Genomic DNA, 72,089 nt, shown 5'->3' on the forward strand with positions numbered 1-72,089 from the left:
ATAATTTTTTTAATTTTTGCTAATTTGGTAGACCAAAATTGGCATCTCATTATTATTCAAACTTACATCACATGTGGTGAAACATTGAGCAATACATTTTGTGTAATAATGGGTATTTGTGTTTTGAACTAGTCATATTTTGAGGTCGATTCAATTCTGTTATTTTATTATTAAGCACTCCACCCACCCCAACCTCTTACCCCATTCTGTTTAGCACTTCTGGGGATTATAGTACTTATTTTGCAAAACATCGCACTATGGTGATCTGATTAAGTTACTTCATGGGAAAGTACTAAGGCCATAACATTTTCCTGGAAAACAGCAGGGCTGACTTAATTCTTTGTGGTTATCTCTGCCCAGTCACACTACTTCTGAATTACACATCACTACCAGTAAGTCCAATAAAAATTTATTCCAAATGAAGTATCACTAATAAATCTGGAAAGAATTTGAAAAGTCCCTGGAATCAGTGGAAATATTTTTTTATGCTAATAAAATTTTATAATATATTTTATGTATTTGTGTTGAAGAACATTATCAGGGAAAGAGGAAGTAGATTTAGAAAATGGTTAGAAAGTTTGTCAGTATTTGATTTCACGTGAATTTTAATAGTTAATGACAATAATGATAGTGAACTAACAATAACAACAACAACAATAATAACTAAGATATATTGAGTGTTTAAAAGATGATGGGCATTGGGAATTCCCAGGCAGTCCAGTGGTTAGGACCCTACACTTTCACTGCCAAGGGTGCAGGTTCCATCCCTGGTTGGGGAACTAAGATTCCAAGCCTAGCAGTGCAGGCAAAAAAAAAAAAAAAAAAAAGATGATGGGCATTATTCTAAAGGCGTTACACTTTTTAGCAGATTTAGTCTTTATAACTTACTCTACCCATCTCCACCCTACTCAGTTTCATGAGAGCTGAGGTTTACAAACAACATTGTTGGAGTCACTTGCCATCTGGCCTTTAGGGTGTCTGGCCAGTGGGAAACAGGTAGGAGATTGGAGGGAGGCAAGAGGAGGGAGGTTGGGGCCTATATTTCCTGGCCTCCTTCCCATCAGCTTGAGGCAATTATCGGCATCCTCTGCTAAAGGATGCAGCTCTTGTCTTGCAACCATTTGCGAGAATCTACCCTCTGCATGCTAGGAATTCATTCTTCCCTTTGTGCCCTGGTGGTAATAGGCTCTGCTCAAACCTTCACAGCCAGTTCCTTTGTTAAAGCTTCTCCATTATCCTCCTGGAGTGCACCCTCTCTTTTCTGGCCAGGATCCTGGCTGATAGGCTTGCCTGATAATTTATAGAATTCTCGGTTAGAAATTATCCTCCTCAGAATTTTAATGACATCAAAGCTTCATTGCATCAGCTGGGAAATCCCAGGGAAGTCCCTGAGATACACTTTTTAAAAACCCAGGAAGATTTGAATGCAGCAGTAACAGCTGGCAGTAACTGTTATTAACTAAAAGAAAAGAGAGCAGTAGACGTCTGCCTGCATTCTGAGTCTCCCTGCTTCCTTTTCCCTGGTTTAGAGTAACCTTCTCTGTCCTCCCTTAAAAATTTCTTCTTCCATCTCCTCATCTCTTCTTAATTGGGAAATCCCAGGCAGAGGAGGGGATGGTGCTGTGAAATTTCATGAAGTTGTATGTTCTGCGAGAGACTTGCCCCACCATTGTTTTGGATGGTGGGCTCCTAGGATCTGGAATACTCAAATATTGGGAATTTTTCTTTTCTCTCTTTTATTTGGCCATGCTGTGCGGCTTGCGGGATCTTAGTTCCCCAACCAGGCAGGGATCAAACCATGTCCCCTGCAGTGGAAACGTGGAATCCTAACCACTGGACCCGTCAGGGAAGTCCCTTGGGAATTTTTCTTGATTATTTTGCTGCTTTCTCCTCTCTGTTTCTCAAGTTCTCTCTTTCTAGTATTCATATTACTGTATATTAGATGTTGGAACTTATGTCTTATCCTCTAGTTTTCCTGATCTCTTCTGTCTTTCACACTTGTCTATTTTGTTTACTTTTTGAGAGATTTACCTAACTTTATCTTCCAACACTTCTATTCAGTTTTTCATTTCTGCCATCATTCCTCTCCCTGCTCCACCCTCCAACCCCCCGAGATTGCTCTTCTTCTCCTGGAATGAACCCTTTTAAAAGTAGATACTTAGGGCTTCCCTGGTGGCGCAGTGGTTGGGAGTCCGCCTGCCGATGCAGGAGACGCGGGTTCGTGCCCCGGTCTGAGAGGATTCCGCATGCCGCGGAGCAGCTGGGCCCGTGAGCCATGGCCGCTGAGCCTGCGTGTCCGGAGCCTGTGCTCCGCAACGGGAGAGGCTACGGCAAGTGAGAGGCCCGCGTACCGCAAAAAAAAAAAAAAAAAGTAGATATTTATATTTCATGGATGTACAGTCTTTTTGACTGTATAAGGATATTGGTTTGTTGGATTTTGAAATTTTCTTCTCTCTACTTAGTCTCTGTTGCCTCCAAGTTCCTTTTGTTCATTTGTTTTCATCACTGTTTTTTGTATTAGATGCTTTCTCAATCTCTGGTGACCCCTGAGTGTTTGCTCATACTTAAGAATTGGAAGTAAAAAAACGAAGACCCAGAGTACACAGGTGAGTCTTGTTGGCCGGGATCTTCATTTTAGGGTGATTTGGCCGGGCTGTGTTGTTGTGAAAGGTAGCTTAGGTCTGAGCTCTTAGACTGGTCCTATTCCCCAGATAAGAATCTTCCAATGACTTGCTTGGAAGAGATAGTCTGGCTGCCATTACCTGGAAGCTGAGTGGGGAAAGAAACCAGGGCCTCGTCATTCATTATGAAAATATCCACTTAATACCTCTGTTTTGAGTACATTACTTCTACTCTTTATTGTAACTGATTTTGTCCTGTCCAGAGATCCTCTATTTTGCCATCTTCAAAGGGGGAAAACAACCCTTGAGTCTTATAGGAGGAGAAGAGCAGTGATTAAGCTGATCAGAGTTGGGGCATGGATCTGGGAGTTACGATGATTACTCAACACACTTTCAACCAATTCTCACATTTTTACCACTTATGCAAGTATATGACACTATCAATTTTTGAGCATTTTTCTTTGTCTCTACAGTGTAATGGTTACTTCTCAGATTCCCTCACTACTAAGACAGGATCTAGCTTCCTTGTTCTAAGGTAGTTGCCACTCACATCTGTTTTCTAGCATCCAAAGTCTTCATATTAGATAAAGATCTTTTAAAATATATCCATTTAGTGTCATTTTAATGGGATTTCAGGAAGGAGAGAATAGTAATGCATTTGTTAAATCCACCATGTTTACCTATTTGAACCTAATTATAACTTTCTATGGCTGAAAAAAAAGAGATCCATAATAGCCTGTTGTTTGCCTTCTATATACTTTAAAACGCTTCCTTCCCCAATATGTGGCTGTTTATTGATTGCTAATGAAACAAGACCACTTTACAATTGTTGATACTGGTAAGATATATTTTTCTTATATGAAAATGAGTGATCTTGTGAAAAAGCAAGGTAACTCAAGAACTGTGCTCTGATGTCACTGTGAGAATATCATATTAACAAGTTAATAATAGTCCACAATTTTGCCCTTAGCCACGGCCACCATGCAAACTGTGGCATTTTGTTCTAGCACTCTCATCTACCTTTTGAGAAATCTCCCAATATATGTATTTTTCAGTGGGAGATAGTAGCCAACTTGGCCTTGACAGATTCAGGGGACATATGGCTTTGGATCTTCCTATTGGACACTGTCCTGCACTTTGTCATGCAAGGTTGTGAGGTCAGATCTATCACAGAGGCAGAGGCCTTGTTGTCCTCTTAGGTGACCACTGCCATGGTTTCTGTTGCTCAGCCTGGTCATACTGTCTGCCCTGAGATTATTCCCATTTCTCAAGTGGGGCCATTTGGCCTCTCATCAATTCGGTCAGCCCTGATGACCTTCTAATAAATTTCCTTTTTGCTTAAGATAGCTAGCCATGATTCAGTCACTTGCAGACAAAACCCTTGACTGATAAACATGGCAACAAAAGGAAGGCTATTTGCAAGTGCCACCAGAGGCTGGATGCTGAGATGGATAGACATAAGTTCAACAAGTCTTCGGAAAATAAATTGAAAATTCTTGCCCCATTAGGAATGGATGGCCAGTATCCCCTGCCTATGAAAATGATGGTCGACGTTTTACAATCTCTGCTGCTTACAGTCTAAGAGTAGATCAATGCTCACTTCTGTGCCTCTAAAACCCCATGTTTGTTTTATCAGTGCCAAAGAAAATGACTCACTAATGAGCACCAGATTTGCCTTTGTCTGAAACACCAAGAGAGTTGTTTAGTGATATGTGGGAATACTCCCTGAAAAACAGCATAAATCTAAAAGAGTCCATAATAAATTAGGTGGGAAACAAAAGTCATTTTTGGTCGGCCAATATTATAGTACTCCTATACATTCAGTTAAATACGTTCAATTTGACTTATAAGAGTTACTTGAGGTTGGCAGCAATCTAAAACGCACACACAACATCTTAAAATATTACAAGTACTAAAGAAATGCATGAAACGAGCTTAATGTAAAAATAATTTGAACAATACAGAAATATATAAAGTGAAACCAGAAAGGCCTCTTCCCTAATCCTCATTCTCCCCAATCTACCTCCAATCCCATTCCCTCGCCATACTTAATGTATATGTTATTCCTACATATTTCTACACACCTTTGTAGATCTACATTTTTACATGTTTGAAACCTTATTATACGTGTTACTCTGTGACATGTTTTCATTTATCCAATACATCTTAGTGATCTTTTCATGTAAATACATATAGATCTCCTCCATTCTTTTTAATGATTACAGAGTATGAATAATACGGCTAGGGCTTCCCTGGTGACGCAGTGGTTGAGAGTCCGCCTGCCGATTCAGGGAACATGGGTTCGTGCCTCGGTCCGGGAAGATCGCACATGCCGCGGAGCAGCTGGGCCCGTGAGCCATGGCCGCTGAGCCTGCGTGTCCGGAGCCTATGCTCCGCAACAGGAGAGGTCACGACAGTGAGAGGCCCGCGTACCGCAAAAAATAATAATAATATGGCTAAACACAATTAACTTGGTGAGTCCCACGTTTATGAACTTTGGTTGTTTTGATTTTTCTCTATACAAACAACGCTAACATGCATATCCTGTGTTTTATATTTCTATATGCATTTAAGTTTTTTGTATGATAAACTATTCCCAGCGGTAGAATTGTTGGTTAAAGGCTGTGCATGTTTAACACTTTGAAAGATCCTGCCCCCCCCAAAGATCTCCTATGACTTTAATTTGCATTTCTATGTTTACTGGTGGGTTTGAGCATCTTCATTCATGTCTTGTTTGTGAAATTGCCTGTTTATACTATTTGTGCACTTTCCTGTTGGGTTGGTTATCTCTTTCTTGTTGATTTGATTGAAAAACATATTTATAATGAACCATGTTCATTCTGTGCAGTAGAAGTCTATAAACAAATGGCAGTTTTACCTCCTTACCACCATTTGCCTTAATTGAAGCAATATAAAAGCCTAATGGCTTACTCAACTTTTTAAACTGCAATGTCAAGGAGTCAATCAGCGCCAGCCATAGGCATTAATCCAACTTGTACTATATGTCACAAAGTAATTTAAAAAGACAAAAATATGACTGAAATAGTATTCTCTAGATAGCTCTTTTAAATTATATACATTTAATTTAAAAATTAGGGTATTTGGAGACCTAGATAAATTTATTCTAAAATTTATATGGAAAGGCACAGTCCTAAAATAACTAAAAGCATCTTGAGGAAGATGAATAAAGTGGGAGGAATCACTCTATCTGATATTATGGCCTACCAAGTAGCTATAGTGATCAAGGCAATGTGGTACTAGCCGAGGGGTAGACACATAGATAAATAGAAGCCAGAAATAGACTCACAGAAATATGTCCAACTAATTTTTTTAAATAAATTTATTTATTTTATTTTTGGCTGCGTTGGGCCTTCGTTGCTGTGCGCAGGCTTTCTCTAGTTGCGGTGCGTGGGCTTCTCATTGCGGTAGATTCTCTTGTTGCGGAGCACGGGCTCTAGGTGCACAGGCTTCAGTAGTTGTGGCTCATGGGCTTAGTTGCTCTTCAGCATGTGGGATCTTCCCGGACGAGGGCTCAAACCCGCGTCCCCTGCATTGGCAGGCGGATTCTTAACCACTGTGCCACCAGGAAAGCCCTGTCCAACTAATTTTTGACAAACATGAAACAGTAATTCAATTGAGGAAAAATAGGAATAGACTTTTGTTACTGAACCAGGCTTGTTTTGCCTGATGCACAACAAGGTTTGTAGCAAAGAGAGGGTTTATTCCCAAGGCAGACTGAGGGAGGAGAGACAGGAGAAAAATCTCAAATCCGCCTGCCCGAAGGCGGGGGGCTTGGAGCATTTATAGGGTAAAGAATAAAGAAACAGGGTAGTCTGAGGTATAGGGAGCGTGGGGAGTGTGAGGAAAGGTGACTGGGAAAAGGTGTAATAATCGTGTTTCTGTACAAGCATGACTAAGCTATAGGCCTCTGCACATCCCAGAGGTCACCGAGTGGACACTATTGTGGGCCCAGTTGAAGGGTTGGTGGTCCCATCCAGTCTTAACCAGCTCAGCTGGAACTAGACACAGCTGACTCTTGGCTTAAATCGAACTACCTGCAGCTGACTCCAAGTTTGTGGAATGATTACTCAGGCAAACCTCTTTCTGTTCAGGCTATGTGCAGCTTGGAGGACATGCAAGTCTTTTGTAGCAACAATTAAAATCCCTTGATTAGTGAAGGCATGTTATAGGGGAAATGGATTTAACTAATGACTACCCCCAAAATGGTGCTAGAGCAACTGGATATCCATAGGTCAAAAAAGGAACCGAGACTTAAACCTCACATCTTATTAAAAATTAACTCAAATGGATTATGTACTCAAAGGCAAAATGTAAAACCAAACTTTTAGGGAAAACATAAAACAAAAACATGAGAAAACCTTCAGAATCTAAGACTAGGCAGACACTTCAGGATCAAAGGACTAGGTCTTAGATTGGACCCTAAAACACTATCTGTAAAAAGGAAAAACTAGTAAATTGGCCCTCATCAAAATGAAAAAAATTTTTCCTTTGCTCTAGGAAAAATGCTGTTAATGGGATGAAAAGACAAGCTACTAACTGGGAGAAAACTTTGGAATTCATATATCTGACAAAGGACTAGTATCTAGAATAGATAAAAAACTCTCAAAACTCAATAGTAAAAAACCAAATACTCCAATTAGAAAAATAGGCAAACATATGAATAGAATGTATAACTCACTGAAGGAAGTAGATAGTTGGCAAATAAGCACATTTAGATGTTCAACATCATTAGCCATTAGAAAATACAAATTTATGGGCTTCCCTGGTGGCACAGTGGTTAAGAATCTGCCTGCCAAAGCAAGGGACACAGGTTCGAGCCCTGGCTGGGGAAGATCTCACATGCCGCGGAGCAACTAAACCCATGTGTCACAACTACTGAGCCTGAGCTCTAGAGCCTGCGAGCCACAACTACTGAGCCCACGTGCCACAACTACTGAAGCCCTGTGCCTGGAGCCCATCCTCCGCAACAAGAGAAGCCACGACAATGAGAAGCCCGGGCACTGCAACAAAGAGTTGCCCCCGCTCACCGCAACTAGAGAAAGCCTGCACACAGAAACAAAGACCCAACACAGCCAAAAATAAATAAATAAATTTCTAAAAAAAAAAAAGAAAATACAAATTTAAAACTGCAATGAAATATCACTATACATCTATCAGAATGACTATAATTAAAAGTAATGACAACACCAAATGCTGATGAGAATGCATATAAACTGGAACGCTCATATGTTGCTGGTAGGAATATAAAATGGTAAGCCCATTCTAAAAACAGATTGGTGGTATCTTATAAAATTAAACATGCAAAGACAACCCTCAGAATGGGAGAAAGTATTTGCAAAGTCTGATAAGGATCTAGTATCCAAAATATATAAAGAACTCTTACAACTCATCAATAAAAAGGCAACCCAATTTAAAATATGAGAAAAGTATCTGAACAGACATTTCTCCAAAGAAGATATACAAATGGCCAATAAGCACATGAAAAGATGCTCAATATCACTAGTGATCAGAGAAATGCAAATCAAAACCACGATGAGATACCACTTCATACCTACTAGGATGGCTAGAATTAAAAAGTCAGATAATAACAAGTGTTGATGAAGATGTGGAGAAATCAGAACCTTTATAACACTGCTGGTGAGAATGTCAAATGGTGCAGCCACCTTGGAAAACAAGGTGGCTGCACCATTTGAAGTTCCTCAAAAATTTAAACATGGAGTTACCATATGACCCAGCAATTCCACTCCCAGGTATATGCCCAAGAGAAACACATATATATGCTCATGCAAAAACTTGTACATGGATGTTCATAGCAGCATTATCCATATAGCAAAAGATAGGAACAAGCCAAGTGTCCATCAGCTGATGAGTGGATCAACAAAATGTGCTGTATCTATATAATGGAATATTATTCAGCCATAAGAGGAACAAAGTACTGATACTTGTTAAAACATGAATGAACCTTGAAAACATGCTCAGTGAAAGAATCCAGTCACAAAACCCCCACATAATTACATATATATGAAATGTCCAGAAGGGGCAAATATAGAGATAGAAATTAGATTAGTGGTTGTTTAGGATTGGAGGGTTGGGGAGACTGGGGAGTGATAGCCTAGGGATGTGGGGTATCTTTTTGAGGTGATGAAAATGTCTTAAAATTAATTGTACTGATGGTTGCACAACTCTGTGAATACACTAAAAATCATTGAGTTGTACACTTTAAATGGGTGAATTATATTTCAGTAAAACTGTCACAAAAAATACCTAAACATTCAACCACTATATCACCCCAAAATTGTACTCTTGGGCACTTATCTTAGAGAAATGGGAAGTGTATGTCACTTAAAAATCTGTACCAAAATGTTCACAGCAGCTGTACTTGTAAGAGCCAAACCCAGAAAGAACACTGATGTCCTTCAAACAAACTGTGACACATCTATTCCTTGGAGTACTACTCAGGAATAAAAAATAATGAATTATTGTGAATCACAGCAACTCGGACGAATCTCCGGGGAATTATGCTGAATGAATAAATCGAATCCCCAAAGTTCACATACTGTATGATTTCATTTATAAAAAAATTCTATAATGACAAAATTATAGAAATGGAGAACTAATTAGCCATTGCCAGGGGTCAGGGGGTGGGGTCGGGGGAGGCAGAGGGAGGTGGGTATGGCTATAAAAGGACGATGTGAGGAATCTTGGTGGTGAGGGGCCTGTCCGTTTCTTGACTGTATCAGTGTCAGTATCCTGGTTGCGATGTTGTACCATAGTTTTGCAAGATGTTCCCATTGAGGGAAACTGGGTAAAGGGAATATGGGATCCTTCTGTATTATTTCCTACAACTGGATGTGAACCTATAATTTTCTCAAAATTAAAAGTTTAATTAAAGGAAAAAAGACTAGGCACAATGAGGGCAGGAGTTTTGTACAATATTTAACAGAAAAATCGATTAGTAAAAAAATTATGGTAGATATCTTCAAGTCAACTATATATTCAGAAAAGTTCCTTCTTGGAAAGGAAGCTTTCATTTCAACAACTTTAATTTCTTTTAATTAAATTAATTTTTTTTTTTTTTTGGCTGTGCCATGTGGCTTACGGGATCTTAGGTCCCCGACCAGGGATTGAACTCGGGCCCTCAGCAGGACCACCTAACCACTGGATCACCACGGAATTCCCTAAATTTAATTTTAAATTTTTATCAGAGTTTTAAAAGTCAGACAGTTCTAGGGGCTTCCCTGGTAGTGCAGTGGTTAAGAATCCGCCTGCCAATGCAGGGGACATGGGTTCGAGCCCTGGTCCTAGAAGATCTCATGTTCTGCGGAGCAACTAAGCCCGTGCAGCACACCTACTGAGCCTGAGCTCTAGAGCCCGTGAGCCACAACTACTGAGACTGCATGCCACAACTACTGAAGCCCGCACGCCTAGAGCCCATGCCTCACAACAAGGGAAGCCACCACAATGAGAAGCCCACGCGCCTCAACGAAGAGTAGCCCCTGCTCACTGCAACTAGAGAAAGCCTGTGCGCAGCAACAAAGACCCAGTGCAGCCAAAAATAAATTAAATAAATTTTTTTTAAAAGTTAAAAAAAAAAGTCAGACAGTTCTGTAAGACAAAATATAGCGATCTTTTGCCTGACCTCTCTTTAATCTAATCTGCCCCACCCCTTCAATTCCTACTTTGAGTCAATCATTTTAGATACTTTCAGTAGTTTCTTTAGGTATTTACCTCTGCCTTTCTATTATAAAATGCTTATACTACTATTGCTTAAGCTTTTACTTTTAGTTATTATCCATTGATTTTCTACCATAAAAAGTAAGGATTTAGGGGCTTCCCTGGTGGCGCAGTGGTTGAGAGTCCGCCTGCCGATGGTGCCCCGGTCCGGAAGGATCCCACGTGCCGCGGAGCAGCTGGGCCCGTGAGCCATGGCCGCTGAGCCTGCGCGTCCGGAGCCTGTGCTCCGCGACGGGAGAGGCCACAGCAGTGAGAGGCCCGCGTACCGCAAAAAATAAATAAATAAATAAATAAATAAGGATTTAGCTCTCGTATCTCCTTCCTATCATCTCCACACTTCCCCACCCGCATCCTCCCAATATAATTATACCAGAAATATAAACAAATATTTAAGTGCTTACACTATTGTGACTATGTAAATACTCTCCTTAGCTGAGCCAGGTAGTATACTGTGGTTAAATATCCATTCTTGTACATGGTGAATATTTTCTCTGAAGATAACATCAATACTTGCCTTTTTTCCTGTTTCTTTAGTTTTCTCTGTATATATTGTTATTTCAGCTCTAAACTTCCCACAGAATAATAAAGCTGCTTTCAATATAGGCAAACATATTAACTAAACTATCTGTTCAAGTTTGCTTGGAGACATCTCTCCTAAAGCCCTCTGGAGAGGAGGGAAGGTCTGTTACCTGGCTGTGCAGGGGTGGTGAGGAGATCTAGTGGTCGAACTGCTTTTATGCAAGCCACTGGCCTCTTGTTTTCAGACTCGTCTGTTTCCCACATTCAGAGACAACTTGTGGCTCTAATTTCTGGGCTTTGAAGGATTTGGCAGCCTAATCAGCATGCTTCTTGGCATCCTCTATCCTCCCTCTTACTGCACATTTCATTTCTTCTTCCTCTAAGTCAGTTATCCTAAGTCTGTTTTGTTAATGTCTCTTAGCTATTATCTCCTCTCCCATCCTCACTATGCTTGTAAATTTTTGAGGTTTTCTTTAAAAAATTTTTTTACCATGATTTCAGTGAGATTTTTGGGTAAGGGCAATGAGGGTCAATAGGTGTTTTGCTTTGCCATATTTGAATGGCAGTCCAAACTTCTTGCATTCGAATATGAATATAAATGGTGATTGCTTCCCAATGGTCAAGCTTATGGAATGCCTACATTCTCAGGGCATCAGAAGACAGCCGTGGCTCTGCCTGCTAATTGTTCTCCACAGATTTCTGGCCAATGGAAAATAAAGAATTGATGAATACTAATTCTGCTACCTGGCACATAGACATGGACAATGTGGATGAAGGAAGCACCCTAGAGATGGCAGAGCAACAAAGTAAAAAATTTGGATCCTTGACACTATGATGCTCTCACATACTTGTGCTTGGAAAATTATGTGGGAGAGAAGTTTACTTTAACTTCTGTTTTATACAAACTTCTCTTATTGGTTTTTATTTAGTTATTTGGCTGGTTTACTGCCACCAAACCAGTATCTTACATAATTAACACAATATTTTTTGCTAAGAAAGTCAAGGATATGAGAACAATCATGAATAGGAAGGCAGAAAAAGAGAAGGAGAAAGAAAAAAGAAATATTAAGAATAAGTTTTTCCCCCCCAAAAAGAGGATAAGCATATGGGAGGTGGGGCAGTGTGGTAGAAATGAGTCAAGTGGAGAGTGGGAAGCCCTTGGGGTCATAGAGACCTAAGTGAACCCCATCTCTGTCATTCATGGGCTCTGTGGGGCACAGTAGCTTACCCATCACAGCAGCACAGTACCATTCTTGGGCAATTCACTCAGCTAGAGGGTAGCTGGAAAGGTGTTTTTAGAGAAAACTGGTGGGGGAGAGGCTTTCAACTACTCTTACTTGTATTGTGGGCTTCCTCCACTATTGCTACCATTCCTACTTGTTCCTAGGAAAATAAATCGTGAAATGAAAAAATCTAAATAAAAGAAGTAAAATTTAAAATAATTAATATTACAGAAATAAAATATCTGAAGGATAACTTTAATCAGATTTTAAACTCTGGAATAAAAAGATTAAATTCAGGGCTTCCCTGGTGGCGCAGTGGTTGAGAGTCCGCCTGCCGATGCAGGGGACATGGGTTCGTGCCCCGGTCTGGGAAGATCCCACATGCCGCGGAGCGGCTGGGCCCGTGAGCCATGGCCGCTGAGCCTGCGCGTCCGGAGGCTGTGCTCCGCAACGGGAGAGGCCATAACAGGGAGAGGCCGTAACAATGAGAGGCCCGCGTACCGCAAAAAAAAAAAAAAGATTAAAATCAGTTAAACATAAAAGAAAATATGTCATGACAGAAAAATAAAAATTAGGGGGCTTCCCTGGTGGCGCAGTGGTTGGGAATCTGCCTGCTAATGCAGGGGACACGGGTTCGAGCCCTGGTCTGGGAAGATCCCACATGCCACGGAGCAACTAGGCCCGTGAGCCACAACTACTGAGCCTGCGCGTCTGGAGCCTGTGCTCCACAACAAGAGAGGCCGCGATAGTGAGAGGCCAGCGCACTGCGATGAAGAGTGGCCCCCGCTTGCCACAACTAGAGAAAGCCCTCACACAGAAACAAAGACCCAACACAGCCAAAAATAAAAATAAATAAATTAAAAGAAGGCTCAACATTTTAAAAATAAAATAAAATAAATAAAAATTAGATAAATTGAAAGATAGAAACTACAAAGATAATTAAATCAGAATAAATTATAAATACAATTTTTAAAACAATGTAAATGTGCCATGGTATATCCTCAGTAATAAAGAGTAAAATCATAGTTGGAAAAAAATGTTTTTCCTATGAGTGATTTTATACTTCATTAAAATAAAACATCACTCCTTTAAAATTTAGAGTATGAAAATTCTCATTCTGCTTTTGGAAATCTTTCTAAAAAGATGTCTGTGCACCATGTAACTTTGATTTTTTTCTTTAATATAAAAATATTGGCGAAAAAATAGCATTATGTTCTACTTGGTCGTTGACTAATCTTAGGTTTATTTTTATTATTAGTGAAAAACGGAACTCTCTCTTCCATTCTTATATCTTAGTCAGACATGATATCATGCAAGCTGATTACATTAAAATAGTTTTTCTCTGGTGATTCATCATCTTTCTCATTTCTTGCACCACCATGTCTAAGTTCTTGGGTTGGAAGAAGATGCCGTTAGACTGATATGTTTTATTTAACATTGATTAAAAGAGTTCAGATTATTGACATTACAACTTTTGTTTTTAAGAACTAAGCCTAGATTACTTTTATTTTTATTTATTTACTTTATTTATTTTTGGCTGCGTTTGGTCTTCGTCGCTGCGAGCAGGCTTTGTCTAGTTGTGGCAAGCGGGGGCTACTCTTCATTGTGGTGCATGGGCTTCTCATTGTGGTGGCTTCTCTTGTTGCAGAGCATGGGCTCTAGGTGTGTGGGCTTCAATAGTTGAGGCATGCGGCCTCAGTAGTTGTGGCTCTTGGGCTCTAGAGCACAGACTCAGTAGTTATGGCGCACGGGCTTAGTTGCTCCACGGCATGTGGGATCTTCCCAGACCAAGGCTCGAACCTGCGTCCCTTGCATTGGCAGGCAGATTCTTAACCACTGCACCACCAAGGAAGTCCTAGATTACTTTTTAAAGACGCATGTTTATTTTTGCTCTATTATTCTTTTAATGGAAGTATAATTTACATAAAATGCTCAGACCTTAGATGTCTTCTTCAATGAGTCTTGACAAAACAAGACACAGAACATTTTCAGCTCCGCAGAATTCTTCCTGATGCTCATTTCCAGGCAATACCCTTCAAACATCCTGCGTTAAACATTGTTCTAATTTCTGTCATCACAGATGAGTTTTACCTGTTTTAGGATGTCATATAAATGGAATCCTATAGTGTATATTCTTTTGCAGCTATTTTCTTTTCCTCAACATAACTGAGTAAAATTTTTGAGATTCATCTATGTTTCTGTGTATATCAGTAGTTTGTTCTTTTTTTATTACTGAGTAGTATTCCATTGTATGAAAATAATACAATTTAAAAATCTATTTTCAATCAGTATTGTGAAAATGACTATACTACCCAAGGCAATCTACAGTTTCAATGCAATCCCTAACAAATTACCAATGACATATTTCACAGAATTAGAAAAACAAATTTTACAGGTTGTATAGAAACACAGAAGACCCTGAACAGCCAAAGCAATCTTGAGAAAGGAAAGCAGAGCTGGAGGAATCAGGCTCTCCAACTTCAGACTATACTACAAAGCTACAGTAATCAAGACAATATGGTACTGGGACTTCCCTGGCAGTCCAGTGGTTATGACTTTGCACTACCAATGCAAGGGCCCAGATTTGATCCCTGGTCAGGGAACTAGATCCCACATGCACACACAACTAAGAGTCCACATGCCACAACTAAAAGATCCAATGTGCTGCAACTAAGACCTGGCACAGCCAAAAAAAAAAAAAAAAAAAAAGACAATATGGTACTGGCACAGAAACAGAAATATAGATCAATGGTACAGGATAGAAAGCCCAGAGATAAACCCACACACCTATGGTCACCTAATCTGTGACAAAGGAGGCAAGAATATTCAGTGGAGAAAAGGCAGCCTCTTCAATAAATGGTGCTGGGAAAACTGGACAACTACATGTGAAAGAATGAAATTAGAACACTACCTAACACAAAAATAAACTCAAAATGAATTAAAGACCTAAATGTAAGACTAAACACTATAAAACTCTTAGAGGAAAACACTCTTTGACATAAATCACAGCAAGATTTTTTATGACCCACCTTCTAGAGTAATGAAAATAAAAACAAAAATAAGCAAATGGGACCTAATTAAACTTAAAATCTTTTGCACAGCAAAGGAAACCATAAACAAGATGAAAAGACAACCCTCAGAATGGGAGAAAATATTTGCAAATGAAGCAATGGACAAAGAATTAATCTCCAAAATATACAAACAGCTCATGCAGCTCAATATCAAGAAAACAATCAAAAAATGGGTGGAAGACCTAAATAGACATTTCACCAAAGAAGACATACAGATGGCCAACAAACACATGAAAAGATGCTCAATATCACTAATCATTAGAGAAATGCAAATCAAAACTACAGTAAGGTATCACCTCACACTGGTCAGAATGGCCATCATCAAAAAATCTACAAACAATAAATGCTGGAGAGGGTGTGGAGAAAAGGGAACCCTCCTGTAATGTTGGTGGGAATGTAAATTGATACAGCCACTGTGGAGAACAGTATGGAGGTTCTTTAAAAGCTAAAAATAGAACTACCACATGACCCAGCAATCCCACTACTAGGCATATACTCTGAGAAAACCGTAATTCAAAAAGACACATGTACCCCAATGTTCACTGCAACACTATTTACAATAGCCAGGACATGGAAGCAAGCTAAGTGTCCATCAACAGATGAATGGATAAAGAAGACATGGTACATATATATATAATGGAATATTACTCAGCCATAAAAAGAAATGAAATTGGGTCATTTGTAGAGGTGTGGATGGACCTAGAGCCTGTCATACGGAGTGAAGTAAGTCAGAAAGAGAAAAACAAATACTGTGTATTAATGCATATATGTGGAATCTAGAAAAATGGTACAGATGAACCTATTTGCAGGGCAAGAATAGAAATGCAGATGAAGAGAATGGACATGTGGACACAGGGGAAAGGGGAGGGTGGGATGAATTGGGAAAATAGTTTTGACATAAATACACTACCATGTGTAAAGTAGATAGCTAGTGGGAACCTGCTGTATAGCACAGGGAGCTCAGCTTGGTGCTCTGTGATGACCTAGATGGGTGGGGTGGGGAGAGGAGGTCCAAGAGGGAGGGGCTATATGTGTATATACAGCTGATTCACTTCATTATACAGTAGAAACTAACACAGCATTGTAAAGCAATTATACTCCAATAAAAAATTTTTTTACTCTATTTTCCATGGATAGATGTGGTAAGCAGCTTCTGGCATGGTTCCCAGTGATCCTCACATCTTGATATTCATAGTCTTGTGGAATCCCCTCCCTTCAAGTGTGGGTTGGACCTCGTGATTTTCTTCTAATGAAAAGAATATAGCAAATGTGATGGAATGTTGCTTCTAAGAGTTGGGTATAAAGGACTTGACTTCCATGTCTCTCTCTAGTTTTTCTTTCTTGCTTGCTTTAAAGAAGCAAGCTGCCATGTTGTAAGCTACCCTATGGAGAAGTCTACATGGCAAGGAACTGAGGGAGACCTCCCACCAGCAGCCAGTGAGGAACTCTGGCTGTCATTCCAACAGCCTGTGAGGAACTGAATCTTGCCAACAACCATGAGAATAAGCTTGGACATGGATCCTTCCCCAGGTCAAGCCTTGAGATGATGGCAGCCCAAATCAACACCTTCATTGAAGCCTTGTAAGAGAAAAGACAACTTCTTTTTGGTGAGATTCTTTATCCACAGAAACTGTGAGATAATAAATGTTGTTTTAATCCACTAAATTTCCAGGTAACTTGTTATGCGGCAGTGGGTAACTGTTTCAATAGGCATTTAGGTTGTTTCCAATTTGGAGACTATTATGAATAAGACTGCTATGATTATTCTTGTAGACTTTTTGTGAATATGTTTTATTTAAAATGTGTTTCTTGTAAATAGCATAGAGTTGGGTTTCCTTCCACCTCCTCTGCTCCCCGCCACCCTCGTCTGACAATCTCTAGCTTTTAATTGGCATGTTTAGTCCGTTTGAACTTAATGTAATTATTGATATGGTTGGGTTTAAGTCTACCATTTCATCATTTAGTTTCTATTTGTTTTAGTTATTTTATGTTTCTCTGTTTCTCTTTTTTTGCCTTCTTTTGGGTGATATCAATTAGTATTTAATATTTCATTCTTTCTAATCTATTAACATTTTTAGCTATACCTCTTTAGTGTTATTTTTTAGTGGTTGCTCTAGAGATTAAAATATTCATTTTTAATTTACCTCTAACTTCAAATAATATTTTACTGTTTAACCAACAATGGGGGAATTTTACAACTGTGTAATTCTATTTACTATCCCTGTCTTTTGTGCTTTTATTGTTATATGTGTTACTTCTACAATATATTGCTCTACTTTTTGCTTTAAATATATGTAAAGTATATTTAAAGCAAAAAGAATAACAATGATATATGGCTTTACATATATTTAAAGCAAAAAGTATAGCAATATATCATGGGATATAGATATAATTTATAGCAAGTATAATAGCAATATATTTAATTTAAAATGGCATTTTATATTTGCCTAGATATTTATTGTTTCTGGTGCTCTAAATTCTATCTTGGAGATCCAGGATTCCATCTGATAACATTTTCCTCAGCTTTTAGACTGAGTAATTTCTCTTAGCATTTCTTATAGTGCAAACCTATTGGACACAAATCCTATCAGCCTTTGTCTGCTTTATTTTGACTTCATTTTTATATATTTTGAATTCTGGATTGAAAGTTTCCCTTCCCTCTCCATTTTAAAGATGCTATTCCATTGTCTTCTGGCCCTTATTGTTTTTGATAAGAAATCAGTCATAATTCATATTTTGTTCCCCTGTAAATGATGTCTTTGTTTCTACTTTGTTTTTAAGATCTTGTTTTTTTCTTTTCTTTTGTTTTGGTTTTTTGTTTTATTTTGTTTCCAGCAATTGGACAATAATGTTCTTAGGTGTGTTTTCTTTGTATTTATCATGTTAAGTTTTACTGAGTTTCTTGGATCTGTGGGGTCTTTTTAAAAATTAATTTTAGAAAAAATATTTTTTAAGGATTTTAAATAAATTTGAACTTTATTTATGACAACAGTATCTCCATTCCCCTGAGAGCAAGTAGTCTAGATATGTGTTAGATGTATTGTCATTTCTATATGTAGACAGGACTTGGTGCCTGAATGGATGCAAGAAACCCATGATAACTTCTGCATTCACAGGTTGGAAAACTTGGTTCTGTATAAGGTTGGCAGCTAAGTTCCTTCTTTTCTCAAAGTGTTTTTGGTCATGCTATTCTTGTACTTTAGTGCAAAACCTGAGCCAAGACTGCTGGCAGGAAGTGCAAAGAAAGAAATACCAAGGAGTGCAATGCCTCTGGAAAGCAATCTTCCCAGCCAAGTTAGGGGAGTTTTGTCTCCATAGCCACGTAATAAGATTACCAGTTAATTTTAAAAGGATATAACTCAGGAATAGCCAGATGATAGAGATGCATAGGACAAAGTATGTGGGAAGGTGCAAGAAACTTCCAGGCTCTAGCCAGGGGTCCACTCTCCCTGAATCTCCACGTGTTCACCAACCCAGACTCTCCTTAGAAAATTCTTGACCACTATCTCCTCATATACTTCTTTTCCCCCATTCTTTCTCCCTTTCTTATGGGGATACAATACATATATGTTAGACCATCTGTTGCTGCCCAAAGACTCTTGGATTCACTGTTCCATCTTGTTTGCTCTTTTTTCTTTTTGTGTTTTCACCTGTATTTGAGTTGATCCTTTCCTCTGCTATGTGCAGACTTCTGTTGAGCCCATCAAATTGATATTTCATATTTTTTATTTCAGGTGTTTACAATAAGTTCTTTATTTAGCTGGCTGCATCGGGTCTTAGTTGCAGCATGCAGGATCTTTCACTGCGGTGTACGGGCTTCTCTGGTTGTGGCACGCAGGCTCTATAGCGCAATGGCTCAGTAGTTGCAGTGTGCAGACTCTCTAGTTGTGGCGCGTGGGCTCCAGAGTACACGGGCTCAGTAGTTGCAGCACACGAGGCTCTCTAGTTGTGGTGCATGGGCTCTAAAGCGTGTGGGCTTTTTTGCCCCGCGGCATGTGGGATCTTAGTTCCCCAGCCAGGGATTGAACCCGCGTCCCTTGCATTGGAAAGTGGATTCTTAATCACTGGACCACCAGGGAAGTCCTGTACAATAAGTTCTTTTTTATAGGTTCCATCTCTGAAGAAATTATCCATTATTCATGCATATTATCTAATCTGTCCACCAAATCACTGAACATGTTTAACACAGTTACCTTAAAGTTCCTGTCTCTGGTCTATAGTTTCAACTTTGAGTTTGCTCTGTTGACTACATTCTCTCTTGACCTTGGGTCACATCTTGCTTCTTTATGTGTCTTGTAATTTTTTTATTGTATGCCAAATATTTTGTGTAGAGTTTGAAGTAAATTGTATTGTATCCTCTGTCAGGCTACTAGTCTGGTTGACTGAATCAATCTGATCTGTGGATTTCTCCTTCTCCCTCTGGTCTGCTAGTAATTAAAACAGCTATGGGTCTCATCTTTTCTAGAATGGGCTTATCACTTTCTACAATTTAGTTAACTTAAGGGGTTTTTTTTTTGAGGGGAGGGTGTTCTTAGTTCTCTGATAAATATGTATTTTAATTGAGGTGTAATTGACATACAACATCATATTAATTTCAGGTGTTCTGATACGTTTCTTTAAAACTATGATTTTCTGGCTAATATCTTGTTCTTACCAGTAGAGTAGAAGCAATGTCTCTCAAGACTTTGTAAATTAATTTGAAATGGAATTCCCTGTTTTTTTCTTAATATGTTTAATTGTGCAAATGACAGGCAAACGTGGATCAATGTAGCTCAAGAATCAATTTTCCTCTCCCTTTAAAAGGTCAGAAAAAACAGTGAAAAACTTTAAAGTGGGCAAAAGTTTACTGGTGGCATTTTCAATGGAAAATTAGGCATTGTATATTATACCCTCTGAGTTAACAGACTTTATAGATATTTTTGCCTTTCATTATCTTTGAGCTATTTCACAACTTTGTAAATTAAATAAAACTGACAGTACTGCAAACTATTCTTGTCCATACAGATGTAAATAAAATTGTCCAGTGGAGATACAATTAGTTACTGCCCTGTGGATATTGGTCAGTTTTGTGTCTATTAGTTAACTAATTTCAGCATTCCTGATTGCCTATATCTGTGTCTGCTCTTTGGATTAGCCTTTGAACTGTTTTTAGTTAGGTTGTCTTTCTTTTTTTTTTTTTTTGGCTGTGTCACGCAGCTTTCAGGATCTTAGCATCCGACCAGGGATTGAACCCGGGCCCACGGCAGGGAAAACACGGAGTCCTAACCACTGGACCACCAGAAAAAATCGCTAGTATTTTTGTTTGTTAACATTTTACTGTATTCCTGATTGATGAGTTAAATGAAGTATGTGTTCATTTTATATTTTATTGAGAGTTATGACTATATCCTTTATAAAAATTATTTTTTAACATGGGTCACCTTTCTCTAGTATGTTGTTAGTCTGGAATCCTGTACTCTCTCTGCTGCTCCAAGTTGCACGTGGACCACTTTGCTGCCATTTTCTGGGCTTCTTGGGCACAGACTTTCAACAGCATGTTGTTCCCTCTGGTTGAGCATCAGGTAAATGTGTGATAAGCCTCAATTCCACTTACAGCTCTTTTCCTTTATTTTCCACAACACCGCCACTTAAGATCATAAAAGGTTTTTACACTTTACTGAAGGATTTGGTAGGTAGCAGACATCTGTCATTTGTGACTAATTGGAATCTTTTGAATACCTTCTTCATATTTTGATAGTTACCTACTGTAGAAATCTTTCCATCCTAATGAAGAATCCAAAAACATCATTTCCAGCTTCCTTGCTGCTGGGTACGGATGTTGATTATGCCAATCAGATATATCACATGACACTGGCACAGAAATGAGTTACTTGGTAAAAGAGGCAGGACATAGATCGTCCATTTTACTGGCATAAAACTAAGCAGGAGCAGTGTTGTTTTGGGGCTGGCTGCTGTGACCAACTTCTCAATCATGACAGATGCAGCAATTGCCTATTTTACATAGGGCTGAATGAATGTAATAGAGTATTATAATAATGACCTTCAATGAATCATGCCCCTCTGTGTCTGTGTCCCTGTGTAATGTGACCTTGCAATCACTACATCAGGAAATGAGCCTATTTCTCCACTGTCTGGGACCTGGGTTGACCTTGATCATCATGCTGTGAAGACGCCCAGTTTAGCTTACTAGAGAATGTGGGACCTCATACAGGAAAAACGAAGTTCCTCAGCTGACAGACAGCATGACATTCTCAGAAATGTCGTAAGGTCATCTTGGACTTTCCAGGCCAGCCTGGCTTCCACTTGGAAGGAGTCATATGACCAGCAGCCCAGAGCCTAGGTGAGACCGGCAAAACCATCCAGAATGCCAAACTGCAGAATGATAAGAAATAATAAATGATTATTGTTTTAAAGTCCCTAAACAATAATAAGATGGTTTAGGGTATTTTGCTATGCAGCAAAATAACTAATGATAAGAAATAATAAATTATTATTGTTTTAAAGTCCCTAAACAATAATAAGGTGGTTTAGGGTATTTTGCTATGCAGCAAAATAACTAATAAGATAACTGAAACAGGAATCTGGTTGCTGCTGCAACAAAAACCTAAAATAGTGGTTTGGGGATCAGGCAGTAGGCAGAGGCTAAAAAGGTGGCAAGGAGACTGTTAGTAGAGGCTAGAAGACCAGTGAGGGTAATTGTTATTAAGCCTTCAAAAAGGGCAACTGGTATAACGTAGTAGTGGAAAAATTAGTGGCACTGTCACCTTCTTTAACTCGTAAATTAGAAAATGAACCTAGTAAATTGGAGCTTGCTGATGAGAACCTGGAAGGTGCAAATGGCTTCTTTTAGCTTTGGATAAAAAGATGTTGTAAAATAGAAAGGAACTAAAAAAGGAACTGTTTTATTTGCAAGCACAATGCAGAAATGTGGACAGCCACAACTTGCTAGCAGATGCCACACATCCACTATTTCCTGAATGAGTTTATCTTCCTCTTTCTAAGCCTGCCCATATATTGGTAATGGTATCAGTAATACCAGATGTCCACACTGGAAACTGGGACTGACTTTAGACTTTTCCTTTTTTATTCATTCATCCATTCATTTATTATGAACTCAGATACTTTGTGCCAGGGGATATAACTGTGTCTCTCAATCCTGTATCCTCACAGACCTCATAGCCTGAAAAGCTCTAATTGATCACCAAGTCCTCCTACTTCTGCTCCCTAAATATCCCTGGAATCTACCCTTTCCTCTCCATTCTCTCAGTTCCTACTTTAGTCCAGTTGTCATCATCTGACTATTCTGTATTCTGCCATATTTCCCCCTTTCATTCGTTTGTCACTCTGCTGTAAGAATGGTCATTTTACATGCAAGCCAGAGAGTGTCCTCCCTTTCTTAAAATCCTCCAGAATAAAGCTTAAACTCCATAGTTTGATGGTAGCCTATATTTTCCACCCTGCCTGAAGGTGTCATCTTCTTTCTCAACTCTCTGTGTCTTTTGCCTCTTCTCTCCAAAACACATTTGGTGAATTCATTCTTCAAGGTGACAGGTGAAACCTCATTTTCCCTGTGTAGCCATCCCCAACCGTTCTATGCACATTTTTAATATAACACGTAGGATAGCATATTACAAATCTTTTCTTGGCTATACTCTCCACTCTTGAGTAGAGGAAATCTAAGTACAGGAGGGTAAGAATTTAGTTATATTTGTCTTTGTTTTCTGAAATAGTACCTGGTATATAATTAATTCAATAAATGGTTTTGAATAAGTGAATGAGTGAATGAGCCTGTGTAATGGATATAAGATTAAGCTCACCAATTCTGGAGTGACAGTCACCTTCTCTCACACATGTAGCAAATTTATTCAACACTTATTCGTTTCATGTCACTTTGTCCCAGACATCAATCCCAACATAGTAATGAATGAGACATAAAAAGTCACTGCTTTTGTGGAACTTACATTCTAGTGACTGTGACAGATTAATAAAGCAATAAATAAACGAGAACATCATCAGATAATGATAAGTGCTTTGCAGAGACACAGCAAGATGATATGATAGAGAAAGACTGAGGAGCTTCTAGAAAAGAAGGTCCTCAGGAGGAGTGAAATTAAAGCTTAGATTTGAATGATGTGAAGGAGCCAGCCATGCAAAAATAAGTGGCCAAGTGTGCCAGATAGATTGAAAGGCTGGAGAAAAAACTCTGGGGCAAGAATGAGCTTGGCCTGTTCTCCAGGAACAGAAAGGAGACCAAGGTGATGGAGCTTAATGAGAGGGGAAAAGCAGGTAATGGCCAGTACTATGTGGTTATGGAAGCCACTTCAAGAGTGTGGAATTTAGTCTATGTGCAGTAGGAAGCTACTGGTAGGAGATGCCATGATTTAATCTATGTTTTAAAAATATCCCTTTGGAGTCTCTTTAGAGAAGAACTCGTGGTGGGTTAAGAGGGAAAACAGGAAGTCATGTAAGGAGGCCACTGCAGATGTCCAGGGAGAGAGATGGGATGGTGGCACAGGCAGTGGTGGTAGCCATAAAGAAGGGGAAGAAGTGTGCTGATTTGGGAATATTGTGGTTTGGAGGTTTGCTCTTGAATTTGATGAGCAGAATGAGAGGATAAGAGCTTTCAAGCATAATGTGATGAATCCAAGTCCTTTATTCACTTTTGTTACCAGTTCTTTCTTGTATTCATCATGAGAGAAAAGCGTGTAGAAGGAGACTCAAAGATCTTGATTATGGCTATTGAACAGAATGTAAAGGTGGAAAAGAGTGTGTCCTTGGATGGAGGATGTCCATGGAAATACTGAGTCTTTCCTTGAGGAAGGGAGTGCCCTGGCTACCAATATTTAGTAAGTCTGGGACACCAAAACAGATCGGCAGGAGGTACATGGGATCTACCCATGCCAGCAATATCAGAAGTTAAAGATTCCAACACAAAAAGAGCTCCTAGGCTTTTCCTTTAGGGGCATCAGTGACTGTGAGGCGTGGAGAGACAGTGGGACTTGGGTAGCCAAAGTATTTTTGAAAATACCTTCTAAGAAAAACATCAGGTTGCCTACTGGAGCACTTTTCTAGCCAAATAGGAAAAGTGTGAGTGCCTTGAGGGCAAGGATCGTGTCTTAGTCATCTCTGAATTCCTACTCAAGGCTTAGCACCATGCTTGACATACAACAAACCCTAAAGTTCAACATGTATTGAATAAAGGAGCGGGGTGGAGACTCAAGCAAAGAGAAAAACGACAATTGTCTCAGATGATACCTCAGCATTTTGTGCTCTGTTATCTTCAATATCAAATTTATGTATTGTGGTTTAGTTTTGATCCTGTTAATACTAATCTCTCTGTCCTTGGAAACAGGAGGCCATCACCAATTCCTTCACTCCATTTGTTTTGATTAGACCAAATTCTCCCAGGTACATTTCAAAATTAATTCATGGTTTTTGTTCTGTTTTGTATCATTAGATAACTAATCACCACTTCAATTCTGTTCATTTGTGAGAATAAACATACTTTATAGATACTTCCCTCGTTTATTGAAGAAAAAATACACCTTAATTGAATAAAAATTAGAAGATACAAATAAAGGTAGAAAATAAAGAGCACCCATGACTACTTGCATAGAAACTTTATATATTTCTGTAGGGAATTTTTTTCTATGTATACACACACATATTTGGGAGGGGACAAAAGTGGCATCACATTAGACTTAATGTTTTGTAATTTGCATTTTAATATTGTTTTAAGATAAAATTAATAAGTGAGAAAAACCTGACTTTTAGTTTAGAGTGTGCTTATTTCTTCTTTTCCCTCTTTTTCCTGGAAGTAGTGTTTTTTTTGTAAAATTATTCTATGAGCCCAACTGAGAAAAATGAGTGAAAGGTCAAGTAAGTAAGATGCCGGCCCTACTGAAGGAACAGTTGTATAGAGAGGAGTCAAGCATCTGGCTGACAGTTGGACCGCATGACCTCTGAATTCTCCAACTCTGAGATTCTGTGAATGAAGACAGGAGACAGGAATTTCTAAGCCTAACCAGACTGCAATGGCTGATGTAAGCTAGTGTAAGGGAGTTCTGGGAATTAGATTGGAAAGTCATATTTCAACCTGGTTGCATTTATATCTTGGATCCAAAGCTGGGTACGCAGTCTATGTGTGTGGGAACTTGTGGTTGCATTTATATCTTGGATCCAAAGCTGGGTACGCAGTCTATGTGTGTGGAAACTTGAATTTGCAGGAAAGAAGATTGCTGAGGTCAGGAGTCATTTTCTTCCTCATCTTCCTCCTTCCTCTTCTCTCTTTTCCTCCTCCTCTTTTATTTACTTTTCCACGGAATGAACAACATCCTGAGCCTTCTCTTTCTTGAATTCCCATATGAAATAACTTGAGCTCACTTCCCAATAAGGGGGAGTTTGATGCTAGATACACAAATCAGTCTTCTTTTTTCCCATGCATCTGAAAACAGTAAAACAGTGATTGATCTTACATCATTTTACAATGTTATACAAAAACTCACATGCAAATAGGACTACAGTTTTTATTTTTAATTGTGGTAAAATACATATAAGTAGAATTTACCATTAACCATTTTAAACATACATTTCAGTGGCATCAAGTACATTCACATTGCTGTGCAACCATCACCACCATCCATCTCTAGGACTCTTTCATCATCCCAAACTGAAATTCTGTACCCATCAAACCTTAACTCTCCATTTCTCCCATCCCCCAGTCCCTGGCAACCATGATTCTACTTTCTGTCTCTACGAATTTGAGTACTCTCGGTACCTCATGTAAGTGGAATCATACAATATTTGTCCATTTTTGCCTGGCTTATTTCACCTCGCATAATGTCCTCAAGGTTCATCCATGTTGTAGCTTATGTCAGAATTTACTTCCTTTTTAAAATTAAATAACATTCCATTGTCTGTATATACTGCATTTCGTTTATCCATTCATCTTACTAAACATTTTCTAATGATAAACCTGTAACCCACAGTCAAGGCCTTCTGCTTTTTGGGCCTGGAAAAAGTTACTACTGTTTCACTTGAAAGTTTCCTAACATTTCCAGATTTTGACAGCCTAGAATTCTTTGAGTTGTTTTTTTTTTTTTCCTCTCAGACATAGCTGGTGTTCGCTCAGGGAGCAGGGCATCTTAGGGCCAGGGCTGTGGAGTAAATAGGTAAAGAGTGAGGTCAAGGCCATAAGTTGGTTCATATTACCTTATTCAACAAGTATTCACAGGTCACTTCTGTGTACAAGGCATCACCGTAATCACCCTTCCCGCAATGGCCAGATGTCCGTTTGGTGGAGAGAGTGGACAAAAGTGCTAAAACGGTAGGCCTAATACTACTTCGACTCTGTGCCCAATAACCAAGACAGATGGTTGGAGAGAAGTTGTGTGTCTCACTCACACACAGGGATTGCCATAAATCAAGAAACAGCAGAAGACAGTCAAGTAACTCTTTGCTCCCCCCACCATCCCACCCTCCTCACCCCAACTCCTTGCTTCCTGTAACTTGGATTGGAGAGCCTGTTGTAAATTAGATGCACAAAAGCAGGGAAATTGCTTCTCCTGACGCTCTTTTCCTGCACCACCCGAGCACCCCTGAATCTTACGTTATCATCACAGTATTTTCGGTGAGGATACACCCACCTGTGGTGCAGGGCACTGCAGAATGCTGTAGAGAGAATTCATCTTTTCTTTTCAGACACCTCAATATCTCATCACAGTTGTCAAAGCAGATGAAAACTAGGGCTGCTGCTGAGTCACAGCCTCTTCTATCGCACATCCTCTCTTCTACGTGTGTCCAGAGAATTGATGTAATTTCTCCAAACAGTTCTTGGAAAATATCTACTGTTTTTTGTGCCTCTCAGTAATATTACTTTGGTCTATGGCCAGAAAAGCATAGGTTGACTCTACTTTTTTTTAATTTATTTTTTATCGAAGTATGGTTGATTTACAGTGTGTGTTAATTTCTGCTGTACAGCAAAGTGATTCAGTTATACATATATAAACTTTTTTAATATATTCTTTTCCATTATGGTTTATCACAGGATATTAAATATAGTTCCCTGTACTATACAGGAGGACCTTGTTGTTATCCATTCCATATATAATAGTTTGCATCTGCTGACCCCAAACTCCCACTCCATCCCTTCCCCACTGGGTCCCCTTGGCAACCACAAGTCTGTTCTCTATGTCTGTGAGTCTGTTTCTGTTTTGTAGATAAGTTCATTTGTGTTATATTTTAGAGTCCACATATAAGTGATATCATATGGTATTTGTCTTCCTCTTTCTGACTTATTTCACTTAGTATGATCATCTCTAGTTCCATCCAAGTTGCTGCAAATGGTATTATTTCGTTCTTTTTTATGGCCAAGTAGTATCCCATTGTATATATGTACCACATCTTCTTTATCCATTCATCTCTTGATGGACATCTTTTTGTGTGTGTGAATTAAAACATTTTTTTAACTTATTTTTTGCGTTGGTCCCAATATTTATTTTTTTCTAATTAATTTTTTTTGTTGGAGTATAGTTGATTTATAATGTGTTAGTTTCTGCTGTACAGCAAAGTGAGTCAGTTATACATACACATACATCCACTCTTTTTTTAGATTCCTTTCCCATATAGCTCATTACAGAGTATTATATATATATATTTTTTTTCTTTTAATTTTATTTATCTATTTATTTTTGGCTGCCTTTGGTCTTTGTTGCTGCATATGGGCTTTCTCTAGTTGTGGCGAGCCGGGGCTACTCTTCATTGTGGTGCACGGGCTTCTCACTGCGGTGGCTTCTCTTGTTGCGGAGCATGGGCTCTAGGCGTGCGGGCTTCAGTAGTTGTGGTGCACGGGCTTAGTTGCTCCACGGCATGTGGGATCTTCCCTGATCAGGGCTCAAACCCGTGTCCCCTGCATTGGCAGGCAGATTCTTAACCACTGCACCACCAGGGATGTCCCATTACAGAGTATTGAATAGAGTTCCCTGTGCTATTCAGTATATTCTTATTAGTTATCTATTCTATATATAGTAGAGTGTATGTGTCAATTCCGGTCTCCCAATTTATCCCTCCCAGTTGGCTCTAATTTTAATTAGCATTTATTGACCTATTCTTCCATATTATTGGCTTTTGAGGTTCTCTTCACAATCCATGTCTAATGTCTTTGTAGTAGTAGTGAGCTCCAAGAAGAAGTTTCTGACATAGGAACCAACCCAAAGATTAATAGTATATAAAAGATTTTCTACTTTTTCCCAAGAAATGAAGCAAATCAGTATGAAATATGAGACAGTGTAATTTTTCTAGACTCTCATTTCTCTACCATAGCAGGCAGCTTCCCTTGTAAATAAGTGCTCTTCTTTCTTCCAGAAAGAAATTTATTACAGGAGGCTAGTTAACTGCCTTGGGGAGTTGATGGAAGTCCCATCTCTTTGAGTCATGGTGCGTACCTCGGTGGGAGTGAATTCCACACAGAGTTTTAGTGACGATGATCTCACTATTTTATGCCTCATGTCTGCACTTTAGTTTATGTGCCAAGATTGCTTTCCCTGATGAACAAAGTTCTGTCTAAGGCAAAGTGATCTTGCCTCTTCACTTGTCCCTTTCCCCCTTAGTTAGCCACACTTTGGCATGTGGTACCTGTTAATGAATTCAACCAAAGATGGTCCCACTCCAGATTGTTACTGGCATTTGCCATCTGACATCTACGAGTATAACTGATAATGAGTGCACTTTAGCTGAAACCTTAGTCAGCAGTACCGTATTCCTGGGGGAGACTAGACCACTACGGCAAGCCTGTGGGTCCTGCTGCTCTTCTGCCTTCCAGGTAGAGGCAAGGGGATAGCACTGAGACACCATGATCCAAGAGGTGAACTAGGATGAGATCTTCTAAATAGCCCTCTCACTGGAATACCAAGGTAACACCCAAGTTAAGTCTCTTAACTTAGTACCCAAATTAGGGGCTTCCCTGGCGGCGCAGTGGTTGAGAGTCCACCTGCCGATGCAGAGGACACGGGTTCATGCCCCAGTCCGGGAAGATCCCACATGCCGCGGAGCGGCTGGGCCCGTGAGCCATGGCCACTGAGCCTGCGCGTCTGGAGCCTGTGCTCCACAACGGGAGAGGCCACAACAGTGAGAGGCCCGCGTACCGCAAAAAAAAAAAAAAAAAAAGTTTGGATCCCTCACGAAGCCCTACTGTACTCAAGTTTACCAGGAGATCTGGGTAGGAATGGCGTTGATGGGCTTCATCGTTTATAAAATCAAGAGTGCTGATAAAAGAAGTAAAGTTTTGAAAACTTCAAGTCCTGGGCCTGCTCACAGCCATCATTAACCAGCTTTACTTAGAGTGCACATCAGGTGAAACACAGTGTGGCTGTGAATTTAAGCAAGCTCTGTTATATGGAAACATAGGACGTCACTGTACACCTGTATAAGGGCCATTTCCTTCATGGAATGAATAAATGTACTTAGAAGATGCAAAAACAAAGCAAAACAAAACCCAGTTGATTCTTTAGGTTGATGTTCTGGTTCTATAACATTCCTTTTAAACCAGGGTCCTTAACCTAGATTCCATGGACTCCCAGGAATCTATGAATGGCTTTAGGGGATATGTAAGACACCTGAAATTGTATGCACCATTTCGTGTTGCTATGGATATTTCTGAGAAGAGAGTCTCTAGCTCTTATCAGAGTCTCAAAGATGTCTGTAACTCCCTCACTCTCTAAGTGAGGTCATTTGAAATGACCACATTATATGGTGTATCGGTTCTCAGTTACTCATTCAATCGATTTTCATTAATAAATATAGGATAAGTAATTGCCCAAGAAAGGCACTATATTTGACATTTAGGGAGAGATAAAGATATAGTACAACTCTTGTTTTGGAAAAGATTACCATCTTTTGGGGATGGATTGCACAATAGTCCCCCAAAAGACAATTAACAATGCAAGGTTATGAATGTACCTAATAAGTGGTATGGGCAAAACATGCTAAAATAATTTAGAGAGGGAGGGATCACTACTCCTGGGGTTGTTGGACAGGAGCTGAACTTGAGCCTGGAGATGTAGCAGCAAAGCCTGACACTGGTGTTCAGCCACTGTACCCTGGGTGTTCATATCAGATATTAAATAATGAAATATTTCTGTGCCAGTTGGTTGCAGTCTTCCCCCAAGCCCACCCCAGTGCCTCTACTGCCCTGGCCGTATCTCCCCCAGGAATTCCCAGCACTCCCCCCACCGCCACCTTCTAGGATCCAGTAACTGTAGGATTAATGCCTAGCCCAGAAAGATCTTCTAGGACACCACTCCATCCTTCTGGCTAGAACTCTTCTGATGGTTCAGTGTCCATACTGATCAGTTATTGATATCTTGAATATCATCACTGCCTTTAAGGTATGATATGTGTTTGTTAGGAGTTCATGTGTACAATCGTATGACTGAAATAATAGAAAGGAGAAGGAAAACATCTCAGGAAAGGGAAATGGTAAAAGAAAGAAGACCAGTTGGTTGATAAGGCTATTCTGGATTTAGATGATAGCCGACTAATTTGGTTGGATACAGAGAAGAGAATAGTGAACGATAAAGTCAAAAAGACAAGCTGTAGCCAGCTTGTTGTGGAAACAGTTTGGGATTGGGAGCATGGGAGGGAGGGTAGGTACTGCACTCTGGAGTTTGGGCTGTATATGTTAGATGTCACCTGTAAATGCTTAAGGTGTGGAATGACACGATGACAGCAGAACTTTTAGAAGAATAATATGGCAGGGGTGTGTAGGATGAAAGGACAAAAGGAATCATTAGCAAGGTAAATTCTAGATGTAAGTTAGCCATCATGAAAATTTTCCTGTGAAAATTAGACAATCAACTATGATTTTTTTTTTTTTTTTTTTTGTGGTACGCGGGCCTCTCACTGTTGTGGCCTCTCCCGCTGCGGAGCACAGGCTCCGGACTCGCAGGCTCAGCGGCCATGGCTCACAGGCCCAGCTGCTCTGTGGCCTGTGGAATCTTCCCGGACCGGGGCACGAACCCACGTCCCCTGCATCGGCAGGCGGACTCTCAACCACTGCGCCACCAGGGAAGCCCTCAACTATGAATTTTAATGTGAGAGGGTGTGGAGGAAAAGACACACTGGCTGTGGCACAGAATGAAACTGGATAGAGTATTTGAAAGGGAGCCTTAAGAAACCTGGGCCATCTGGTTACAGTGTCCCTAGGAGAGGGCAGATCAGGTTAGTGACTACAGAAAGGAGCCAGTGAAGAGCAGGGAAAATCGCATTGCTGTTTGGGATACGTTCAGGGTAGTAGGATAGAGACTAGACCACAAAAAAAGCCACTCAACAATTACCTGTCTGTCTTATGTAAAGTTCATAAAATAACATGACAAAATAGTTGGGGGAGAGAGAAAGAGAGAATATGATTGAATCTTGGACTTGTTTGACTGACTTGTTCTTACTTGTTCTATCTAATTTTAGAGCAGCAATCAAGCAAGTCTTGGAAGCCCAGAATCCCTCCGTAGCATGCATTGCACATTTTCAGGGAACACCAGGAATTTCCAGGGAACACACTGCATGTGAATGTGTAGTGTGACCAGTGTGACCCTGTAGTAAGGGTCAGAACAGAGACTCAGCCCAGTTCTCCTGGTGATTTTAAGGTGGTGCAATTTCCATGACAAGCCAGCTACAGCTGCTGTTCATCCACCTGAGAAAGCTTTGCTTTGAGTATTGGCACCAAAATTAGAGTTCTTTTTCTTCAAATGGTTGAAAAACAGCTGAGGTCAACCTCCCAAAAGGCAATGGTGTTTCTATTCCAATGCATAAAGTCACCAAGCAATAAGATCTGAGGGACACTTCTTTGTTTTATTTTTATTGGGGATGAAGACTGTTCGTCTTTTTAATTTTTCTGGAGGAGTTTAAGCATTTAGAGGGATGAATTACCTCTGGTTTTATGTGTCCAACATCATCAAACTGCCCCATGAAGATATTTTGTTGTTAAAATGAGCCCTGTGTGTGAAGTCATTCTATCTTGTTACACCGGACACCAGGGCAAACTATTTAGAATAAATTGAAATGAATAACTAATGAAAGAGAAAAGAATATTCCTTTCAGTGTTCCTGGATATACTAGTCTTGTTCTTTTTTTCTGGCTTCTCCTTACTTCTTTCCACTTTTGCATCATTTTGACCCATTCACCCTCATGGCTTATTCCTTCCTTTCCATTTCAGAGTAGCTGTAATGACAGCCTAGCTGCAGACAAGGAGGCTTTGTCCTCTGAAGGAGATGGCATGAAAGACAGGAAGGAACTGCTGTTGTCCTGTCTACCATGGATGTCAAGAAATGCCTTTCCTTCTACTCATGAACCTAGGCCACCAGGCTGGCAAACAGGAAGAGGCCCTGTGCTCCCTGGCTGAACCACACAGTACACAGTACCCTGACTCTGGAGTGAACATTTCTGCTCCCTCTTTGTTCTTTAGGGAACTGGTTAGTCTACAGCCTTTCTATTCAAAGTATAGTCCAAGACCTAGTGCCATCACGCCATCAGCATCACCAAGCAACATTCAAAATGAAGAACTTCCACCTCAAACCTATGGAACCAGGATCTGCTTTTTTTTTTTTTTTTTTTTTGGCCGTGCCACATGGCTTGTAGGATTTCAGCTCCCCAACCAGGGATTGAACCCGGGCCCCAGCAGTGAAAGCTCTGAGTCCTAACCACTGGACCACCAGGGAATTCCCAGGATCTACATGTTAACAAGATCCCCAGCTGATTCGGATGGGCATTAAAGTTTGACAAGCACTGGTCTATAGGACGTCCTCTTACCCACAGACACATTTTCCCTTTCTGGTGAGTTTGGGACACGATTCAACAGAAATCATACACTATACTGAGATATATCTTAGTAGAAATTATGCCCCTACATATATCTAGGTACACTAAGAACAAATTGAAAACAAATTTAACTTAAAAAGTTGAGTTTTTTGCCTGATATGTTTGTGTTTTTTTTGTTTTTTTTTTTTGCGGTACGTGGGCCTCTCACTGCTGTGGCCTCTCCCGTCGCTCCAGATGCGCAGGCCCAGCAGCCATGGCTCACGGGCCCAGCCACTCCGCGGCATGTGGGATCTTCCCGGACCGGGGCACGAACCCATGTCCCCTAGCATTGGCAGGCGGACTCTCAACCACTGCGCCACCAGGGAAGTCCAAGCAAAGTAACTTTTTTTAGTTGTTTTCACTATGTTTGTGCATATTCTCTTAACTGCTGAGCTCCCTGGGGAGCTACATTGATTTACTTGGATGCTTTGCCCGATTCTTTCTCATTTGGGATTTTTGGTGAGAACATAATCAGAATTTAATATTTTGATTTTTCCAACATTCCAAAGCTATGTTCTTTTTAAGCATTCTGAGAATCTCAAGTTTCTTTAAGCTTTTCCTCCCCTGTGATTTTAAGTTCAAGCCAAACAATTGGATTTATCCTACTATCACTTCACCCTGAGAGAATTCTGTCAGAAGCAGTATTCATTTTTTTTTAAAACTTTTTATTTTATATTGGAGTATAGCCAATTCAGAAGCAATATTCAGGGGCTTCCCTGGTGGTGCAGTGGTTAAGAATCCACCTGCCAATGCAGAGGACATGGGTTTGAGCCCTGGTCCCGGAAGATCCTACATGCCATGGAGCAACTAAGCCCGTGCGCCACAACTACTGAGCCTGCGCTCTAAAGCCCGTGCGCCACAACTACTGAAGCCCGCATGCCTAGAGGCCGTGCTCTGCAACAAGAGAAGCCACGGCAACAAGAAGCCTGCGCACAGCAACAAAGAGTAGCCCCCACTCGTCGCAACTAGAGAAAGCCCGTGCACAGCAACAAAGACCCAACAGAGCCAAAAATAAATAAAATAAATTAATTTTTTAAAAAAAGCAGTATTCAGTTTGCAAGCAAAGCAGGAAAACATCAGCCGTATCCTCAGATTCTCTTAAAATAATTTCCATAATATAATATTGAGGTTTACTGCTTGATATGTTAAGGATATCAAGGATCAATTTTTATTTTTGAACCTCTGTTTCACGAGCAAAACACTTACTTGTTCTTTCCGGCATTGTCCAAGGACAGTAGCTTTATTCTCTAAATACTTTAACAAAACAGAATTTTCTGACTGATCAAGTATGTTTATATGATAAATCAGTGGCCCAGGCATGATTCTAGAAGGTAATGTCCTCTATTCTTTAATTTTATTATTATTTTACTTGGATTAACTTCTATTATAAACTTCTATTTATAAATATTTGATCTAGCTCACAATATTTTGTTCACTTAGACAAACTTATTCATACACTAACATGAAAACCTATACAAAGGAGTTATAACATTGAGCCTAGAGTATTTGACTCCTACTCTTGTATCTAACTACTAGTTAGAAATAGGTATAATATTTATATTGCTAGTACTAAGTATAGTCATTTTACTAATAACTGCAGGTGACACAAAAGAAATAAAAAATGGTCTTTGTCTTAAGTGTACTTTATCAGGTAGGAAGACAAAGCAGAAGCAATGTGCAAGAATAAAATGGAAAAAAAATTCTCACCCAGGTATAAGATGGTAACAGCTACCTGGGCCACCAGTGTCTAGCTACTTGAATACTTATCCTGGCTAAGGCACTGTGCTTAGACCTTGACATGTAGCAGTATCTCATTCACAACAGCTCCATTCTACAGAGGAGAAAAATGAGGCTGGGAAACTTCAGTAACTTGAAATTGGTATTCAAACCAACATCTCATATCAAAACCATGCTCTTAACTATATAGTACTGCCTGCCTGATAGAGAGTAAGGGATAGAATATTTATTTTCCTTTGCTTTTAAAAAAGCCCGTTGTCTACTATTTCATTTATTTTTTTACAGCTTTGTTGAGATACAGTTGACAAATAACATTGTGTGAGTTTAAGGTGAACAAGGCATACAACATATTGATTTGATACACTTATACATTGTCAGATGATTACCACAGCTAAATACCTCCATCATGTCACGTAATTATCATTTCTTCTTTGTGGTGAGAGTATTTAAGATCTACTCTCTTGGCAACAGTCCTTTACTCCTGATATGTCAATTGCAAACCTCTTGAAAATGAGAATGATGTTACCTAATTCCTTTGTGTCACAATGCTGGGCACAGTATAAATGTTGCAACTTCCCCAAGGATGAACTGCAAACAGGATTACCAAAATCTTGGCAACTAGCAGCATAAACTTGGTGTGCTAGACCTTTTCTAAAAGAAAGAGCATAATATAATAGATATCAGGTGGTTTTCTCATGATTTGCATATCCACTAAACTCATGATGCCTCTCTGGGATTTTTCATCTGACCTTTGGTCTCAGTTCACTTCCTCTACCTTTAAGAGTCAACTCAATCTTCACCTCTTCTGTGGAGAAAACATTCCCTGACTTCCTGAGGTAGAGGGGGGCTGTTTTCTCCTTGGTGTTCTACTACTAGTATCACACTTCATAGCACACATGGTACAGTATGTAGCGCTGGTGTGTGTGGGGATGGTGCATTTATAGGGAAGCCTGAGAGGAGCCCATTGCCATCTGGTGGGGAGATAAATTTCTAACACAACATACATCTCATATCATGGCAGTGTAGATTTACATGACATGTTCAAGGCATCTCATGTGCGGTATAATATTTATTGAGTGTGTGATAGATAGATAGATAGATAGATAGATAGATAGAAAGAAAGAAAAAGTTTTCCTTGACCCTCTTAGGGTTCCTGGCTGGGTCTGAAAATGAAACTGACAAAGACAGATGAAGAGGAGAAAAGCCTACAAATTTATTTAACATAAGTTTTACATGACACAGAAGTCTTCATAAGGAAATGAAGACGCACGGAAACAGTTAGAACTGAGTATTATTTATTTATTTATTTATTTATTTTTGCCGTACGCGGGCCTCTCACTGTCGTGGCCTCTCCCGTTGCGGAGCACAGGCTCCGGACGCGCAGGCTCAGCGGCCACGGCTCACGGGCCCAGCCGCTCCGCGGCACGTGGGATCTTCCTGGACCGGGGCACGAGCCCGTGTCTCCTGCGTCGGCAGGCGGACTCTCAACCACTGCGCCACTAGGGAAGCCCTAGAACTGAGTATTTTTATGCTAGGTTTGATGAAGAGAGGATAGTCATGGAAGAATATGATAGGTCAGAGAGTATGAGGTAATTGAAGTAAACTGGAGAAAACTTAGCAAAGCTGGTTTGTTAAGGATTCTTCTCTGGGTCCATTTGTCTTTGGAGATAAGAATGCTCCTTTCCCACAGGTGTAGGGTGAGCACTTCTCACAGGAGGCTTTTTGAACTATTTCAGAGAAGGATGGTAGTGGGGAGGAAGGTCAGAGTGACCGTCTTGCTTCCACTGTTTTCTCAAACTCTCCACTTAAAATAGTCAATATGCCAAGGTGCCATATTTTGAGGAAGCAAGTCCTCAATCATTAAAATCATTAGTAAAGCATTACTCAAATTGCCCCACTAGAAACTTTTCAAGATTTTAATAGCTGCTCCTTGAAAATAAAGGCTTTAGTGGTCAAATGAATTTGATAAATTCAAGATTAAATAAAGTTAAACTTTTAAATGTATGCTATAATTTTTCCCTGCAATACTTCTCAAAACTCAACATGCGGATGTGCATTGTGAATCTCCCAAGTGTGAATCCAGTATGCGGCATTTCCTAATCATACTTGCCCATAGAATTCCCTCATTTTTCATGCCCTGTAGAACATAGTGTGGAGACTGACTTCATGGTTGAGAGTAGAGAAAGATATCAATGTCATAACAGATTAATTGCTTGGTTTTGGGTCAGCACTTTAAGCCATAGTTTCCTGATCTGCAAAATGGGGATAATACCTATATCTCATATTGTTGTTGGCAAAACATAAAAGGTTTATAAAATGTCTAGGAGTTCTCAGTAGATCATCGCAATTACGATTGTTAACAATAATATATCTGGGAGCTGGGACTTCCCTGGAGGCGCAGTGGTTAAGAATCCGCCTGCCAATGCAGCAGACACGGGTTCGAGCCCTGGTCCGGGAAGATTCCACATGCTGCAGAGCAACTAAGCCCATGCACCACAACTACTGAGCCTGCACTCTAGAGCTCACGAGCCACAACTATTGAGCCCATACGCCGCAACTACTGAAGCCCGCACACCTAGAGCCTATGCTCAGCAACAAGAGAACCCACCGCAATGAGAAGCCCGCGCACCACAATGAAGAGTAGCCCCCGCTCACCACAACTAGAGAAAGCCTGCGCAGCAACAAAGACCCAATGCAGCCAAAAATAAATAAAATTTAAAAATATATATATACATATCTGGGAGCTGCCTATTCATCTTCGGAACCCCTGCGCTTTGCAGAGTACTGGACCTGAAGTTCACTTGAGTTCAGACTGTTACACATGGCTCAGCTTCAGCATGTGGGCGGCCCAAAGGCTTCCCTACTAACTGTATCCTTTGTCCTTTAACAGGATTGGAGTCAATCTTAGATGAGTCCTGTTCTGGTCATGGTCCTGTTGCTTAGTATCTTCTTATAAAAAACAAAAATAAGATAAAAGAAGAAATGAGGTTTGAACTAAGTAACCTCTAGAGTTCATGTTCTCTAAATCTCTAAGGGATGGAAGTTTCCTGGTGGTCCAGTGGTTAGGACTCAGCGCTTTCACTCCCATGGGCCAGGGTTCAATCCCTGCTCAGGGAACTAAGATCCCTCAAGCCTTGCAGTGCAGCCAAAAATAAAATAAAAGGGGCTTCCCTGGTGGCGCAGTGGTTAAGAATCTGCCTGCCAGTGCAGGGGACACGGGTTCGAGCCCTAGTCTGGGAAGATCCCACATGCTGTGGAGCAACTAAGCCCGGGTGCCACAGCTACTGAAGCCCACGCACCTAGAGCCCTTGCTCTGCAACAAGAGAAGCCACCACAATGAGAAGCACGTGCACTGCAACGAAGAGTAGCCCCTGCTTGCTTGCAACTAGAGGAAGCCCTCATGCAGCAACGAAGACCCAACGCAGCCAAAAATAGATTAAATAAATTTAAATAAATAAAATAAAAAACAAAAATTAAAAAAACAAATTTTTAACCCAGTGCAGCCAAAAATAGATAAATTAGATAAATAAATAAATAAATTTAAATAAATAAATAAAATAAAAAACAAAATTTAAAAAATACAAATTTTTAACCTAATGCAGCCAAAAATAAATAAATTAAATAAATAAATAAATAAATACATTTAAATAAAATAAAAAACAAAATTTTAAGGGAGACCAAAAGTAATTCTCAGGCTGCCACAGTTAGAGTTTTTGTACTATTTTGACTGGGCTGATGAGTACAAGTGTCTATGCACCACTTTATTTTCTTCACTTAGAAAGGCCACTTTAAACTGATTGCCATCAATATTCTTTTTTTTTTACATAGAAAAGGTGAATATTTAATACACCTGTAAATGTTTATTTCCTTTTCCCTTTGCAGAGCAAACCAATTTTTAATTCAGGAGTGGCATGCAATCAAAACCTATTGATATTTACATCATTTGGAAATATCTCAATGTAATAATTTATTTGAAAATGCATATAATATTCTTGATATAAAGGAATTTGACTTTGGTTAATATTTCACTTTATCAGATTATATATCAGTTATATATGAATACACAGCACTGTAAACTAGAATTTATGCCTGGAGGTCATTTTGATACATCTCCTCCCTGACCTCTATTTACCAGCCAGTGCAGCTGTGGGGTGGTTCTCTGTGTAGGATTCAGAAACAATGCAATTTTTGAAGTCAACCAGATGTTTTCCATTTCAAAGGAAAAGATCACACTTAGTGAAGTATTTATTTATAAGCTTCACAACAAAACAAAATGATTATAAGAAAACTTTCAAGGGACACAGGTCGTAGAAACCAACTGAACACCACAGCTTTCCCAACTTCCTGGGAAGTTGCAAAAGAAATACCTGTACACAAAAGTTGACCTTGTGCTGGCTGCAAAGATTTGTAGATTAAGGTTATAATGATCAATAAATTACAACGAGAGTTACCATTACAATCTGATGAGAGACTCCCACTTTGACTTTATTTGGTTTCTATCCACTTTTTCCAAAAACACGTCCTGTAATATACATACAAAGGAGTAGTTTTTAAAGCATGTCCTAAAATGATGTCTATGGAAACTTAAGGAATACTTTGGGAATAAATTCCCTCAAAACAAAAACAAAACCAATACGTTTTAAAAATCGAAAGTGAAAATAGGTGTAACTTGTTAGTGACTAATCATTGGAGACACCAGGTTTGGTATTCAAGCAGTGACTAGATTTAAAGAAAATCATCATTTGAGTAGTTTTCTTCTCCTTTTATTCTTTCTTTCTTTTTTTAAAGGAACGAAACTGTTGATCTGGGGGACACCCACTTGAAAAAGGCTCAAAGCTCTTCTGGACAAGGCAGCGCCAGCCGGGCCCGGAGGTTCAGCGCCTCCCGCGGACGCTCCACCTGCGCGCCGCCAGCGAGGTTTCCGGGAACCGGGGCGCGGCGCTCGGCGGGCCGAGGCGGGTGAGTGGGTGCCCCGTTCCCCTCCTGCCATCCCCGCTTCTAGTGGTCCAGGGCTGGAGAGGCAGTGGATGGCGACGAGGCAGGTTCCGCGGGACTCGGGACCTCCTGCGGGGAGACGCCCGGCGGAGAGCCGGGGGCGGACGGGGGCCGGGCGCGGAGCCCCAGCGCTGCGCCCCTGCGCTGCCCGCTGCCGGGGTCGCGGGGACCACACAGCCACCGAGGGGACGCGCCTGCCCCCGGCCCACGGGGCCTTCTCTGTGCCGTCCCGGCCTCTGACCCCGTCTCCTTTGCTTTGCTTCATTTCGGAAATTGAAACTTAAAATGGTTTGTGTTTCCCCACTGTTCTTGTAGTGTCTCTGGAGACAGCTGTTAGGAAAACAGATTCCTTCAGGACATTTACTCTGTTGGCAGGAGGAGCAGGTTTTGGCAGCCGTACCTCACTTTTCAGAATATGCAGGGGTTTTCTTGAAAGAGACGTCCAAAAGAGAATGCGATGTTTCCCTATCTATACAACATGCAGAAGTTTAAAAAACAAAAACAAAACAAAACAAAAACAACTTTGTGCATCACCACCTCCTTTTTTCCTTCCTTCTCATTTCCTTTCTTTTTGCCGCCAGGCATGCATATGGGAAGATTTGCTTCTATCAGGCGGGGTGGGGGTGGGGGTGGGGGTGGGGTGGAGGGGGCATCACGGTGATGTGAGTATATTAAGGGAAATAGGTGGTGAATTGGTATAGGTGATTTGTGCTGGTTTTTTCATTCGCTGCCATAACAAATCACCACAGACTTAATGGCTTAAAATCCACAAGTTTATTATCTTAAAATTCTGCTGGTTAGAAGTTCAACTGGGCGTCACTGGGCTAAAATCAAGGCATCTTCAGGGCTGCCTTCTTTCCCCGAGGCTAATGCGGTGAACCTGTTTTCTCGTCTTTTCCAGCTTCTGTAGACTGCTCACCTTCTTTGGCTCAGTGGTGCCCTTTCTCTATCCTCAAAGCCAGCAATGTTGCATTTCTCTGACTAGTCTTCTGTTGTCACATCTTACTCTGATTCTACTCTTCTGCCTTCCTCTTTCACTTTGAAGAAGGACCCTGGTGATTACATTATTTCCCCACCAATAATCCAGGAAGATCTTTGTATTTATATATATGTATATATATTTTTGGCTGTGTTGGGTCTTTGTCGCTGCATGCGGGCTTTCTCTAGTTGTGGCGAGCAGGAGCTACTCTTTGCGTAGCACGGGCTCTAGGCACGCAGGCTTCAGTAGTTGCAGCACATAGGCTCAGTAGTTGCGGCACGCTGGCTCAGTAGTTGTGGTGCACGGGCTTAGTTGCTCCGCGGCATGTGGGGTCTTCCCGGACCAGGGATCGAACCCGGTTCCCCTGCACTGGCAGGCAGATTCTTAACCACTGCGCCACCAAGGAAGTCCAAGATCGTTATATTTTGAAGTCAGCTGATTAGCAACCTTAATTCATTCTACAACTTTAATTCTCCTTTGCAGTGTAACCTAACATATTCACAGATTCTGAGGGTTAGCATGTGGGCATCTTTAAGGGGACCATTATTCTGCCTACCATTTGACTGTATAAAAGGAAAGCTATTACTGTACATCCCATTTATGCAAAGAGGGAAAGTATCCAGTTACTAGATATGCTGTAAGAAGTCCTGGGAGTATTATGTAGTAGACCATTCATATGAGTTAAATATATTATTGAGAGCCTTTATTACAAGCCTTTATTATTATTCTTAGTCTATATTAAGAATATAGACTAAAAAAACAGTTAAATAATGTTGCAGTTTCTGCTTTCTGGAAATGTAATAAGAGAACTTCACATGCCTGGGATGTCCTGAGCTGAATAAATACCTCAGTCAAGATACTGCACAATTCTATAAATATTGAGTGTTTTCAGTGTGTGAATGTGTATTGTGCTCTGAATGGATACAAGGAAGAATGGACGTGGTCCCTGGCCTCAAGGTCATGACCATCTAGTCATGGAAAATGACACAGGTACACAAATAAAGCTCCCCAAAAGAGATAATAGCGGGAGAAGTAAAATCATTTGGGGGAATCAGACAAAGCTTCAAGAACTTGGAGGGGAATTTGGGATGGTTGTTGAACAGTAGGGTTTCATTAGGTGGAGGTTAAGGTTGGAAGGGGACGAAGGATGTGACATTGAGGGACAGGAGGGAGAAGAGAAACCCTTAGAGTGTTCAGTGTGGTTAAGGGACTTGGTCCAGGAGTTGTCTAAATAAGACTAGTTGGGGTTAGATTGTGTAAGACTTGGGATGAATACCGTTATAAGGACTCTGCAGTTGTTAATGCAATAAAGAGCTACTTATATATACCTTTTTTATTTTTAAACTCTTCAAACTTACAGAAAATCTGCAAGTAAAAAATTGTCTTTTTCCTGAGCTATTTGAGAGTAGGTTTCATGACCAATTACCCTGGAATTCTTGAGTATTTATTTCCTACAAAAAAGATGTTCTCTATGTAACTCCAATACAGTGATTAAAATCAGAAAAATTAATATTGATACATTATGCCATCTAATCCTTGGATCTAACTTAAATTTTGCCAGTTGTCCCTATAATATCCTATAACAAAAGGACCCAGTTCAGAGTTATGCATTGTGTTTAGTTGTGATGTCTCTTTAATCTCCTGCCTGGGACAGTTTCTCAGTCTTTCCTTGGCTTTCATGAACTTGACACTTTTGAAGAGAACAGGCCAGTTTATCTCATGTTTCCTCTTGCTTAGATTCGGCTCATGCATCTTTGGCAGGAATATCATAGGAGTCATGCTGTGTTCTCGGTGTGCCTATCATATGTCAGATGATTTTGATGTATCTCATTATTTACTTTGATTACTTCATTATGGTGTGGTCCGCCTGGCTTCTTCACTGTAAAGTTATTCTTTTCCCCTTTGAAATTAGTGTTTTGTGGAGAAGTATTTCTTTTGTTTGTTTTGTTTTGAGAAGCTTTATTCATAATAGCCCCAAACCAGAAATAACCAAATAGCCCACCAACGAGAGACTGGATAAACAACTTGTAGGCTGTCCATGCATGGAATACTACACAGCAATAAAAAGGAACAAACTACGAATACATGCAATAACAAGGACAAGTCTCCAAAACATGTTGAGCTTAAAACTCTAGCACATATAAAAGGGTGCATACCAAATGATTCCACTTATATGAAGTGCAATAACAGGTTGTTCAGTGTAAGGAAATTTTAACTCAATTAAAAACAATCATTTCTTGAGTGTGGACTATATCCCCGGCACTTTTTTGGGTACTGTTAGGGTAGCATTCTGGATGAACTAGAGCATACTTTAGAGAACAAAACAAAAATCATAGCCCTTACAGTGCTTATATTCTTGTAGGTCAGCTTGACATGTTCAAAGCAAAAGGGCAAACTGATATTTATCCCCATTGAAATTGTTGATCTCCTTCAAGGGCTTGTCAATGCCAGGACTGGTGAGTGCTCAGAACACCTAAATGATTGAGATTGCACTGGATTTTGGTTTGCAGTACTTGTGGGTAAGTATTTTGAAACTAGTTAAATGGTCCTTTCCTCACAAAACTATCAATTTATCTATCTATCTACCTATATAGCTAGCTAGCTATGTTTACCGACTCATAGTTCTGTTTTGCTCAGTGGATTTAATTATTACTGTCATTATTTATTTCTGTGCTTAATTGATTCCCAGATTTGTCCAGTGAGAACCTCATCAAGGTGGACTCTATGTTCTTGTGACATATCCTCATCATTCTTTGAGCACTTCTTGCTTTCTGACACCATAAGATGCTTGCCTTGTACTTTTCCTGTCCTACTTCTAGAAGCAGCCATTTCTCTGAATAGCCTTGGTTCCTGGTAGCTGAGAATGGTACTAGAAACTAAATTCTGGGCGCTAGATGTGCTCACTGCTGTTGTCTTTGTTTCCAGGCCCTTTTAGCAGACAGAACTGGGGAATATCACACACTCACACACTTATATCTATATTTAAATTTCTGTACTTTTCTATCAACATATCAGAAATCATGAGATTATGCTGATATCTCCAGTTCCAATTCATAGCATTCATTCTATTCTTCTCCCTTTGCATTTTTTTTTTTTTTTGATTTTCTGAGTCAGGTTTTTCATTGTCAGAGAACGTGATTATAAATATGCAAAGGGAGAGCTTCCCCGGTGGCACCGTGGTTGAGTCCGCCTGCCGATTCAGGGGACACGGGTTCGTGCCCCGGTCCAGGAAGATCCCACATGCCGCGGAGCAGCTGGGCCCGTGAACCATGGCCACTGAGCCTGCGCGTCCGGAGCCTGTACTCCGCAACGGGAGAGGCCACAACAGTGAGAGGCCTGCGTACCGCAAAAAAAAAAAAAAAAAAAAAATGAGAGATTTAAAAAAAAAAAAAAAAAAGGAGAACCAAAAAATAAAACTCCAATGAGATACCGCTTCACATCTATTAGAATGGGCGTCATGGAAAAGACAAGAGGTAACTGTAAGGCCAACTGGCCTGAGGCAGGGGAACACAATCAGATTCACGGGTTGCATCAGACCGAAACTCTCCGGACCACCCAGTTCCAGAAACTGACCTGGAGACTTTCCGGACCACCCAGTTCCAAGAACTGACCTGGGGACTTTGAACCCGGCCCAGCCTTCCCGCCTTTCGAGGGGCGGGACTAACGGTCCCCCAGGATACCCGGAAAGACCACCAAATAAGGAATACCCTGCGCCCTCCCAGATTCACCACACCCCTTTCCCTTCTTCCCCTATAAAATCTTGCCCAACCCTCGCCCGGGTGCGACTTCTCTGGCCCCTTTCTCTCGGACCAGTGAACTTCGCCCGGGTGCGCTCGCTAATAAAGCTCACTTGAAGCTTTCCTCTGTTTCGCGGTGCCGTTTGTTAAGATCCGACCTTACAGTAACAAATACTGGAGAGGGTGTGGAGAAAAGGGGACCCCTGTGCACTGTTGGTGGGAATGTAAATTGGTGCAGCCGTTATGGAGAACAGTATGGAGGATCCTCAAAAAGTTAAAAGTAGAACTACCATATGACCCCTTTTTTTGGACACTGCTTGTGTTCACACTGAGTAAACTAAGCCATGACTAACTTTCTGCTAGTCTTCTATTTTATGTTTAGAGAAGAATACATGTCTTTTCTGTTTCTTCTATAGGAATAGTGAGAACTTAGCCACTTGAAATCTTGGAAGATTGTATTAACAGACACATTATTACTGTGCTTCTAAAACAATAACTGTTGTGATAATCCTTGTGTCATATTTGATATTTGGGATATTTGATATTTGGGATAACTCCATCTTAGTAAATTGATATGCAGGCAATGTTTCTTAACTTTTTTGGTGCCAGTCTGAAAAAGCTTGTGGGCCTTTCTCAAAATAAAGTTTTTAAGTTGTATAAAACAAAATACATAGAATTATAAAGGAAACCAATTATATTGAAATATGATTATCAGGTTATTTAAAAAGCAAATATTTAATATAGTAATATATATCAATATACTACAGTTTATTACAAGACCTAGTCATGAGTTTAATAACTATCATAATTTTGAAGCAGGGTTAAACACAAGCAATGTTTCAGGATATCTGGAAGAGTTAAAATATTTTATGAAAATATCTGTACCGTCTTGGTGACTTTTGTCACAGGGGCTGCAAATACTATGTGGCTTGTTGCCTATATTCATATTTGAAGAGAATGCTAAGTTTCAATCAGAGGTTATTAGAAATAAAGATGAAGTCTTTTTCCTGTCCAAGTGTATGAACTCGGGAGGGTTTGTGAAAACCCCTGTACGCATAGAAGAACGGTGTTTGGAGGTCTTTTTACTCCATTACATTTGGAGAGTATAATAGGGAGAATTAAATATTTAAATAAAAACCTTTGAAAAAGTCTAGAAGACCAAAATAATAGTCTTTTAAAATGGAGCATCATATTATGATTGAAATGAGAACTACAAAGGAATGTTAATACCTATTATTTTCTCTTACGGTGTTGAAAAGCAAAGAATTTTTAGAACCTTTTTATATGTTTATAGGTGTGAAAGTTATTTGAAATAGAGACTTTGGATATAATCCTCATGATAATAAAGACTTCGGTGATAGGAAATAACATATAGCAAAGAAGAGATGTTTCTTCTGTAAGAGGGTAAAAGTTACTTTTTCTTCTTGAATTTGTGTGTTTGTACTATTTTTAAAGTATTTACCTTTTATAGTAATTAGGGAATCATGGCAACTGATGAAGATAACAAAAAACAAGTTCTTAAGGAGTATGGGCCAGCTGAAGAATTTATGAAAGATGAACAAAACCAGGTAAAAAGGAAAAATTACTGAGTACTATTAAAAATTAACTTACATCTATTACTTTTGCAGCGAGGCATGTTTCATATGTCTTTGTCCAACATTATGTTGAATTTGGAAGAATATTAGGGTTTTCAGGTTTTTTTACCTCTATTATTCAAGACTGACAAGAAGAATCATATTTCTTTTCTTTCTCTTACAGAGCTTACAGTGTTAGCTGCTTTTTCACTTCCTCTCTCACTTCTTTGATTTGCACCTAGAAGTTAAGAGTTTCATTAGCAATTATCCAATTAGACCTAAGAGGGAATGGAGGCTCAGGTAGTTAAACCACTTACTCAAGGCGATCTGTCTGGCATATCAAGGCAGCTATACTGTGGGAATCACAGAAAAAAATATTTTTAAATTGCCCCAGAGTAACATATGTCCACAGTTATGGTGCAGCTTAAAAGTCATATTGGAGTCACAAATAGTTAGGAAGGAATTGACAGAGCACTGAACTAAGATCCAGAAGACAGGGGTATCAATCCTTGCTCTACTATAAACATTTCTGTGACCTTGGTTTAGTGTGAAAAGTGGTTTCCTTTTTTGTATAATAGAGATAATAATCCTTGGCAGTGGTAAGAAAGTCGACAGGTGATGATGTAAAACATTTGACAAAGGTATTATTCACGTGATCATATTTATTTTGAGACTGTCTAATGTCTTTCTTTGCCTTGTTCAAAGTGAGAGAAATTTTGCTTCTTTAATTAATTAGAAAAATGAGGTCGGGGCTGGGACTTCCCTGGTGGTCTACTGGGTAAGACTCCACGCTCCCAATGCAGGGGACCCGGGTTCCATCCCTGGTCGGGGAACTAGCTCCCACGTGCATGCACAACTAACAAGTCCACATGCCACAACTAAGAAGCCCACATGCCGCAGCTAAAGATCCCACATGCTGCAACAAAGATCCCGTGTGCCACAACTAAGACTTTGTGCAGCCAAAATAAATAAATATTAAGAAAAAAGGAGAAAAATGAGGTCGGGACTGTTTAAATTTTGGGTGTTATTTTATTTCCTTTTTATTTTTAGAAATTAATTAGTGAAATTGAAAAGGAAAATACTCAGTTAAAGGAGGAGATCCAAAAGCTTGAAGCTGAGTTGCAAGCGACAACAAGGAACTCCCAGGTACTTCTTTAATTATTTTATGTATCTCATTTTTCACAGACCCCATTTTTCAGGAAAAGCAATTTATCGATACAGAATTCATTTCTAAAACATTATGGTCATCCATGGCACCACTGTTTGCAACAGCCCCAAACTGAGAGCAGTAGGATGAATTAATAAATTAGGGTGTATTCACACAGTGGACTACTACACAACAATGAGAATGAACAGGCTACAACTGTATGCAATAACATCGATGAATTTCATAAACACAGTGCTGAGCCAGAAAAGGAGAAACAGGGTGAACCATATGCTTCCATTGAAATACAGCATGAAAACACGATGTTAGAAGTTAGTATAGTGGTTACTCTTAGAGGCAGGTAGGAACTGGAAGGGAACCCAAGAGGGCTTCTGGGGTGTTGGTCTTGTTCTGATTATTAATCTGGGTGCTGGTCACAGGTGTGTGATCACTGTAGAATTTCATCTTGCTGCACACTTATGCTAATACATGTTTTAATATTCACGTATATGTTAATCCAAAACTACCCCCAAATGATGGTCATTATCAATCACTTTTGGATCAAATTCTTGGTCTTCTCACCAAGTTCTTTTATTGTTCTCCTCATCCAAGTAATTTAAGTGAGTTTCACAGTTAAAAAGAAATTGGATGAGTATCTTCATTTAAATTCTTAATTTCTCCTGTGTTTGAGTTAGACATAGCTTTCACTCCTTTTTTCTTCATAACAACCCAGGTTGTTAAAAAAAAATACTTTAAACAATTTAAATGCTTAAAGCATTGTCACTTTTTGTTTCTGAAATGGGGGATAGGATGTTGAATATCAGGAAGTGAAGTTTCCGGTGTTTGTGAGATTTAGAGAAGTCTCTGTTAAGATTCTGGATACTTCTCAGGCTGGATCCAGAATCATTTAGTCCTACAACTCAAAGGGCCTTGGGAACCCAGCCAGCTCAGTTGATTCACTTCACAGAGGACTGAAACTGGGGTCTAGAGAGCATAAGTGAATTGCTCCCTGCCATGGTCTACTCAGGACTAGAAGCAGGCATTCCCACTCTCACTCCGGAAAGCTCTTGACTTCTCAGGGTATACTGGATGTTTCCACATTATTGGGAAACACTCTGCCTTTTCTCAAGACACTGCAGATCGTTTTGAAGTCAGAGTTATGGTAATCAGAAATTCTACCAAAGTTACATGTAGAATAAATGTCAGATGAGATCAAATGACTCACTTGACATTTCTAATGTCTTTGCGATAAAACCTTTTCTTGCAACATGTAAAATAACCATGGGAAATAGAAATGCAAACACTCAATTCATTTGTGCATTTATGTGTGGTTGTACTGACCGTTCATCCCAGTGACTTTAAGCAGCTAAGTATAACCCCTTAACTTTATCCTCCAGATTACAGATCTTGCTGGTAGTGTCCCTTCACATTTTTATAAACCTCAGTTGGGGTAATGGTTAAAAAGTTGATGGGCAGGTGTTGAGGAAGGGGGAATTTAAATTTGATAAATTTTAAGTCATTGAATTCAGGAGTCTTTCTTTTTGGATGAGGTTATCTGAGTTTGCCATCAAAATAACCATATACACCTGACTCTATTTCATACCTCTTTGCAGTGAGGGTAAATATACTGTGCAATGATTTCTTTGTGAGATAGCTTATTATTGGCACCGTTGTTCAAAGGGTATTTTTCTACAGGAATGATGTAGGCTTTAGACTCAAACACCACACAATATTGACCAGTTTAAACACTTAGAAAAAGTGAGAGATTATATATTTACAATTTCATCTGTGAAATAATATTGAAGGATCAGCATCTGACTACATTACTGAGTACTTCCCTGGGAAGAAGCAATTACTAAAGATATTAAATAAGACCACGCTCAGTATTCCGTGGGGCTCTGAAGTCAGTGGAGAGTGAATTATTGGATGATCAAATCACATTATCATTGGAAGGACTTAAGTTATTTCTTGTCTTGATTTTAATCAAACATTTCTGTTTGAATTAGATTAACGAGGATATTCCCGAAACAAAGATAAAGTTCACAGCTGTAGAGAATCCTGAGAGTGACAGCCAGTTTTCAAATACCTCCTATTCGTGTCACATGAGCTCAAAAGTCCCTTATGAGCTACAAAAAGGACAAGCACTTATCACCTTTGAAAAAGAAGAAGGTATGACTCATGTTCAAAAATTTGACCATGTTACCTTTGGAAAGCACTGGGACTTTCAAAGAGTTTTTGTAGATATTTGGCCATTGCTTTACAATTTTTACATTTATCATTTCATCTCATCCTCATAGTGACACCCTGAGGTAGGTATGATTATCCCCATTTTACAGATGAGAAAACTGACTCTGAGACGTTGAGTGACTTGAACATGATCACTCATTCAGGACGTGACAATGCTGGGACTCAAGCCCAGGTGTTGTGATGTCCAATACCAATGCCTTTCTACTGCAACTGCTACCTGCAAATGATAATACTAGTGATAATGTTTCAAGGTTGTAAAGCTCTACATCATTCTAGGAGAGTTCTCACAGACATTATCTCATTGTATACTCACATGAATCCATGAAAGAAATAAGATAGAGAGTTACTATTTACATTTTATAACTAAGAAAACAGATTCTCAGGTGTTTAAGTGATTTACCTAAATGCACAAGACCTGTGAATGGCAGGAGCCCTGGAGTCAGAGATTTGGGAGTGGGACCTGATGTTTGCCACGTCCGCCGTGGTGTGGGACCCTCTTGAGATCTGGGGGCACCTTAATGAGGAGAATCTGGCTTTGAGTGCCAGCTGTGCCCCTTTCTAGAAGTGTATCTTGGTTGGGTTCTTTATAAATCTCAATTTTTTTATGACACATTTTGTGGCAGTACCTACCTCAGGGGGTTGCTTTGAGTATTAAATGAGAAATGTTGAAAAATACTTAGCACAGTGTCTGATATATAATAAACACTTAATAAATGTTAGCTGTCATTATTGCTACATGTTAGGAATTTTTCAGCTAAAGAAACAGAAGCTTACCTAAGATAAGGAACTTGCTCAAGGTCCATACAGGTGATAAATTGCAGAGCTGAGAGCCAAACCTCAAGTACCCTTGTATGTTCTACTGTACCAACATTCCTCTGAGCAGGCCACCATCTGGGCTTTTTGTTCTCATATTTTCCAAGTTAGATTAAGTTATGGGTGGGGTCAGATGGTCTTCACAAGCCCTTCCAGTGTTCAGATTCTGGGAATCTATGATTATAACTCATGTCTCCTTGACGCCTGGTTTGTTACTATAGCCTGAAAATAAATAGAAAGGCGTTCTGGCAGGTCACTATATGCACATACGCTTTGTCCACTCTGGGTCCGCCCCTGCAGCTGAGGGTGAAGGGGGAGGCCAAGAGCCCTGTTGGCAGTTGGCAGTTGGCCGTGGTAATTGAGATATAACTGAAGGATGGAAGTGAGGATTTGGGAAGCAAGGATTCTGCATAGGAATTACCTGGGGATGCTGGGAACAGGATTTTCTTCAAAAACAGCTGCATCACTGCTTCCACCCTTGGCATGGCTCTGAGGTCCTGCTCTTCTGGACAACTTTGGGTTTCTACACAATTAAACAGGAGTTGGCTTTTGACACAGTCACAGAAGTTGAAACACAAGTAGCCCTCTCAGCTGTGTCACATCACCAGATGTTGGAGGTTTGGGGGGTGGGCATTGGGAGGGAAAGATCATCATCTAAGTATTACTTACAGTTGATAATCTCTGTTATTGTTGCCTGTTGTCAATAACAACAAAAAGATGTAATTCAAGTTAGAGAGCCATATCATGGTACAATGAGTCTGAATTCCCACATGACAACGCCCTGTTTTCTAGCCTTGTTTCTCTCTTCCTCCAGCTGTGGTGTGCTGTCTGGTTGTTATAAACACATGTGAGGTTTATAAGACCGAGACTAATTTGTGTCTAGTCTTTATGACATATTAGAGTAAGCAGCTCCAAATAGCAACAACTGAAGGGTTATAAACTCTTATGTCACACAATTAAAAATAAACACATACCCACATGCATTTTATTTTGGTTTTTTATTATTCTTATTTATTTATTTATTTTTGGCCGCGTCTTAGTTCTCCGATCAGGGATTGAAACCCAGCCCCTCAGCAGTGAGAGCACCGAGTCCTAACCACTGGACCACTAGGGAATTCCCCACACATTCATTTTAAACTGTCGTATAGTTGCTATTGGATTTCTAATGATGTTTGGCATAATTATATTACTAAGCCTTTCCCATTTGCATGGCTAAATTAGACTAGATAGTTTTGTGATCAGTATATGAAGACTATTGACTTTTTAATGAATGATCTCAAGAGCATTTTAAGGAAAGTAGAATTCTTCATTAAATATGACCAAAAAAAAAAAAAGACTCACTCTTTGGTATTTAAGTCTTTGTGGTCTTTAATATGTAATCCTGGGGAAAGACAGAGACAAGAACAAATATTTATTTCTTTGTTGCTTGTAACATATTAAGGAGCAGTGACAAATGATAAATAAGATTAATTGTCAGAATGGCACTGACCTAAAAAGTTTTCCTAGCTTACTCAACATGGAAGAAATTTCTGGCTGAGCTCTAATGTACTAAGGGAGTTCTCTGATAATTCTGTCTACAGTGGAAAGGAAGGGTGTGTGGCTGTACTGAAGTAATATATGAATTTCTGAAGGATCATCGGGCTTATCTCTTAAGGGATGAATCTAGAACTTGTCGAGAATTTCTACATTGTAATTTTTTGCTGATATATTTTGACATTAATATATCCTACTATGGTGGCAAGACCATCATCACTTAGAAATCCTAAGAAAAATGTAAAAATTAGATCCCTTAAAATTAAAGAAAACTTAAAATATTCAGAATTATTTGTTGTTAAACCAAACATGTAAAAATGTATTGAAATATTGGCAATTAATACTTCCCAAATTATTTTTCAGTTGCCCAAAATGTGATCAGAGTGGGGCACCATCACGTGCAGATACAGGATGTAAATATGAAGGTTATGGCCAGCCCGGTTCCATTAAACTCAGGAGTCAGATTCCAGGTAACATGGTGATTAAAGCGTTTCAGAATTTGTTAAACACGGACACTTTTCTCATCCATATTTCTGAACGTGAACCGATTTCCCAGGTTCACGTAGAAGTGTCTAAAATGAAGATCCACGTTACCGACATTCCTGATGAACTGCCTGAAAGTCAGATGAGAGACAAGCTAGAACTGAGTTTTTGTAAATCCCGCAACGGAGGCGGAGAAGTGGACTGCGTGGAGTACGACAAGCAGTCCCGGAGCGCCGTCGTCACATTTGTGGAAAGTGGAGGTATTCCCACACTGAGTGTTAGATAGTACTCTAGCATTTCAATTACGTTCTGCCAGGTCTGAAAGTATCCCTTTCTACTGCTTTTATTTGGAATTTATTAGACGGCATAATAACAGGGGATTTTTTTTTTAACCTTATGAAATGGTAGAGTCCTGAAAATGATTTCCCTGAGTGCTACTGAGAATGATAGGATTACAGATAACAAGTACCTACATCTTAGTGCATTCCTATCACGTGCCAGGCATGGAGTCTTTGGTGTTTTATACATATATCTGCTCAGATCCATAGCACAGGTCTGGATGTAGGTGTTATACTCATTTTATTGATGAGGAAACTAAGGCGTACTCAAGGTAAGCAGCTTACCCAAGATCGCACAGTGGGTGTGTGGCAGAGAAACATTCTGAAAAAATATATATATAAAACTGTCTCCTCATCTCACTTATTACGATTGACAAGTATCTCAGGTGGAGGTAATCGATTCCAGGAAGAAGAGGGGGTAATAGAGAGAACAGCTGTTCCTTTTTTAGGTAGAAATGGACTTTTACCAAATCATCTTAGGGAGGTTTATATTCTTATAATGAAAAATAGAAGATTCTCCAAGTTCTTTTGTTAATATGTTCAAATGATTCTCAATGTAAAAATCTCTTCCTCTAGTTAATCTAATTCTTAGGACTTCTCCAGGGTTTGCACATACGATAGAAATCCAAATATACAATTAAAAACCGTTGACTGATTTAAGTTTTTTCATAATAAAGTAATACATGCTTTTTAAAGAAAATTGAAATAATAGAGAACAACATTAATTTAATAAAAATTGAGACAATTCCTTAAATTTCCAAACTTCCCTTTCTCCTGCTATGTAGCTAGTTATGGTTAGGTGAATGTCTTTCCAGATCCTTCTGGAATTGCTGGATAATATGGTAAGTCTATGTTTAATGCTTGAGGAACCGCCATACTGTTTTCCACAGTGGCTACACCTTTACATTCCTACCAGCAATGTACCAGGGTTCCAGTTTCTCCACATCCTTGCCAGCAAGGATCTACACTCTTAACCACTGTACTATATTGCTAATTCAAGGTGGACTGGTGAGAGGAGAAAAAAAGTGATTGGATATTCTTACGAACTGTTTCTGTTAAACTCTATGCAATCTTGACACATTACCTTTTTTCCCCTCTAGGAAAAAAAGCTGCTAAAAATAAATCTGGTTATTTTTTGTGTTGGAGAAAGTTGATGAATTTTTGTTATTTGCCTTCACTTTTTTTAGATGACGTTCAGCACCCCTGCCCCTTTGATTAACATCATTATACAGGTTTATTGAATGTCATGTATTAGTTACAGGACAATTAAGTAATTTTAGATATATAATAGTAATATAGTAATTTGCTATATGTATGTATGTGTATATATATATATATATGCACAGAAAGAGAGAGAGAAAGAGAGTATTCTAATCTTAATTTGCATGTGTACTTCTTGAGAGATTGGGAAACACTGGGTTTTGTTAGGATGGCTGGGTTATTTTTTGCAAATGGTTATCACATTTTATGTAGTTCAAGGTAGGTCTATCTGAGGACATTGCAGCTCACTGTGCATTGATTGACTGATAGTTTAAGACAGATGGAGCTATTTAAATCTCATTATCATTTGGTCTTATGTTTTTTAAAATTATGTACTGTGAATTCTTTAAAGTGGACTGTAGAGTTCCTTAAAAATTAATCCCTCAAGCCACTGTTTACTCTGACATTCTGTTTGAAGGAGGTTTTAACTTTGGTTAAAAAATGTTTGATATAAAGGAGAAAATAATTTTTAAAAATTTACTTCTAGTTGCTGACAAGATTTTGAAAATAAAAGACTATCCTCTTTATATAAATCAAAACTGCCAGAGAGTTACTGTTTCTCCGTACACAGAAACATACCTGAAAAAGTTTCAGGTAAAGTCATCTCTCTTCTTTCATTTTGGAAACTTATCGCCCGGCCCCACCCCACAGAAAATAAAAAGTTGTGATTCTGTTTCCGTTAGAATCTTATTAATTAACCTAGCCTGCCATCCTGAAAGCTAGAACTCATGCCTAACTCTTGGTTTCGCTTCCCCTCCAGCATTCATTTCGTTACTTGATCTTGTCACTTCCACCTCTCACTACTTCTCTAACTGGTCTCTCTGTCCATAGAGTTGCCCTCCTTTCCTCTATTTGTCACAATGGCACCAGAGTTATCTTTCTGAAACTCAGATCCAACTCTGATATTCTCTTGCTTGAAAATCTTCCTGAGGCCCGTTGTCTCTCTCAAGATAACATCCAAACTATTAAGCAGAGCTTATAAATGTAAAGTTTTGTAATTCAAAGCGCTTAGAAAATTTTCTATTTATCTTTTTATTTTGCTTCTTAGGTATTTTCAGGAGTATCTAAGAAGACGGTGCTTCTGACTGGACTGGAAGACCTTCAGATCATAGATGAAGAAACTGTAGAGGATTTTATTAACATTCACTTTCAACGGGAGAAAAATGGAGGTGGAGAAGTCGAGGTAGTCAAGTGTTCCCTTGGGCAACCTTACATAGCATACTTCGAAGAATAGAGTCATGGAATCCTATGAAAATTAGAGCTTTTGAACCCAAATCACTGTTAATGCTTGACAAAAATGAATATCCTTTTCCTTAAAAAAAATGAAAAATTTAATTCTTTCGTGTTTGTTTATTCTTAGATACAAAATATATTTCTGTTTTTGAATTCTTTGTTTCCACCTGTGCTGAATGTTTACAAATGCAATAACTATATTAAAACAGTTTTGTTCATAAATTTTGTGGCTGGGTGCCATGTCCATTGAAATGAACCATAAGTGATCCAGTTGTCCGCCTGCCATGTTGGCTCATTCTGTCATGGCCTGAGCCAACAGCAGAATTAAATTCATATTAAAATGCTGTCAGAAATGAAATGCTTTTAGAAAAGATTCTAAACCTAGACCTATCCAATGCTGCCTGCCATCTAAAATAAAGGGAAAAACTAAAAAGAAATAAGGCTTGGTTTTGCTTCTGATATTTCATTTTTAGGTTTTCAAGTTGTTATACTACCATCAGAAATACTCATTTCTCTCACATTTCTCTTTGGAATAAGAAATGTTGCCTATGGGGCTTCCCTGGTGGCGCAGTGGTTGGGAATCCGCCTGCTGATGCAGGGGACACGGGTTTGAGCCCTGGGCTGGGAGGATCCCACATGCCGCGGAGCAGCTGGGCCCATGCTCCACAAGTACTGAGCCTGCGCTCTTCAGCCTACGAGCCACATCTACTGAAGCCTGCCACACGCCTAGAGCCTATGCTCCTCAACAAAGACAAGCCACCGCAATGAGAAGCCTGTGCACTGCAACGAAGAGTTGCTCCTGCACGCTGCAACTAGAGAAAGCCCACGTGCAGCAACAAAGACCCAATGCAGCCAAAAATAATAATTTAAAAAATATATTAAGAAAAATTTAAAGAACCTCATTTAATTTTGATTGGTACAGTCTCACTAGCACAGAGGGTGTTATATTTAGTCTATGGTAGACTGCCAATTAGAAATAATTTTTTCCTAATATTTAGGACAAAGTTGGAAACTCACTTTTGTTTCTTTTGGGGGCCTTCCTCAGACAGTAAAATAGATAATTTCATCTGATCTTAAATTTTCACAATGGTTTTGATAAATGTTACTTATCCTAGAAAATTATGCTTTTTCTTTGGGTTCCTTTCACCATTCCACCTCTGTGTGATCTGACTAAAACTCAGAAATCAAGCACTGGCTCTCCTGCTTATTTCCAGAGTTTTACAGATTTTACAGGAGGAAACTTTTCTTTAAAATATACCAAAAGATACTGTATTGACTATTTAACATATTGCATGTTACGGTAGGAAGCCTTCAACTAAGTGTCCAGGATGAGCTATCTCCACTTATTAATGTGTGAAAAGACTGTCATTATGTAAGTCAGGAAAGACAGATAATGTGGAATTACAAGTCCCTTTTGCTGTTTGTAGATTTATCAGTCAGGAGAGGCTGGGCTATGCTGTGATAGCACAACCTCCCAAATCTTGGAGACCTAGTAAAATAAAAGTTTAATTCTCGCTCATGCTGAATGTCCAACAAAAGTTGGTAAGGGACTCTGTCTTAATCACTTCAGGCCCCATCTTGAGACATGCTTCCAGAATCATGCAGGTGGGGAAAAGTGAAATCTGGAGAGTCTTGGCACCAGCAATTAAATGCTGTGACCCAGAAGTGACCTGTGCCATTTCCTCTCACATCTCATTGGCCAGAAATAGTCATGTGGCCTCACTGAAACATAACGGGGCTAGGAAATTCCCTGGCTGTCCAGTGGTTAGGACTCCTCGCTTCCACAGCAGGGGGCATGGGTCGGGTCTCTGGTCGGGGAACTAAGATTCCACATGCCATATGGTGTGTCAAAACAAAAGAAAAAAGAAAAGAAAGAAAATATAAGGGGGCTAGAAAATTCTGTCTTGTAAAAATGAGAAGAACTAGATATAGTTGAGACAGAATAATAAGGAATAATAAGTGTAGTATGTCCTGTCCTACTGGTCATAAATATTTTTTTTTTTTTACCATCTTTATTGGAGTACAGTTGCTTTACAATGGTGTGTTAGTTTCTGCTGTATAACAAAGTGAATCAGTGAATCAGCTATGTGTATACATATGTCACCATATCCCCTCAATCTTGCATCTCCCTCCCATCCTCCATATCCCACCCCTCTATGGGGACACAAAGAACCGAGCTGATCTCCCTGTGCTATGAAGCTACTTCCCACTAGCTAGCTATTTTACATTTGGTAGTGTATATATGTCAATGTTGCTCTCTCACTTCATCCCAACTTACCCTTCTTCCCTGTCCCTGTGTCCTCAAGTCCATTCTCTACGTTTGCGTCTTTATTCCTGTCCTGCCCCTAGGTTCTGCATAACCATTTTTTATTTTTAGATTCCATATATATATGTTAGCATACGGTATTTGTTTTTTCTTTCTGACTTACTTCATTCTATATGAGAGTCTATAAGCCCATCCACCTCACTACAAATAACTCAATTTCATTTATTTTTATGTCTGAGTAATATTCCATTGTATATATGTGCCACATCTTCTTTATCCATTCATCTGTTGATGGACACTTAGGTTGCTTCCATCTCCTGGCTATTGTAAATAGTGCTGCAATGAACATTGTGGTACATGACTCGTTTAGAATTACCGTTTTCTCAGGGTATATGCCCAGTAGTGGGATTGCTGAGTCATATGGTAGTTCTACTTTTAGTTTTTTAAGCAACCTCCATACTGTTCCCCATAGTGGCTGTATCAACTTACATTCCCACCAACAGTGCAAGAGTGTTCCCTTTTCTCCACACCCTCTCCAGCATTTACTGTTTGTAGATTTTTTGATGATGGTCATTCTGACTGGTGTGTGGTGATACCTCATTGTAGTTTTGATTTGCATTTCTCTAATGATTAGTGATATTGAGCAGACTTTCATGTGTTTGCTGGAAATCTGTATATCTTCTTTAAAGAAATGTCTATTTAGGTCTGCCCATTTTTGGCTTCTGTTGTTTGTTTTTTTGATATTGAGCTGCATGAGCTGCTCGTATATCTTGGAGATTAATCCTTTGTCAGTTGCTTCGTTTGCAAATATTTTCTCCCATTCTGAGGGTTGTCTTTTCATCTTGTTTATAGTTTCCTTTGCTATGCAAAAGGTTTTAACTTTCATTAGGTCCCATTTGTTTATTTTTGTTTATATTTCCATTTCTCCAGTAGGTGGGTCAAAAAGGATCTTGCTGTGATTTATGTCATAGAATTTCTTGTTCTAGTTCAGTGAAAAATGCCATTGGTAGTTTGATAAGGATTGCATTGAATCTATAATTACTTTGAGTAGTATAGTCATTTTCACAGTGTTGACTTTTCCAATCCAAGAACATGTTATATCTCTCCATCTGTTTGTATCATTTTTAATTTCTTTCATCAGCGTCTTTCAGATTTTTCATCATTAGCATATAGGAATGCAAGAGATTTCTTTGCATTAATTTTGTATCCTGCTACTTTACCAAATTCATTGATTAGCTCTAGTAGTTTTCTGGTAGCATCTTTAGGATTCTCTATGTATAGTATCATGTCATCTGCAAACAGTGACAGCTTTACTACTTCTTTTCCGATTTGGATTCCTTTTATTTCTTTTTCTTCTCTGATTGCTGTGGCTAAAACTTCCAAAACTATGTTGAATAATAGTGGTGAGGGTGGACAACTTTGTCTTGTTCCTGATCTTAGAGAAAATGGTTTCAGTTTTTCACCATTGAGAATGATGTTGGCTGTGGGTTTGTCATATATGGCCTTCATTATGTTGAGGTAAGTTCCCCCTATGGCTACTTTCTGGAGAGTTTTTATCATAAATGGGTGTTGAATTTTGTAGAAAGCTTTCTCTGCATCTATTGAGATGATCATATGGTTTTTCTCCTCCAGTTTGTTAATATGGTTTATCACATTGATTGATTTGCGTATATTAAAGAATCCTTGCATTCCTGGGATAAACCCCACTTGGTCATGGTGTATGATCCGTTGAATGTGCTGTTGGACTCTGTTTGCTAGTATTTTGTTGAGGATTTTTGCATCTATGTTCATCAGTGATATTGGCCTGTAGTTTTCTTTTTTTGTGACATCTTTGTCTGGTTTTGGTATCAGGGTGAAGGTGGCCTCGTAGAATGAGTTTGGGAGTGTTCCTCCCTCTGCTATATTTTGGAAGAGTTTGAGAAGGATAGGTGTTATCTCTTCTCTAAATGTTTGACTGAATTCACCTGTGAAGCCATCTGGTCCTGGACTTCTGTTTGTTGGAAGATTTTTAATTACAGTCTCAATTTCAGTGCTTGTGATTGGTCAGTTTATATTTTCTATTTCTTCCTGGTTCAGTCTTGGAAGGTTGTGCTTTTCTAAGAATTTGTCCATTTCCTCCAGGTTTTCCATTTTATTGGCATATAGTTGCTTGTAGTAATGTCTCATGACCCTTTGTATTTCTGCAGTGTCAGTTGTTACTTCTCCTTTTTCAGTTCTACTTCTATTGATTTGAGTCTTCTCCCTTTTTTTCTTGATGAGTCTGGCTAATGGTTTATCAATTTTGTTTATCTTCTCAAAGAACCAGCTTTTAGTTTTATTGATCTTTGCTATCGTTTCCTTCATTTCTTTTTCATTTATTTCTGATCTGATCTTTATGATTCCTTTCCTTCTGCTAACTTTCGGGGTTTTTTATTCTCGAATTGCTTTAGGTGTAAGGCTAGGTTGTTTTTTTGAGATGTTCCTTATTTCTTGAGGTAGCATCGTTTTGCTATAAACTTCCCTCTTAGAACTGCTTTTGCTGCATCCCATAAGTTTTGGGTCATCGTGTTTTCATTGTCATTTGTTTCTAGGTATTTTTTGATTACCTCTTTGATTTCTTCAGTGATCTCTTGGTTATTTAGTAGTGTATTGTTTAACCTCCGTGTGTTTGTATTTTTTACAGATTTTTTCCTGTAATTGATACCTAGTCTGATAGTGTTGTGGTTAGAAAAGATACTTGATACAATTTCGATTTTCTTAAATTTACAACGGCTTGATTTGTGATCCAGGATATGATCTATCCTGGAGAATGTTCCATGAGCACTTGAGAAGGAAGTGTATTCTGTTGTTTTTGGATGGAATGTCCTATAGATATCAATTAAGTCCATCTTGTTTAATGTGTCATTTAAAGCTTGTGTTTCCTTATTTATTTTCATTTTGGATGATCTGTCCATTGGTAAAAGTGAGGTTTTAAAGTCCCCTACTATGATTGTGTTACTGTCGATTTCCCCTTTTATGGTTGTTAGCATTTGCCCTAAGTATTGAGGTGCTGCTATGTTGGGTGCATAAATATTTACAACTGTTATATCTTCTTCTTGGATTGATCCCTTGATCATTATGTAGTGTCCTTCTTTGTCTCTTGTAATAGTCTTTATTTTAAAGTCTATTTTGCCTGATATGAGAATTGCTGCACCAGCTTTCTTTTGATTTCCATTTGCATGGAATATCTTTTTCCATCTCCTCACTTTCAGTCTGTATGTGTCCCTAGATCTGAAGTGGTTCTATTGTAGACAGCATATATATGAGTCTTGTTTTTGTATCCATTCAGCCTGTCTATGTCTTTTGGTTGGAGCATTTAATCCATTTACATTTAAGGTAGTTATTGATATGTTATGTTCCTATTACCATTTTCTTAATTGTCTTGGGTTTGTTATTGTAGATCTTTTCCTTCTCTTGTGTTTCCTGCCTAGAGAAGTTCCTTTAGCATTTGTCGTAAAGCTCTTTTGGTGGTGCTGAATTCTCTTAGCTTTTGCTTGTCTGTAAAGGTTTTACTCTGTTGAATCTGAATGAGATCCTTGCTGGGTAGAGTAATCTTGATTGTAGCTTTTCCCCTTGCATCACTTTAAATATGTCCTGCCACTCCCTTCTGGCTTGCAGAGTTTCTACTGAAAGATCAGCTCTTAACCTTATGGGGATTCCCTTGTATTATTTGTTGCTTTTCCCTTACAGCTTTTAATATTTTTCCTTAGTATTTAAGTTTTGATAGTTTGATTAATACATGTCCTGGCATGTTTTACTTTGGATTTATGCTGTTTGGGACTCTCTGTGCTTCCTGGACTTGATTGACTATTTCCTTTCCCATATTAGGGAAGTTTTCAACTATAATCTCTTCAAATATTTTTTCAGTTCTTTTTTTTTCTCTTCTTCTTCTGGGACCCCTATAATTCGAATGTTGGTGCGTTTAATGTTGTCCCAGAGGTCTCTGAGACTGGCCTCAATTCTTTTCATTCTTTTTTCTTTATTCTGCTCTGCGGTAATGATTTCCATTATTTTATCGTCCAGGTCACTTATCCATTTTCTTCCTCAGTTATTCTGCTACTGATTCCTTCTAGGGAATTTTTAATTTCATTTATTGTGTTGTTCATCATTGTTTGTTTGCTCTTTAGTTCTTCTAGGTCCTTTTTAAACGTTTCTTGTATTTTCTCCATTATATTTCCAAGATTTTGGATCATCTTTACTATCATTACTCTGAATTCTTTTTCAGGTAGGCTGTCTATTTCCTCTTCATTTGTTTGACCTGGTGGGTTTTTACCTTGCTCCTTCATCTGCTGTGTGTTTCTCTGTCTTCTCCTTTTGCTTAACTTACTGTGTTTGGGGTCTCCTTTTCGCAGGCTGCAGGTTCATAGTTCCCGTTGTTTTTGGTGTCTGCCCCCAGTGGGTAAGGTTGGTTCAGTCAGCTGTGTAGGCTTCCTGGTGGAGGGGACTGGTGCCTGTATTCTTGTGGATGAGACTGGATCTTGTCTTTCTGGTGGACAGGACCGCATCCAGTGGTGTGTTTTGTGGTGCCTGTGAACTTATGATTTTAGGCAGCCTCTATGCTAATGGGTGGGGTTGTGTTCCTGTTTCACTTGTTCTTTGACATGCGGTGTCCAGCGCTGTAGCTTGCTGGTTGTTGAGTGGAGCTGGGTCTTAGCGTTGAGATAGAGATCTCTGTGAGAGCTTTCACCGTTTGATGTTATGTGGGGCTGGGAGGTCTCTGGTGGACCAGTGTCCTGAACTTGGCTCTCCCACCTCAGAGGCTCAGGCCTGACACCCGGCTGGATCACCAAGACCCTGTCAGCTGCTCAGCTCAGAAGAAAAGGGAGAAAAAGAGAGAAAGAACTAAAATAAAATCAAGTTATTAAAATAGAAAAGAAAAAATTATTAAAAATTAAAAAATTAAAAAGTAATAAAAAATAAGAAAGAAGAGAACAACCAAACCAAAAAACAAATCCACCAACAATAATGAGCACTAAAAACTATAAAAAAAACAAAAACAAAAAAACAGGACACACAGAACCCTAGGACAAATGGTAAAAGCAAAGCTCTACAGACAAAATCACACAAAGAAGCATACAAAAAGCATACACAGAAAAAGGGAAGAAGGAAAAAATATATATATTAAGAAAAAAAAGGAAGAGAGCAACCAAATCAATAAACAAATCTACCAGTGAAAATAAGCTCTAAGTACTAAACTAAAATAAACATAAAACCAGAAACAAGTTAGATGCAGAAAGCAATCCCCAAGTCTACAGTTGGTCCCGAAGTCCACTGCTTCAATTTTGGGGTGATTCGTTGTCTATTCAGGTATTCCACAGATGCAGGGTACATCAAGGTGATTGTGGAGATTTAATCCACTGTTCCTGAGGCTGTTGGGAGAGATTTCCCTTTCTCTTCTTTTTTCGCACAGATCCTGGGGTTCAGCTTTCGATTTGGCCCTGCGTCTGCGTGTAGGTTGCCTGAGGGCGTCTGTTCTCCACCCAGACATGATGGGGTTAAAGTAGCAGCTGATTCGGGGGCTCTGGCTCACTCAGGCTGGGGGGAGGGAGGGGTACAGAATGCAGGGTGAGCCTGCGGCGGCAGAGGCCAGTGTGATGTGGCAACAGTCTGAGGCGCGCCATGTGTTCTCCTGCGGAAGTTGTCCCTGGATCATGGGACCCTGGCAGTAGCGGGCTGCACAGGCTCCCGGAAGGTGAGGTGTGGTTAGTGACCTGTGCTTGCACACAGGATTTTTGGTGGCTGCAGTAGCAGCCTTAGCATTTCATGCCCATCTCTGTTGTCCATGCTGATAGCCGCCGCTTGCACCCATCTCTGGAGCTCGTTTAGGCAGTGCTCTGAATCCCCTCACCTTGCGCACCTTGAAGCAATGGTCTCTTGCCTCTTAGGCAGTTTCACAGATTTTCCCTGACTCCCTCTCTGCTAGCTGTGGCGCACTAGCCCCCTTCAGGCTGTGTTCACACAGTCAACCCTAGTCCTCTCCCTGGGATCTGACCTCCAAAGCCCAAACCTCAGCTCCCAGCCCCCACCTGCCCCGGCAGGTGCGTAGACAAGCCTCTTGGGCTGGTGAGTGCTGGTCGGCAGCAGACCTCTTTGTGGGAATCTCTCTGCTTTGCTCTCTGCACCCCTGTTGCTGTGCTCTCTTCCACGGCTCTGAAGCTTCCCCCCCGCCCACCCCCCGTCTCCGTCATGAAGGGGCTTCCTAGTGTGTGGAAACTTTTCCTCCTTCACAGCTCCCTCCCAGAGGGGCAGGTCCCATCCCTATTCTTTTGTCTCTGTTTTTCCTTTTATCTTTTTCCCTACCCAGGTACATGGGGAGTTTCTTGCCTTTTGGGAAGTCTGAGGTCTTCTGCCAGGGTGAACCCTGGTAGGTGTTCTGTAGGAGTTGTTCCACATGTAGTTGTATTTTTCTTTAATTTATTTATTTTTATTTATTTATTATTTTTGGCTGTGTTGGGTCTTTGTTGCTGCATGCGGGCTTTCTCTAGTTGCGGCGAGTGGGGGCTACTCTTCGTTGGGGTGTCCGGGCTTCTCACTGTGGTGACTTCTCTTGTTGTGGAGCACAGGCCCTAGAGCACGGGGGCATCAGTAGATACAGCGCATGGGCTCTAGAGCGCAGGCTCAGTAGCGCACGGGCTTAGTTGCTCCGTGGCATGTGGGATCTTCCCAGACCAGGGCTCGAATCCATGTCCCTTGCATTGGCAGGCGGATTCTTAACCACTGCACCACCAGGGAAGCCCTGTAGTTGTATTTTTGATGTATTTGTGGGAAGGAAGGTGATCTCCACATCTTACTCCTCCCCCATCTTGAAGGTCCTTCCTGGTCATCAATATTTGGATCACTCTTTTTCACACACAAAATACACTCACACTCACCCCATCCACAAGGGAGAAAAACCCCAAATTTCACCCAGTCATAACAACAATACTCAAAATGCAAGAACTCTAGGTGATATGTGGAAGTTTCTGTATAGGGCTGAATGTTACTTCTCTTTATCTAGAGACCCCCAATATACAGTGGTGGGGCCAGAACAAGATAACTGCAATCAACTCTCTCACATTTGAGGGCTTCCCTGGTGGCGCAGTGGTTGAGAGTCCGCCTGCCGATGCAGGGGACACAGGTTAGTAGTGGCCCAGTCTGGGAAGATCCCACATGCTGTGGAGCGGCTGGACCCGTGAGCCATGGCTGCTGAGCCTGCGCGTCCGGAGACTGTGCTCCGCAGTGGGAGAGGCCACAACAGTGAGAGGCCCACATACCGCAAAACAAAAACAAAAACAAAAACTCTCTCACATTTGAAAAGGGAAAGAATGGGAGACACATAGCAGTCACTGGGCCAAAGCCATTCTGAAATCCCATGGAGTTATTGATTAGGCTGTGATTCCGCTCTGGAAATTCTTCTCTTGCTCATTGTCCTCATAGCTCCCGGACATTGTTCATTTTCCATTATTTTCCTGGGCCATATCTAGAATGGAGATTCATGATATATTTTTCTTGGAGGCTGAAAAGCTTCCTCACTTGGCACACATCCTATGATTAATGTTTGGGACCAAGTTTTTAAAGTTTTGAACAGTCATAGTCTCTTTACCTGGGCCAGTGGCAAGTTAGGTGCTGTAATTCAAAACCGTAACAGGCTTCTTATCTATTAAAATAGACTCAAGTCTGGTCAGCTTACATATGCCAATAGCCACACCTATAGTTGTTGTGTTTTTTTTTTTTTTCTAGACTTCTCTTTTTAGAGTAGCTATAATTCTCTGATTTCTTGGCCCCCTTCTCTTCCTCTCTTCACTTGATTTGAGTCTATCAGGACACTTATAATTTCTTTTCCCTGAATTAGTCTAGTTGAAAGGGTTTATTGAATTCCGCAATCTTACTTGCTGTTTTTGCTCTGAGGGACCTTAGCTTGTTCAGAGATTTAAACCTTGATTTGATCATTGATTTGATCCTTGCTGTAAAGCAAAGTTCTAATCAGCCTTTTTTACTCAAAGTTCTTCTCAGTTTTATCATTTGAGAATGAAAAGTGTTGTTTATATCCAACCCTGCAAGTTCCCATATTTCTGGACTTCATCTATTCCCTGTTATTCCTGCTTTCAAACTGGCCAAATTCTTTTCTAAGCTCATTTCTTTCTTATATTACTTTGTTAAATGCACCAAGACATATGCTACTAATTTTGGCTTTCACACTTTTTTTAAAAACCTACAAGCTAATTAGGTATATTATTTGCCTTCCAAGCTATCATGTGTGACAGTTTTACCAAATGTTTTTCCACTACATAATATGGATCAGCATCCTAATCTCTGATAACTATTTTCTGATCACCTGCCATTTGGTCTCTGAGCCAAACCCTGTATTTTAGATTGTGTTGTGGATTTTCTTTTCTTTTCTTTTTCTTTCCTTTTCTTTTCTTCTCTTCTCTTCTCCCTTCCCTTTCCTTTCCTTTTCTTTTCACTACATCAATACTCCACTTCAGAATACCAATTTCTGTATCATTTGGGATAGACTATGTGATGCTGATGTGACAAATTATCTCTAAATTTCAGAGACCTAAAACAACAAAAGTTTACTCATTGCTCATTCTACATGTCCATGTTGGGTCAACGAAAGGAATGCTCATGGTAGCACTCAGTGAACCAGGGTAACAGCAGCCACCAATTTTATTGCTAGATGCGATGCCAGAGGAAAATAGTTTTGAAGGGGCTTGAACTGGCAATGAAATTTTTGGTCCAAAAATGTTCCTTCCATTCACAACTCAACCAGAACTAAATATACAGCTCCACCCAACTGTAAAAGAACTTGGATGTTCAATCCTAGCATATGCTGGGAAGGCAGAAAGCCAAAACTGTATAGTGAATAGCATTAATGATATCCTGTTGGTATTTGCAAAGAAAAAGATGCTTATTCTTGAAAAATACACAACGTATATTGAAGATAATAAAAATCACCAAAAATTCACCCCCACAGATAATGGTAAACATTTTTATGTCCTCCTTTCCAGTCTTTTTATTTTTTAATCATGTTACATTTCACCTTGTGAAAGTATCCCATGTTATTTTTTCCCTATTGTTGGACATTAAGATTGTTTCCAATTTTTTCGTACTTATAAGTGCTAAGGTGTACATAAACCTTTATATATCTTGTTATACAGATCTTTTTTCTGCAGTTCTGACCTTATTTCAAGGTGATACTTACTAGTGTGAGAGGTTGAAGGATATAAATTCTTTTAAGGATCTTGATACATATGGCTACAATTTCTTTCCAGAAAGGTAGGCATCAGTCTGTACTTTTATAAATAGTGCAAGAAAGGACTATTTCACTGCTCCCTTTCAGCATTGACTGCTACACTTTTAAAAATAACTTTCTTTTTATCCTATTTTTAGAAATCTTCCCAATGAATGCCACATCTTATGAAAATCAGTAATTATAAAGATACAGGTGAAACATCTAGTAATAGGTTTTGTTTTTTCAGTATCACAAATTAAAAATATTCAGGAAAATGTTGACCAATTTGATTTTACTTAAGCTGTGAGACAGAAAAAAAGTATAATGAGATAGGAGGGCTTCTAATTGGGGCTGTGAGAGATCAAAATTTTTTGTTTTGGATGTAGTTTTAGTAATAAGTTGCTAGAATTATTTTGGACTCATGCTTCCTCAGAGACAGTTTGGCACTGGGCGGGGCGGGGGGGAGTTTTCTTCAAGCCTCTTAGGGTCCCTGTTTGGATCTGGAAATTAAACTGACAAAGACAGATTAATGGGAGAAAAGCGTACACATTTATTTAATATAAATTTTTTGTGACATAGGAAGCTTCACAAGGAAATTAAGATGGGAAGAAATGGTTAAACCCGAGTGTTTCCATGCTAGGGTTGATGAAGAGTAATGTGGTAGAAAGTGGAAAATGATAGGACCTAGAATAACAGCTAAGTGTAGTAAACTGAGGGAAGCTTAGTAAGGCCTAGTCACTCAGATTCCTCTCTGTGTCCCTCTGTCTTTGGAGATAAGGATGTTCCTTTCCTGTGGGTATAGGGAGGGCACCTCTCACATGAGGGTTTTATGACCTGCTTCGGGAGGAAGGTCAGAAAGTCCTTCCAGTACATGCCATTTCCTTTAGTTTGACATGTTCAGTATGCCAAGGAGCCATATTTTGGGGTAGCATGTCCTGAATGCTGTCAGCACATACAAGTTGGAATAGTTGGCACATACAAGGTTAAGGGTCACCCTGGGTCAGATTTGATCTCACAGATGAGTAGACCTGCATTGTCCACTGTAATCTGAGGTCTCTCATTGTTCCCTGGAGAGGATCCCAGTTTGGATTATGGTGCTCATGTCCATTCACAGTTTATCTTTGTTTCCACCTCTAGCCCAAGGCATCACTTTTCTACTTTGTCTCTTCACATATTTGTCTTTTCTGGTTAAATGTGGCCACTATATGGCCTTTTGTGTCTAGTTTTTTTGTTCTTAGTATGACTTTTTTGAGCTTCATCCTTGTTATAGCATATATCAGTATTTCATTCCTTTTTATTGCCAAGTAATATTACATTGTGTATAAATGTGTGTATGCGTATATATATAATATACATATATATATTATGTACATAGTATATATATATAAAATGCATTTTATTCATCCTTTAAGCAATTGATGGCCATTTGGGTTACTTCTATTTCTTGGCTATTACTATAATGTTATGGACATTTGCTTATAAGTCTTTGTTTGCAAGCATGTTTTCATTTCTCTTGGGTAGTTATCTAGGAGTGAATTTTCTTGGTCATATGGTAAATTTATGCTTAACTTTTGATAAACTGCTCAACTGTTTTCAAAGGTGGCTGTAACATTTTGCTTTCCCACCAGTGATGCATGTGGGTTCTCATTTCTCCACATTCTTGACATTTGCTGTTATCTGTCTTTTTGATTACAACCATTTTAGTCAGTATGGAGTGGTATTTCATTGTTTTAATTTGCATTTCTTTAACGACTAGTGATGTTGAGCATATTTTCATGTGCATATTATGAATTCATGTATCTGCTTTGATAAAATATCTATTCAATTTTTGTCCAATTTTAAGTGGGTTATCTTATTTTTGAGTTGTAAGAGTTCTTTTTGTATTCTGAATACAAATCCCTTATCAGATGTGTGATTTGCAAATATTTTCATGGTGTTCTTTTTTTCTAACGGCTTGGATATATTAGTCAGAGTAGGCTAGGTGATATTGCTGAAAAAAAGTTCAGTGGTTTTAAACATCAAAGTTATTTCTCATTCACATAAATTTTGTTATGGGTCCAGGCAACTCCCTCTTGCAGCTGTGTTCTATGTGTTGGCTCACTGATGCATGTTGCCTTCAATACATGCTTCTATGTGCACCAAGGCAAAGAGAGTGTTGCAGACTCTTGCACTGGCAATGAAATGCTTCCATCCAAATATGAGACATGTCAGTTCTCCTCCTATTTCATTGGCTGAATGAATCATATGGCCATGCCTAACATCAAAGGGAGAAGGGCGATCCCTCCACATGGGATTGAATTGACAACAAGTAATGTTGGTGAGCAGCACTACTGTTAGGGGAACCACTGACCAAAACCACCCGCCCTGGCCAGGCCCTACTGTAACCACTTGCATGAGTTATCTTACCACAGGAGGTCCTGGTAAGGAACATGGAACTAACAAGCTACCACCAACCAGAAGAATTCGGGAAAGGTCAAAAGGAGAGAGAAGATACCAGTCCATATGTCCTACAAACCTCCCAGAACACTTCTCGCTGGAATCCATCTTTGCTGAGCCATGCACCTGCCACCGGGAAGGACCCTGAGTCAGAGTGATTGGCCAGAGACAACCCGGAAACTAACCCTGTCGCCATAAAACCCGAGACTGCGAGCCACGTGGCAGAGCAGTTCTCCTCGTTTCCCTTACCCTGCTGCTTTCCACCCGAGCGCCTCTTCCCAATTAAGTCTCTTGCTTTGTCAGCACGTGTGTCTCCTCAGACAATTCATTTTTGAGAGTTAGATAGGAGCCCACTCTCGGGCCCTGGAATGGGTCCCCCTTCCTGCAACACTACTGTCTATTGTGTTGGGGGGGGTGACAGGTAAGAAAAAATAAACAAATGTATCTTCATATTTTTAGAAAGGTGTGAGTGCTATTAAGATGGAATAACAGGGTGACAGAATAATAACTGGGGGGACAAATTTAGACTGGGTGATCAGAAACAGTCTCCCTGAAGAGGGCTCATTTGAGCTAAGGCTCCAATGACAGCAATGAGCCAGTTAAGTGAATATCAGGGAGGGGCCATCCAGGCCATGACATAGAAACAGGGCGGGGGTGGGGTATGGGGTGGGGTGGTGGTGGGGGGGTGGTGGTGGTGGTGCGGGCAAGCCCCCTTGGTGGGGAAGTAAATTTTATTTAAAGTGCAATGGGAAAACAATGAAGTGTTCAGACAGGGATCAAACCTGATTTACATTTAAAAAATATCATCCTGGGTGTGGTATCCAGAATGAATTGAACAAGGCCGAAGGCAAGGCGGAGGACGCAGTTGATCTGGGTGGTAGAGATAAAGTTGGAGATAGTGTGCAGTTTATGGAATGTACTAATGAGCTAAGGAAAAGAGGAATTAAGGAAGACAAGTGAGTTCTGAGTTTAAGTTCCTCAGTGGGTGGTAGTGCTATTTACTGAGAGGGAAGAATGGGAGGAAGGTCCTACTAGGCTTCACATGCTTATCAGACATTCAAGAGGACATTTAAGTGTAGGAATCTGAATATAAAATATAAATTGGGGAATTACATATAGATCTACCTCATTGTTTTAAAATCTTCATAGCCTTAGGCCTTAACAGATGTGCCATCGACCATATAATAAATAATTCTATTTCATGGTTTAACTGGGTGGATCCCAGACTTTCCGAAAAAAATTATTGTATTACAAGCAATGCACAATTAAAATATCTGTACAGTATCTTAGTTCTACCCTTGCACTGTAACTTCAGTTCATTTCTAAAAGTGGAGTTGCTAATTCTAAGGATATATATGCATTTTTACTTTTCTTTATTTTTCACCTTACATTTTTGAGAGAGGCCAAAATCCTTAGAAATGCTTACACCTATCTATGCTTGCAGCAACATTGTTGTTTCCTCATACTCTGGCTGACACTGGGTATTATCAGCACTTTTTAATTTTTGCCACTCTAATCATGGAAAAAAGGGGATCCTGTTATGATTTCAATTTGTATTTCTTAGGAGTGGGATTGAACTTCTGCATACTAGCCAGCTATTTGCTTTTCTTACTCATGCTCTCTTTGACTTTTAAGCTATGTATGTAGATTCCCTGTGTCCCTGTGGTGCCAGACTCAGGAATCTGAGCGCGGGATGGCCAGGATGGTGAGCTCTCTTTTAGCAGGGACCTTTCATCCTGTGCCCTGCGCACCTGGCCACTGGTCCTGGACAGGGGACGAGAGGAGAAACAGGCGTGGTGCGGTGAGAACACAACTAGGGAGATAAAGATGGCATAGGAAGGACGATCCACTGCCCACAGGACAGACACAGCACCCGGAGAATCCCCGCATTCCCGCCGGGGAATCCCCCCCCCCCCCCCCCCCCCCCGCCCCGACCTCTCCAGCTTGATTTCAAAAGTTGCGAAACTACCGAGGGCGTCCGGAGAGCAACTGCCCCAGGTCCGGGCTCTCATCCCGAGGCCCCGAGACCCCGAGGCCGCAGAACCGCGGGGTGGGGTGGAGGGGCTGTCTCCAAACGAGCGGGAACAGAAAACCGAAACCAAAACCCGTCAGCCAGCTCCCGCCGCGCCGCCCGCGCTCTGCTAGCTCTGGGCCCCGCCGGCCGCCGAGGGCGCGTCTCTCTTCCGCCATGGCAAGTTGCTTTTGCTTTGGGTTTTGCAGGGCGGAGTGGTCCTCGTCCCGTCACCACGGTCCCCCAGGAGGACGCGGAGCCGGGCAGAACGGGCGAGGGTGCGGGGTGACCGGGGAGGCGCGGGGAGGGACCCTGAAGGCAAACCTAGCCCGGTTTGTCTGCACCTGTATGGGTGGCAGTTCCGCGCGCTTCACCTTAGGCCAGCTACAAAGGGACGCATCGCCGCGGCCTCCTCCGGCACCTAGTGCCTGGTTGTCGGGGACACAGCTGTTTGGTCGACGAGTGGACTCGCAGCCAGTGTTAGGGCTTAACTGTTGTCCTGCCACACTTTGGGAGCAGGAGAGGAGAGAATTGCCCAGAAATGGAGGCCACCGTTTCCTTTTGTAAAGGGCCAGCAAGAAGGATTCTAGCCAAGGACACAGTTGGGAAAGCAGCCTGACGTCTTAGCGGGAATTTTCTCTTGTGGCCTTAGTTCTTTCTCCAGACCCAAAGGGCTCTGTGTTGTCACCATCTTTGCTGCCTAGCAAGAACAGTTAGCAAATTTAAGATTTAGGCTTCCGTGTACTTTGTATCAAGCGCTTAAAAGCAGTGGCAGGGCCTTCAATTCCCGGTCAGAAGTGCCCAAGCAGTTGTGAAGTGCAAGTGCGACTTTGTTTACCGGTGGCGGTAAAGGCAACGTGAATGAAAATAGACACCTAATTTTGAGAAAAGGAATGTAAGCGAACTCAGTGAATAAATTTAATTATCTCTCCCAAGTGCTTTACTTACAAAAATAAACTCACAGTTTTTCTTTTTGTTTTCCGATACTATGGTCAAAAGTCTCTTAAAATGTATCATTGATGCAGGGAAATTGCC

At 40.0% G+C, this 72,089-nt stretch overlaps 3 protein-coding genes across 4 annotated transcripts in view; 2 read left to right on the forward strand and 1 right to left on the reverse strand.

Moving 5' to 3' along the window:
- Positions 1-23,873: 23,873 nt before the first annotated feature.
- Positions 23,874-40,379, reverse strand: LOC115802105 (uncharacterized). Its single transcript, XM_030760390.2, has 2 exons — positions 39,593-40,379; positions 23,874-25,633 (listed from the first exon to the last, which is right to left on the reverse strand). Exons 1-2 carry the CDS (start codon positions 40,031-40,033, stop codon positions 25,610-25,612), a joined length of 465 nt encoding a protein of 154 aa, XP_030616250.1. The 5' UTR covers positions 40,034-40,379; the 3' UTR covers positions 23,874-25,609.
- NMI (N-myc and STAT interactor) lies at positions 39,512-55,331 on the forward strand. 2 transcript variants are annotated; one of them, XM_022569698.3, is made up of 9 exons: positions 39,513-39,732; positions 43,183-43,266; positions 45,956-46,052; positions 47,109-47,204; positions 49,209-49,371; positions 52,159-52,265; positions 52,352-52,538; positions 54,364-54,470; positions 54,925-55,331. In XM_022569698.3, exons 3-9 carry the CDS (start codon positions 45,969-45,971, stop codon positions 55,108-55,110), a joined length of 930 nt encoding a protein of 309 aa, XP_022425406.1. In that variant the 5' UTR covers positions 39,513-39,732; positions 43,183-43,266; positions 45,956-45,968; the 3' UTR covers positions 55,111-55,331. The 2 variants fall into 2 exon arrangements, with proteins under 2 accessions (XP_022425407.1, XP_022425406.1); XM_022569699.3 differs by lacking the exon at positions 43,183-43,266 and having other exon boundaries at positions 39,512-39,732.
- A 15,658-nt stretch (positions 55,332-70,989) lies between these two features.
- RBM43 (RNA binding motif protein 43) overlaps positions 70,990-72,089 on the forward strand; it is a 22,564-nt gene continuing 21,464 nt past the window's right edge. The window contains exon 1 of the mRNA XM_022569696.2: positions 70,990-71,234. Coding sequence (XP_022425404.2) covers positions 71,232-71,234 — 3 coding nt within the window. The 5' untranslated portion in view covers positions 70,990-71,231. The remainder of the gene's footprint in view (positions 71,235-72,089) is intronic.

Source organism: Delphinapterus leucas, chromosome 8 (assembly GCF_059928025.1).
Source record: "Delphinapterus leucas isolate spDelLeu-1000000601 "Yukka" chromosome 8, BTC_Dleu_Yukka2, whole genome shotgun sequence".
Lineage (NCBI taxonomy): Eukaryota > Metazoa > Chordata > Mammalia > Artiodactyla > Monodontidae > Delphinapterus > Delphinapterus leucas.

Excerpts from the sequence above, each read along its gene's own strand:
- NMI (XM_022569699.3), top strand. The coding sequence starts at position 45,969 with ATGGCAACTGATGAAGATAACAAAAAACAAGTTCTTAAGGAGTATGGG. Across the intron at positions 52,266-52,351 it reads ACTCAGGAGTCAGATTCCAG|GTTCACGTAGAAGTGTCTAA; the intron begins GTAACATGGTGA and ends CCGATTTCCCAG. Across the intron at positions 52,539-54,363 it reads CACATTTGTGGAAAGTGGAG|TTGCTGACAAGATTTTGAAA; the intron begins GTATTCCCACAC and ends ATTTACTTCTAG.
- LOC115802105 (XM_030760390.2), bottom strand. The coding sequence starts at position 40,033 with ATGAAGCAAAGCAAAGGAGACGGGGTCAGAGGCCGGGACGGCACAGAG. Across the intron at positions 25,634-39,592 it reads GAGCTTTGAGCCTTTTTCAA|ATGCATGGGAAAAAAGAAGA; the intron begins GTGGGTGTCCCC and ends TACTGTTTTCAG.